Source organism: Salvia splendens, chromosome 3 (genome assembly GCF_004379255.2).
Source record: "Salvia splendens isolate huo1 chromosome 3, SspV2, whole genome shotgun sequence".
NCBI classification, from domain to species: domain Eukaryota; kingdom Viridiplantae; phylum Streptophyta; class Magnoliopsida; order Lamiales; family Lamiaceae; genus Salvia; species Salvia splendens.
This window is the reverse complement of record NC_056034.1, coordinates 29,513,370-29,585,458: the sequence shown is the minus strand read 5'-3', so window position 1 is coordinate 29,585,458 and position 72,089 is coordinate 29,513,370. Positions and strand designations below refer to the sequence as shown.

The following is a 72,089-nucleotide window of genomic DNA, read 5'->3' as shown; positions in this document are numbered from 1 at the left end:
ATGATTCAATTAGGCTAACCCTCCCCCCTCTCACTGCATATTAGCTCGCCCTCGAGCGACTTGATGCAGTGGAAAAAGGGTTAGGCAACGGCACAGGTAGAACAAACCAAGGAAAACTTCTCACACTTAGACCAAACACTGGGCTAAGTGGGAGATATTTCCAAAAATCAGAGCATGCCAAAAAAAAAACGAAAAACACATAGGTAAGGGGGGTATACTACTTCCGAGGAGCAAGGAATCCATAAACTTCTCACACTTAGCCCAGACACTGGACTAAGTGTTAAAACGGATAAAATATACGTATTATACAGACCAAATTCAAAAATAAAAACAAATTGTTTGTTTGAAACGAGCTGGGTAAGGGGGGTATACTACTTCCGAGGCGGCTGAGCAGGTGGAGCAGAGGATGGCCTGGTGGGAGTGGGGGTACGCCGTCTTTGAGGAGAGCGTGTAGAGGGAGGTGGTGGGCGCCTTGCACTGGGTTGTTGCGCCAAGGGGCTAGCTGGATCGTGGATCGCTTCAAGCATCCTCTCCATCGTTGTCCCAACCCTGGTCATCAGGACCAATTGGGCGTGGGAGTTCTCCACCAGCTGCATCATCATTTGTTCCATGCGGAGCTTCCATCCATCGTCGCCTTGAGCAGCCTCCTCTTGCTCCATCCTCTGAGTGGCCACCACTGCCAGCTGGGGCCTCTGTTGCTTGCTAGGGCACGTTGTGTGTTCAGCCAGCCGCTGCCTCTCCTCCTGCTGGCCCTTTTGTTGCTCCCTCTGGCCAGTAACGTAGAAGCGAAGCTTCCCGACGCGCGCCTTCTCAAGTACCTGTATTCTAACAAAGAAATCCAAGTCAAATAGTTCAGGTTTGGGGCATCGGCGGGGGCGCTCTGCACTCTCACGGATCTCCAGGATCTAGTTTCTCCTCAAGTATGCTCCTAGGAGATGGCAGATGTTTAAGTGGCGGGCAGGTCGGGTAGCAATCTGATTGATGGAGTAGGCCAGCCAAAAGCCCAGATGGACTTTCCTCTGCTCTCTCATGCTCCACATGAAGTAGAGCTCCGCCAGGGTGATGATAGCCATGGTATTGACTTGACCTAGCAGGTTGTAGCCTAGGTAGACCTGGGTGAGGCGAAGCGCTGGGTCGGCGATGTGATTTCCCCTGGACTCAGAGGCTTTGAAGGCTGGCGCTCTCTTGTGGCTCAGGGCCTTCCAGAGGGCTTGCTGATAGAAGTCGGGCTTCCTGTACGGGAGGCCGATATCACGCCTGAACCACTCCCCGTTGGCCACTTGGGCTTCTGTATAGAGTCCCATCCTGATGGAGAACTCATTTAAACTCATCTTTTGGCCACGGCCAAACTCCCGGAAGATGTCGCTCCTGGCCTCCAGGTCTGTGATACCGGTAAACCGGAAGGAAGTGAAAAACTCTTTGGCCAGGGCTTACGGAACCGGTGTCTCATCCACCTCCAGGATCCATTCGAATCCAATGCCGGTGATGTACTCGGCGAACCACTCCTCGACCTGTATTTTCTCCAGGGAGGGTTGGTGGAGCCTCTTCCCTGCCTTTAGTCTCTTCTGCGTGGTCACCCGCTAGTTGACCTCCTCCTGCCACTTAGGATTGTCAAACTCTAGCATCTGTTGGAGGGGGTCTGCGGTCAAGACCACAGTTTGTTTGGAGTTGTCGGTGGTAGGGGGCATTGCAGGCCTTCCTTGTTGCCTCCTAGACGTCCGGGTCCAGCAGAGCTCACGCCCCTCAGTGTCACTGCCCTCATCTCCTTCACGCGGCAGTGGGTGGCAGGCTGGCCGGGCAGCTTTTCTTAGAAGGAGGAAGAACAATCCCCTTCCCCTTTCTCTTCCTCTCTCTCTGTGCATGGCTGTCCTCTGCAGCCTCATCTTCATCCACCAGGCGCCGCACGACGCGGGGCCTCTGTTCTGGCTCCTCCTCCCTCCTCGGCTGATTGGCCCTCATGGCCTCTGCTTCCTCTAAAAGTCGGTCCATACTCATACGACGCGTCCGGCGACGCAGCGGCTGCTTCTCCCTCTCCAGTACTGGCCCGTCCTCCACATTCGGAATATCACTGGGAGGAGGCGGAAATTCCTCCATATCATCATCATTGATTTCCACCACCTCTATCTGTGGTGGCCCTTGGACAGGGGCGGAGTTAGAACCCTTGCCACTCACAAGTGACGGGATGTTTAGGGCGGGTGTGCCCTCTTCTGGTCCAGGGCTAGCCCTTCCAGGATCACCGATGAGCGGCTCTAACTCCGCTCCTCCCTACTGCGGGGTAGATACGCCCTGGGTGTGAGCGGCGACAGGCTGTGCTGGACCCTCCTCCCCCTCTTCGTCGTCGGAGTTGTCCCCGATGTACTGTACCAGAGGGAAAATGGGGGTAGGTTTAGGAGTGTGAGGGAGAGATTGTGTTTTGGGAGGGGATTTTGTTTTGGGGGGAGAAGGTGGGGGATTTTGGGATGTGGGAGTTGGAGCGGGATTGTCAGACCGGGAAATTCCCAATTGTGCTTTAAGGGTGGCGTAAGCCGCCGCGGAATCTGTCCCGGTGGGTAAGCTGCAGAGGAGGCGCTCTAGTCACCTCTGGAAAATGGGGTCCACTGTACTGGGTGGAACGGCGTCGCTGGGTTGTGGCGGTGGTACCGTCGTGGCTGGCGTGGAAGGTCCACGGACACTACTGCTGGCGCCGGGAGCCTCCTCACTGGATGACGTGGTGATTTGTGTGATCTTCATGTTCTGATATCTGGGGGGGTTTCTCTTTTCTCCGTGGAATCGGTGGTGCTTTAGCTAGGGTTCTGAAAGTTGAGAGAAATGGATGAGAGCAAACAAATGTACTGTAGGCGGTTGGGAGAAAAAGTACTGGCTTGCTTTTTCAGAGCGACAGCTGGCTTGGCTTCCTTGATACGCTTCTTCTTCTAGTACGACTTTTCAACGCAACAGTTTGCCTTCTCCTACGTTTCGTCTTTCCGTGATTTTTCAAATGAGCGCGTCCTTTCATCACCCTGCCATGATCAATCAAACCACTTCAACCACATAAATTAAATCCAAATTCCAACTGGTCAAGCGGACAAGTGATACTAGATGAATACTTAAATATTAACCACTTGATCAGTTTCTTCCTTGTTCCAATTCTTAATTTCCTAAGTTTTTAAAACTAATAATATGAAAAATATTTACACTAATTACCAAGGACTTGACTGAGTGCCCGTAGGACGTCACTTGATCAGTTTGTATGTTTAGAATTTAGTTGCTTGATCAAGCAGACTACCCAAGAGTACTCAGTTACTCCTTATACCTGCTTTTGCTGGAGAGAGTTGGGCATGAGCAGTGGAATGTCGTCCACCACACACACCTCCGTTCCATCTCTATAAGGCTTCACCCTATGCCCATTCACCAAAAAGGAAGACGAATCTGGGTCGCTTCCTTGGAGTTCGATTGCTCCATTTGCTCGTATGGCGATGATGGTATAGGGGCCTATCCACCTTGACCTTAACTTCCCAGTCATCAACTTGAGTCTCGATTGGAAGAGCAGCACCCTCTGGCCCACCTTGAGCTCCTTCTTACGAAGGTTCTTGTCATGCCATATTTTTGTCCTCTCTTTATACCACATGGCAGAGTCGTAAGCGTCAAGGCGGAGCTCCTCAAGCTCTTGCAGCTGCAACTTCCTTCCTTCAGCACAAGACTCAGCACTCATATTCATTTCTTTGATCGCCCAGAAGGCTTGATGCTCGATTTCCACTGGCAAATGGCACATTTTCCCGAATACCAGACGGTAAGGGGACATTCCCATAGGCGTTTTGAAAGCAGCCCTGTATGCCCATAGCGCGTCCTCCAGTCGACGGCTCCAATCCTTCCTTGTGGGGTTCACCGTCTTCTCCAAAATCGCCTTGATCTCCCTGATAGACACCTCAGCTTGGCCATTTGATTGGGGGTGGTAAGGTGTGGACAATCGATGGTGGACGTCGTATCTTTGCATCAAAGCTTCAATGGTCCGGTTGATGAAGTGAGTCCCTTGATCAGATATGATGGCTCTTGGTACTCCGTAATGGGTAAAGATATATGACTTTAAAAACCGTGCCACCTCCTTTGACTCACACGTCCTTGTCGCTTTCGCCTCTATCTATTTGGACACGTAGTCCACTGCCACCAGAATATAGAGATTGCCTTCAGAAGATGGGAAGGGTCCCATGAAATCCATTCCCCATACATTGAATATCTCGCAAACTATCACGGGGACTTGTAGCAGCTCTTCTCTCGCCGAAATCCCTCCGGTAAGCTGGCATCGGAGGCATCTCTTGCAGAATTCGTAGGCGTCTTTATGGATAGAGGGCCAGTAAAAACCACTGTCAAGCACCTTCCTCGTTGTCTTCTTTGGACCGAAATGACCGCCACAAGCTAGTGTGTAGCAGTGGACCAATACGTCCTCTTGTTCCCAATCTGGTATGCAGCGTCGGATGACTTGATCAGCCCCCATCTTCCACAAATATGGATCATCCCAATAGAAGTATCGTGAGTCGCTTTTGAGTTTCTGCTTCTATGCTCTCGTTGCTTCATCATTTCCGGGCAGCTCGCCTGTCACCAGATAGTTGGCCATGTCCGCAAACCATGGCTCCTTCTGCTTGTGTTGGATCTCTCTCCCTTCGTAAGCTTGATCAATCCTCTCAGCTTAGTTGATCCACTGAAGGCTGGACGTTAACTTGATCAGGTATAAGTGCTCCTCAGGGAAAGCTTCAGGAATGGCTTCCCCATTGTCTTCGTGCATAATTCGGCATAAGTTATCCGCCACTTTATTCTCGCTTCTCTTCTTGTCGACTGCCTCCCAGTCAAATTCTTGCAACAGGAGCACCCACCTAATCAAGCGCAGCTTCTACTCTTTCTTCGCCAGGAGGTATTTGATAGCCGCATGGTCCGTGTAGACAATCACCTTTGCACCCAGCAGGTAAAGCCTAAACTTCTCGAAGGTATAGACTACTGACAGCATCTCCTTCACGGTCGTATCGTAATTCTTCTGCGCTTGATTAAGAGTCTTTGAAGCGTAAAAGATAACATAACTCTTCCCATCGATCTTTTGACCTAAGACCGCCACTACTGCGTAATCACTTGCATCGCACATCACCTCGAAGGGGTGACTCCAGTCGGGGGCGAGTATGATCGGAGAGCTGATCAGTCTGTCCTTCAGTAGCTGGAAAGCAGCCTTACAGGCATCAGAAAACTCGAACTCCACATTATTCTGGAGTAGCCTTGTCAAGGGCTGGGCTATCTTCGCAAAATCCTTGATAAATCGCCTGTAAAGGCCCGCATGACCCAGGAAGGCTCGGATCTCCTTTTGATTCATCGAGTATGGGAGCTTCGCTATAACTGCCACCTTGGCTTGATCCACTTCTATCCCTCTGCTTGACACCACGTGGCCTAGGACTATGCCTTTAGTGACCATGAAATTGCACTTCTCAAAATTTAGAACCAAGTCCTTCTGTCGGCACCTTTCTAGCACTCTGTTCAGGCTATGCAGCCCTTGATCAAATGTGTCCCCATAGACGGTAAAATCGTCCATGAAGATCTCTATGCAGTCCTCCAACAAATCAGAGAAGATGCTCATCATACATCTTTGGAAAGTGCCTGGGGCGTTGCAGAGGCCAAACGGCATCCTTCTGTACGCGTAGGTGCCGAAAGGGCAGGTGAAAGTGGTCTTTTCTTGGTCCTCTGGATTCACCGCGATCTAGAAGTAGCCACTGTACCCATCAAGGAAAATGAAATATTGCTTCCCCGCCAATTTCTCAAGCATCTGGTCGATGAATGGCAACGGGAAATGATCTTTCTTTTTGGCCGCGTTCAGCTTCCTGGAATCAATACACATTCTCCACCCAGTGACAGGCCGTGTCGGAATCAATTCATTCTTCTCGTTCTTTACAACTTGGATTCCGCCCTTCTTCGGCACCATATGTACTAGGCTGACCCAGTTGCTATCAGGAATGGAGTAGATGATTTCTATGGATACCAGCTTGACTATCTCTTTGAGTACCTCTTCCCTCATGTTGGGGTTGAGTTTGCGCTGGTGGTCACGATGGGGCTTAGCTCCTTCTTCCAGTCTGATATGGTGCTTGCATAAATCAGGGTTGATGCCAACCAGATTTGTCAGCTTCCATCCGATGGCCTTCTGATTCCGCCTTAGTACATCCAACAATTTGTCTTGCTGCCCCTAGGTCAACTGACTGTTGATGATAACGGGCTTTGTTTCATCTTCCCCCAGATAGGCGTACTTCAAATGTCCTGGAAGGGGCTTTAACTCCTTCGCGGGTTTCGACACTTTAGTAGGCAGAGGATTTTCATTTGTTTCTCTTTTCAGTGGCTTGCCTTGATCAGGCAGCTTCTCGACGCTAGACACTTGAGCGATCCCGCTTGACCCAGCTGGTCGCGGTCGCTCGCAAAAATCCATCATCGCTTTCGCAATTGCTTGATCATCCATTTCACCGACGTTCATGGCTTCATACCATTCGGCGACTTCTCTCTCAACCTCCTCATCCGCAGCGAAGTCTGTGAACTGCCTTTGTAAGAACTCCTCTTCCAGATACTCCTGCACCAGCGGCGCGGTCACATCCACTGAATACATGTTTTCACTGTCTATCGGCCTCTTCATTGCTTTGTTGATGTTGAACGTAAACTGTTCTCCGTTGAAATCCAAACTGATCGTCCCATTACGGACGTCTATTATAGTGCTGGTCATCGACAGGAACGGCTTTCCCAACAGGACTCCACTTGACTCCTTCGCCGCTGGCTTTGTCATCCTGATGACGAAGAAGTCGGCTGGGTACAGAAAGTTGTTCACCTTCACGATTACATCTTACAGGATTCCCTCCGGGTTAATGCAAGATCTGTCGGCTAGCTGTATCATGATGTCGGTATCGACCAGCTTAGCCTCCCCCAGCTTCTTATAGACAGCATACGGCAGAACGTTGATGGATGTCCCTAAATTGCACATTGCGTGCTTCACTTGAATATCTCCGATCGAAATCGGGAGTGTGAACATCCCTGAGTCAGTCTTCTTTGAGGGAAGGTCGCTCCGCTGGATCACTGCGGAGACATTCTCTTCTGTAATAATTCTCCCTTCTTCATTTACCTTTCCCACCAGGTAGTCCTTAATGAATTTGCTGACTGGGGACATCTTTAATGCCGTCAAGAATGGCACCTTGACTTCCACGTCTTTAAATAGACTGGCCACATCTATCGTGGCGTCTTTCTTCCTGGTGATCATTCCACGATATGGGTATGGCTTGACCTTCTCATCTTCTTCTTCTCGACATTCTCCCGAGGTCTCGCCTCCCATTTTCGCTTTGCCTTTATCTCTTCCTTTGGCTTGATCAGCTCCATTGGACTCTTCTTCCTCTTGGTGGCTCGGTCCAGACATAGATACTGGAGACACCGCAGGTGGGCTAGGGCTCTGGTATACCTTCTCTGACCTCGGGGAGACTTTGAAGGGGCTGGCAGCGGAAGCGTGCGTTCAAAACGGATCACATGAATTTGATCTATTTAGCAGATTATTTAGACGAAATCTATTCGCGTAATTATCACATGTATCATGCTCATAACTTGAATTAAAACATGCTTTAGCACATAAAATTCCTAAAACATGCTTACTACGGAATTAGCCAATTTACCTCGTTGATTCAATCAAGAATCGATGATGGCTTGCTCCGTCTCCACGTGAAGATCTTCAATACAAGACCTCGGATCTTCTGACTGGTGTCCCGGACTATACGCTGATATTTGTGTGGGCAAATCTCACCAACGTACTAGGACTCGAATAATGGAAGACAGAACTCAGTTCACGGAGGGAGCACAATTTTCGAAAACTCTCTCAAGAGGGGGGGACGAAAATTTTGTAAAATAATTGTTGTGTTTTCTGTCTCCTTTATTCTCCTATTTATATAAGTCACATATTGGGCCCAGTCAGGGATCTAAGGAAGAATCTGGAACAGGCCTCACCCAATTAGCTTTTTTTCTAATCAAATTGAACTCACAATTTAATATAAGCTTATATTGGAATATTACGAGCAGCCACTACAGAAGTAATATTGCACTGCCTTCCAAATCCGAAATTACAAGTATTCCGGGTTTCCTTTAATTGTATTTGATTTATTTCCCACGCTTAAGATGGAAACATCAATTAATTAATTAATGTCTGCTATAGACTTAATTAATTAACACATTTCGAATTCCAAGAGTGGACTTAGCAAGAAACTCTTATTTATTATTCATAGAGTAATCAAACTCCAACTAGCTAGGTTCCGAATAATAAAACTTCGTTTCGAGCTCCTCTTGTGGATGTTATCAAATGAGACTCTCCTCGCGCACGTTTCAACATAATAGCAATCCTAGCACCTCTAGATAATGATCACCACTACCCAATATACCTGGATCGTTGGGTTACGAAAAACCCGCACCTTTGGTAAGTCAAAGTAGTGGATACTCAATATCGTATGCTCAATGCTAACGTACATTGATTAAGAAATTAATTCTCAAGACCTCGTCTTTCAGTAGATAGCATAAAGACTCGTCTTGCTGTTAGATCCATTCAGTGTTATACCACACCAACGTCATCTTATTTCAATAAGGTTTAGATATATTCGGACTGACATTGCAACCTTTCGCGATAGGTAGTCTAGGTCTATCTAGGTTGTGAAATTCTTATTTTTTTCTTTGTTTAGAACTGACCGTGTTACCTTAAATTAGACGACGCCCACAACCGGTCTACTAAAACAAAGACTTAGACTTTGTTACGTTTGCTCATACATTTAAATATGCAATAAACAACCATTAAATGTAAAACATAACAACATTATGACAAAAATAATCTGTTGCATTTATTGGAAAATAACCATTAGAGTTTTACAGTATCCAATCACTCGAAAGGTGATTTCTAGTATACAAAACCCTAACAATCTCCCACTTATACTCAAAACAGCTTTCGAGTATATAAAATAGTAGTGCACACGTCTAAATTTCTCCCACTTATACTGAAAGCGAGTTGAGGTCTTGAATGAGTCGAACTCCCATCCCTTCAACGTGGCTATCGAACGGTTTTACCGCCAAAGCCTTTGTAAAAGAATCTGCCAGGTTGTTCTCTGACGTAATCTTGACCACTTTTATGTCTCCTCTCTGCACTATATCTCTAATGATATGATACTTCCACTCTATGTGTTTGCTCGCTTTGTGAGCTCTTGGTTCTTTCGAGTTTGCCACAGCACCAGAATTGTCACAATAAATGGTGATGCTCTTGGGCAGATTCGAAACCACACCTAAATCCATAAGGAAGTTCTTGAGCCATACAGCCTCTTTTGCAGCCTCCGAAGCGGCCACATACTCGGCTTCCATGGTCGAGTCCGAGATGCATTTCTGCTTCACACTCTTCCAAATTACGGCTCCACCTCCTAAGGTGAACACATATCCTGAAGTAGATTTTCTCGAGTCCTGATCAGCTTGAAAGTCTGAGTCAGTATATCCCAAAGGACAGAGCTCGGCTGCATTGTAAACTAGAGCATAGTCCTTAGTCCGTTTAAGGTACTTGAGTATGTTCTTTACGGCAGTCCAATGTCCTTGGCCCGGATTCGACTGATATCTTGCCACCATGCCAACAGCAAAGCAAATATCTGGTCTAGTACAAAGCATAGCATACATGAGACTTCCAACCGCCGAAGCATATGGAATCCTTCTCATTGCTTGTATCTCAGACGGCGTTTTAGGGCACATCTCTTGAGATAAATGGATGCCATGTTTAAAAGGTAAGAAACCTTTCTTGGCATCCTGCATGCTAAAACGACTAAGTACTGTTTCGATGTAAGATTCTTGAGATAAGCACAACATCTTCTTATCTCGATTCCGAAGAACCTTGATCCCGAGGATGTGTCCCGCGTCTCCCATATCCTTCATCTCGAACTGGTTTGATAACCATGTTCGAACTGATGACAACATCTTTTTATTGTTTCCAATTAGAAGAATGTTATCTACATATAAAACTAAGAACACTACATTCCCCTTATCAACTTTCTTATACACGCAGTTTTCACTTGGGCACTTTTCGAATCCAAACTTGCAAACAGTTTGATCGAAACATTGGTTCCACGATCTGGATGCTTGCTTGAGGCCATAAATGGCCTTCTTAAGCTTCCAAACCATGTGTTCTTTGCCCTTTTATGGCATATCCTCCGGGTTGTTCCATGTAGATGGTCTCCTCAAGACTGCCGTTTAGAAATGCAGTCTTAACGTCCATCTGCCATACATCCCAATCCATATAAGCTGCAATAGACAACAGTATCTGGATCGATTTGAGCATGGCCACTGGGGAGAAGGTCTCGTCAGAATGGACGCCTTCCTTTTGGGTATACCCCTTGGCCACTAGTCTTGCTTTGAAGACTTTAACTAGTCCATCGGGTCCACGTTTACGTTTATATATCCACTTGCTCCCAATGGCAGTACAACCTTCGGGTAGGACGGACAAATCGTAGACGTCTTTGTTTATCATAGATTGTAGTTCCGAATCCATTGCTTTTACCCATTCGCAATGATCGATATCTGCCTGCGCCTCCGCAAAGTTCCAGGGATCTAATACATTGCTGTCCGAGGAGTGATCCATAGATTCTCCCAAACCAATGTATCTGTCGGGCTCATGTGAGTAGAAGTTGAAGTTTCGGGAATTGTTTGTACACTTGGTACTTGTTCTTGGTTAATGGAACTTGTGACTGAAGTTAGCTCATCAAGAGCCACTTCACTGCTGGGTTTATGATTCATTACATAGTCTTCCTCTAAGAATGTCGCGTGAGTGCTCACAATGACTTTCTTATCTCGGAGACTAAAGAATTCATAACCTTTCGTTCCATTGGGGTATCCTATAACCAAACATACCTCCGTCCTAGATCCTAGCTTAGTTGGATCCTTTTCCAATACATGAGCCGGGCAACCCCAAACCTTGAGATGTGCTAGATTGGGCTTACGCCCAGTCCACAACTCATATGGAGTTTTAGGTACGGATTTTGATGGTAAATTGTCTAAAATGTGACTTGCGAAAGCAAGGCATGTCCCCAAAACGAAATAGGCAGACGTGCATAACTCATCATCGATCGAACCATGTTTAATAAGGTCATGTTCCTTCTTTCAGCCACGCCGTTCTGCTGGGGCGTGCCCGGCGCAGTCAGTTGGGATTGAATTCCCACTTCCGATGAGTAGTCCAAAAATTCGGCACTGAGGTATTCGCCTCCACGATCAGATCGTAGGCATTTGATATTCTTCCCATGATACTTCTCCACAAGAGTCTTAAAGTAGTTAAACTTGTCAAAAGACTCTGACTTGTGACGCATCAAGTAGACATATCCAATTTTCGAGAAGTCATCAATAAATGTGATGAAGTATCGAAAACCACCTCTTGCCTCAGTTGACATTGGTCCACATACATCGGAATGAACGAGCTCAAGTACTTCCTTGGACCTATTGCCCTTAGCCTTAAAAGGCCTCTTGGTCATCTTGCCTTCTAAGCATGACTCACACTTATGAAAAGGTTCCTCCTCTAGACCTTTGATAAGATCTTGTTGAACAAGAGAATGGATCCTCCTTTCATTGGCATGACCAAGTCTAAGGTGCCACAAGTACGTTTCGTTCATTGAACTTGAAGGTTCTTTTCGTTTCTTTGAAATTTTCGATGTTGTATTGAGTTCTGATTTGCAATTATTAAACTGTGTAGAAGTGATTGTGTACAGATTATTTTCCATGATACCACGACAGATATAAGAACCATCTTTCTTAATAACGCAGTTGTCATTAAAAGAAATCGAATATCCATCATAAACCAATTTAGAAACTGAAATTAAATTTCTTCTAAAAGAAGGTATCAACAAAACATTCTTCAAAATCAAAAATCTATCACTACTAAAACGCAAATAAATGTCGCTCAGCTGGACTTTGATCTCACGATCATGTAGCCGTCTTGTCACCTGCAATAAGTCAGGATCAAAACAAATATGATCAGTGGCTCCTGTGTCAATAACCCAAGTGCAAATTGATGTCGAAGTCAAACAAGACTCGACAACTAGAGCCTGGTGCATACCTGTAGCCTTGCCCCGTTTAGGACAGTCTGGCTTCCAATGCCCCTTTTCTCCACACTTGAAACACTTCCCCGTGGGCTTCTTGTTAGCCCTCTTCTTCTTCTTTCCCTTAGCTATCCTGGCCGGTCCTGAGTTCGGTGCCTGCCTTTTTCCTTTGCTAGGCTTTAAGCCAGAGGAACGAGGCGCCGAAATCATCATGGCCGCCTTAGCCTGGACCATAAGGTCCTCTGCCGACTGGAGTTCAGTCAACAGCTCTGCCAAGGTGTAATTCCTTTTGTTCATCTCGAAGTTGAGCTTGAACTGTTGGAAGCTAGGGGGAAGACTTTGAAGGATTATCGTTACCTGGGACTCGGGATCGATTGTCCCTCCCAAGACCTCAATTTGGTTGAGGTGGCCCATCATCTCGAGGATGTGGTCCCTCACAGACGAGCCTTTCTTCATTGTCTTCGACATGATACTCCGAAAGGCTTGAGACTTCGCCGTTCGATTCTGAGTACCAAAAATATTTTTGAGATTCTACATAATCTCGGCGGCTGTTTCCATGGCTGAATGCTGATGCTTGAGTACTGAAGACATAGAAGCCAACATGTAGCACTTAGCCATCTCATTCGCCTTATGCCACCGTCTGTGTGCATCTCTGACTCCTGCCGCAGCGGTAGCCGCCGGCACTGGAGGTCGCGGGGTGGTGAGCACAAAGATGTACTCATCTGCTGTGAGAACGATGTCCAAATTTTATTTCCATTCTATGTAATTTTGGCCCTCGAGTTTATTTTCTTTGAGAATTATGGAAAGAGGATTGAATGACATATTGACGATTTGATTTGCACTGCAAAACAGAGTATTTTACTATTGTCATAAACTTATGTAAGAAGTTTGATTAGATTAACCATAAAACTTATGTAAGAAGTTTGATTAGATTAACCATAAAACTTTTCAAAATCTTACAACTGTAAAATTAAAATTTTGTACCCTCCAGAGGAAGTCAATACGCATTAAAATCTTACAATTTTACTGGTCACAGCACCGACGAATAGTCCAGAGACCACAGAGTGGCATGGCCGCCTAATGTTGCCTAAGCAAGACCACCGAATTTAGCATTACAGAGTCTCATTTCTACAACACACTCCCATAACAATGCTTGTGTGCTGCTAACAAGATCAAGCTATCTCATAAATCCTGTGTGAACTTCTGAATCTCGCAGTTTCTTAGGATTATTGTCCCCACAGAGCAGGTGGCGATAATATTGGAAACTACATTCTAGTTCATACTATTTATATTTGAGAAGTCCGCCCTCATGAACTTGCTATTTTCTTAGGATTATTGTCCCCACAGAGCAGGTGGCGATAATATTAGAAAAATGCTTCATAAATTGCAGACCAATTGATTGAGACCATATACAAACGTTGAGTTCGTAATTATAGCTTAGATATTTTGGGTTATGGTTTTACTTTAATTATCCTTAGCCTTGAGGCAGTTTAAGGCTTAATTAAATTTTGTTGGTATTTAATCTACTGGATAATTAAATCTTTTATTAATTGGTATCTTCCATTAGGAAATTATTGTTCTAGAATATAATTCTTATTCATGTCTACTATAAGGTATGTCTAAAATAAACAAATTATTTAATTCTTAATAAGATATGAAAAATTAAATTCAAATTAATTCCATGTTCAAGATTAGGAAGAGATATTTCATTATTTAATGTATTCATACATATCTATCCTTTTTAGGATCTTAGATATATAAATATTAGGAAACTATTAAATTATTCTTATCCATATCATCTACGAATCAAAATATTATTATTTATTTCCATAGATATAGAAAATAATAAAAATATTCCTTAAATCTAGATAAATATTAGGAAACTATTAAATTATTCTCATCTATATCATCTAGGAATAAAATAATATTATTTATTTCCATAGATATAGATAATAATAAAATTATTCCTAAAATCTAGGTAAATCTTTCAAAAAGATTTTATTTCCATTAAATAATAATATTTTAATGATATCTTTTAATAAAATAATTAAATAATCATTAAAATAATCTTTCATCGTTATCTCATCGTACGAGGTTCGCACGAACGATGAACGACGAAAATCCGACAAGTTCTTCGTCGGACCACGACGCACGAAGCGTCTCGGCCACCAGCGCGCAGGTAGCGCGCCAGCGTCTCGGCCGCCTGGCTCGTCGGCTGTCGCAGCTTCTCGGCCAGGCGCGCACACGGCGGCACGCGCCTCTCGACCAGCTGCTCGACGCCTGTCTCGGCGTCTCGGCTCGTCGGGTGCCAACGCTTCTCGATCAGGCGCTCGCACGGTGGCGCGCGCCTCTCAGCCAGCGTCTCGGGGCCCGGCTCGACCGTCCGAGCCGTCGGGTGTCGCGAGCTCTTGGCCAGCGGCGCGCCCGCTCTCGGCCAGCTCGGACCTTCCGCCTAGGGTTCGGCCAGGTGTCTCGCGGTGTCTCGGTGGCTCTCGGACGAGCCACCACTCCGCGCCAGTCACCACCGTGTCGACCTTGACCCGGGTTCCGTCTGGTGCGTGTGGTCTCGGCCGGCGGCGCGCACGAGTCCCCACTCGTTCGTGCGTTGCCCCGTGATCACGGCTCCCGGCTCCCACTGTCTCGACATCCCTATCTCAATCGCACGTGGTGCGTTCGAGCAATTCAAGTTCTTTGATTCGATAGTTCTTGAGTTCATCATGCATAATTAATTAAACAAAATACCAAGAACATGCTTCGCAATCAAATAACACATGCATACATCAATTTCGCGATCAAAATCTATTCGCATAATTATCACATGTATCATGCTCATAACTTGAATTAAAACATGCTTTAGCACATAAAATTCCTAAAACATGCTTACTACGGAATTAGCCAATTTACCTCGTTGATTCAATCAAGAATCGATGATGGCTTGCTCCGTCTCCACGTGAAGATCTTCAATACAAGACCTCGGATCTTCTGACTGGTGTCCCGGACTATACGCTGATATTTGTGTAGGCAAATCTCACCAACGTACTAGGACTCGAATAATGGAAGACAGAACTCAGCTCACGGAGGGAGCACAATTTTCGAAAACTCTCTCAAGAGGGGGGGGGTGGACGAAAATTTTGTAAAATAATTGTTGTGTTTTCTGTCTCCTTTATTCTCCTATTTATATAAGTCACATATTGGGCCCACTCAGGAATCTAAGGAAGAATCTGGAACAGGCCTCACCCAATTAGCTTTTTTTCTAATCAAATTGAACCCACAATTTAATATAAGCTTATATTGGAATATTACGAGCAGCCACTACAGAAGTAATATTGCACTGCCTTCCAAATCAAAAATTAAAAGTATTCCGGGTTTCCTTTAATTGTATTTAATTTATTTCCCGCGCTTAAGATGGAAACATCCATTAATTAATTAATGTGTGCTATAGACTTAATTAATTAACACATTTCGAATTCCAAGAGTGGACTTAGCAAGAAACTCTTATTTATTATTCATAGAGTAATCAAACTCCAACTAGCTAGGTTCCGAATAATAAAACCTCGTTTCGAGCTCCTCTTGCGGATGTTATCAAATGAGACTCTCCTCGCGCACGTTTCAATATAATAGCAATCCTAGCACCTCTAGATAATGATCACCACTACCCAATATACCTGGATCGTTGGGTTACGAAAAACCCGCACCTTTGGTAAGTCAAAGTAATGGATACTCAATATCGTATGCTCAATGCTAACGTACATTGATTAAGAAATTAATTCTCAAGACCTCGTCTTTCAGTAGATAGCATAAAGACTCGTCTTGCTGTTAGATCCATTCAGTGCTATACCACACCAACGTGATCTTATTTCAATAAGGTTTAGAAATAATCGGACTGACATTGCAACCTTTCGCGATAGGTAGTCTAGGCCTATCTAGGTTGTGAAATTCTTATTTTTTTCTTTGTTTAGAACTGACCGTGTTACCTTAAATTGGACGACGCCCACAACCGGTCTACTAAAACAAAGACTTAGACTTTGTTACGTTTGATCATACATTTAAATATGCAATAAACAACCATTAAATGTAAAACATAACAACATTATGACAAAAATAATCTGTTGCATTTATTGGAAAATAACCATTAGAGTTTTACAGTATCCAATCACTCGAAAGGTGATTTCTAGTATACAAAACCCTAACAGACTTCGCTTATATTCTCACACCCAGGCTGCTACACCGTGGCAAGAATTTTCCCTTCGTTGCCTCTCAGCTCTCCCAGCGACATGGCAACTTGAGATAAATGCTTTGTAAGCATGTCCAGCGTCGTCCTCTGCTCCTTCTGAGCCTCCTGAATTTCTCGCATCGCATCATTAGGCTGGTGCGGAACCATCATTTCTCTCGGGCCTTCATTGGGGTGTCGGTTATATCTTTGGTTTGATGGCCCCCCACCGTTGTTTGGTTGAGCATAGTCGGATAGCCCATAGTGCTCTGGCTGGTACTGTGGCTAGATGTGTTGTTGATTCCCTTGGTGCTGCTGATTTCCCCTTTGATGTGGCGGTACGTAGCTAACCACCTGGTTGTTCGGCTATCTCCCATGTTTGTTTGACTGGTGGCCTTGATGTCTGTATCCTCAGGTACCATCCTGCTGTCTTCCTGACCAATTAGGCTGTCCTCCACTGGACCAGTTACCTTGGTGACCGCTTGACCAATTGCCTTGTGGTCAACCTGACCAGTTTGCTTGACCACCTTGCATTCTATTCCCTCCATTGTTTGATCTTTCCTGGTTCCGAGCAGGCCAATTGGGCTGCCCTTCAGAGGGTTGTATCTGCTGTAGCGATGGTTGAGGCAGTTGGTTTTGGTTCTGATCTCTCCACCTGAAGTTAGGATGATCTCTCCACGGAGCATCCCTCTGCTTTCCCTGGATCCAGTTGCCACTTACGTTCCAATGGCCGACGGCATTCACCTGAGGTTGCGGTTCCGCTTCAGGAGGGAACTCGCAATAATAGTAGTGGTGCTCTTCCAGTGGTGGTGGCACATATGGTTTCTCATTGGGTGCAGGCGGTGGAGGCACCCTGGACTTCTCCATTTGCTCGAATCGAGCCTCCAGCTTCTCATCACTTCTTGCCTCTGCTGCGTGCACGGCCCCTTGTATGTATTGGCCGCGGGAGGTCTCATACGATCTCTTCACTTCGATTAGCCTCTCCAGAATACTTTTCGCTTGACTGAATGGGGTTTTTGAGAAATCCCCTTGAGCTGCTGGGTTGAGATCGTTCTTGCTGTCCACTGTGAGTCCGCCATAGAAAGTTGAATAGACCTCCCGATCTCCCATCTTGTGATTAGAGCATGCTTGAAGCAGTCCTTGAAATCTATCCCAGTATTGACCCAGAGGCTCATCATACTCCTGCCTCGCCTCTGTAATTTCTCTCTTCAAGGCACTTGTCTTTGATGTTGGGAAGAAGCGGTCCAGGAAGATTATGCGAAACTCGGTCCAGGTTCTAATCGAGCCTTCTAACAGCCTTCTCAACCAGATTCTTGCATCACCTTTCAAAACAAAGGGTATCGCCTTGAGCCTGTAATCTTCTGACGTGGATCCAGCTGGTACTGGTTGAATGTCACAATATCTGCAAAATTCCTCCAAAAAGTCATAAGGGCATTCCTTCGAGAGTCCATAGAAATTTGATAACACCGCGAGCACCCCCGATTTGATTGCGATTGCCCGTATCCCTGGGGTAACTGTGATGGCATGAGTGGGCTCCTTCTCGTCATGAACGTGTAGGGAGCCAATTCCCCAATCGTTGTCTACGACGGCCATCTGCTTTTCTGTTTCCTCGAGTAGTGGTGGTTTAGGCGGCGTGGTCTGTTCTCCCTCTTCCTCACTGGTCAGTTTTTCTGCTGCTGCTGCTTCTAACGCTGCTCTGAATGAGTGGTTACTACACCGGCCTCCTGAACTCGCCACTGAGCGTTTGTGTTTCGTAGATGAGAGGATGATTCCAGTGTCCTCCGCGGTGGTACCTTCTCATAAAAGGAAAGAAAAACAAATTAGAAAAGAAGGAAATAAAACTATTTACACCTATGCACTAAACACATCCATGTAATAACACCATGCTTCCCCGGCAACAGTGCCATTTTGGTGGGCGATGAGAGAGCGATACGCGCAGATTGGATCAAGTTATATAGAAGATAACCGTCCGGGTGGATCAGTTAGCAAATGTCGTCGCCACTTGATCAAGGCGTTCTCTCTCGCTTAACTGAAATATATTTATAACTCCCAGACGTACACTACTTTAACAATAAAGCAGTAAGTACGGGGTCGATCCCACAGAGAAGCCGGTGCATTGAGTGTATGAATAGAGAATAGGGGTCGGCTGTTGCCACGCTTTAAATTGGGAGTTTAACTATAGGATTAAGCTAGACAGAATGTAAACTAACTACTGGATAAAGTAACTCATCATGCAGGAAAACAACTGACGGATCAAGTAAGTGATAATCTCAAATAAAGACCTAACTACCTAAACATGCTTCGGAACTACAAATCACTTTGTCATTCAACATAGTTCAACACAGGATCGAAAATTTTAAAGTTGAAGCTAAACTGGAATAGTAGACAAGATGCCGAAAACAAAATAACTACGGTTTTTATACTCAGAACAATACTGTGAACATGCGGAATACAAAAAAAGATCGATTCTTTAACTAGGGAACAACACGAAAATAAACTTAAACAATCAAAACTGGAAAGTAGGAAAGCGAATAAAGCCGAGAAGCTCTCGGTCGGAACTCGAGACAATGCCAAATAGATATTGATTTCTCTGTCGTGCTCCCTTCGGTCGCTCTCTTCTAACTAACCATTGCTATTATCTAACTAAGCTAGCTTTCGAACTGGGGAAAACTTGGAACTGGAAGGAAGATCTTTTTAATGGCGATGCATCCTCTATTTATAAGCTCCTCGCAGCAATCTCCAGCTAGGATAACAACTTTGGCAGCGAATATTCGCCCTTGCTGGGATTGAGCGCCTCATCGATTGATACGTGCCCTTCTTCTAGAATGCAGCGGTTCTTCAATAACGGAATGGGGATCCGGCTTCGTCCTTACGTCTTAAGCATCAACACGTGCCCCCTTCTAGAATGCAGTACTTGATGATCTCCATCCAGCGCATCAGCCTCACGTGTCTCTCTTCTGGAATGCAGTGGTCCCCCGTCTAATTGCTTGATCACCCCTTTGATCAACCCTCGTGATTTTTTACCTTTTTTGCCGTCTACGCCAGCTTGACCAGCTTGGCCTTGTTGCCTTTGGTCAAGCGACATTCTTGCACAATTAACACTTGCTTTGCGCGATAAACTGATCAAGCAACATACATTTTACCCTTAAACCGATGCATGAAATAGGCCTTATCAGTAAGGCTTAGAAATATGCGGACTGACATTGCAACCTCTTATGATAGGTAGTCTAGGCCTATCTAGGTTGTGAAATTCTTATTTTTCTTTTTTCAGAACTGACCGTGTTACCTTAAAGTGGACGTCGCCCGCAACCGGTCTACTAATACAAAGACAAAGACTTTGTTAAGTTACTTATATATTTAAATATGCAATAAACATCCATTAAATGTAAAACATAATTATGACAAAAATAATCTGTTTTATTCCTTGGATAATAAAATAAGAGTTTTTACAATATTCAATCACTCGAAAGGTGATTTCTACTATACAAACTCTAACAATAAACCTTTTCATGGAATTTCTAATGCTTAAATGTTCCAAGTAATATATAGATATAGGATTCCTAAGAGAATCTCAACATTCTTTCTAGCGATCTTAAAAGACTCAGATGCTCAAAATATAAATAGTTTCTCTTAAATCCTTTATCTTAAAATGGGTAGTTAACCAGTTTCGCACGCTGGATGACAATCCTTGTTGTTTGCAACTTTTGTAGATTTCATCATCGTAGAGTACCAATAACACCATACATAATGCACTTTCAACTTCCTTGTGCTTACAGAGCACTGTTAAGGGCACAAGTCAAATTCCAATCATTTGACAATTTTGATAAAACACATATACTCCGATTTAGATGCTTGCCTAAGGCCACGGAGGTCTTCATGAGTTTCTGGCCCTTTATTACATACCCATTAGGATGTTTTATGTAGATGATCTCCTCAAGACTTCGATTTATAGAAGGTTCTCTTGACAATCATAATATATACATTCTAATTTATGTAAGTTCTAATAGACAGAGGGATCGAATTTATCCTGCTACAACGACAGACCAGAAGATTGTTCTCTTTGGGCATAACCCTTTGTCAATGTCTAGCCTTTTGAGATCCACATTTACACTTGCAAATTTACTAGCTCCCACCGACTGACACAACCTATAGGTGTTAGAGTTTGTATACTAGAAATCACCTATCGAGTGATTGAATACTGCAAAAACTCTTATTTTATTTTCCAAGGAATAAAACAGATTATTTTTGTCATAATGTTGTTATGTTTTACATTTAATGGTTGTTTTATTACATATTTAAATGTATAAGAAACTTAGCAAAGTCTAAGTCTTTGTTTTAGTAGACCGGTTGTGGGAGTCGTCCACTTTAAGGTAACACGGTCAGTTCTGAACAAAGAAAAAAAAGAATTTCACAACCTAGAAAGGCTTAGACTACCTATCGTGAAAGGTTGCAATGTCAGTCCGCATATTTCTAAGCATTACTGAAATAAGATGACGTTGGTGTGGTACAGCACTGAACGAATCTAATGACAAGACGTGTCTTTATGCTATCTACTGAAAGACGAGGTCTTGATAAATAAATAATTATTTCTTAATCAATATATGTTAGCATTGAGCATACGGTGTTGATTATGCATTACTTTGACTTATCAAATGGTGTGGGTTTTTCGCAACCCAATAATCCTGATATATTGGGTAGTGGTGATTAATATCTAGAGGTTCTAGGATTGCTATTATATTGTAATGCGCACCTGGTGAGTCTTGTTTGATAATGTCCTCAAGAGGAGCTCGAAACAAGGTTTTATTATTCGGAACCTAGCTAGTTAGAATTTAATTATTCCATGAATAATGAACAAGCGTTTCTTGCTAAGTCCACTCTTGGAATGAAAAGATGTTAATTAACTGAGTCTATAGCATACATTAATTAATTAATGGATATTTATATCTCAAACGCGGGAAATAAATAATAAATAAAACGAAAACCCGGATTACTTGTAATTTCGGATTTGGAAGGGCAGTGCAATGTTATTACTGTAGTACTCCCTCCGTCCCGGGCTACTCGTCCCTTTCCTTTTCGGCACGGAGATTAAGGAATGAGTGTATAGGAAAGTCAAAAATTACGGCTGTAGGTGAAAATTTTTACTAAAAATGGAAATAGTGCAAGTAACTTGGGACGCCCAAAAAGGAAATAAGTGCGAGTAGTGCGGGACGGAGGGAGTAGTTAATAATAATATTTCAATATAAGCTTATATTAAATTGTGGGTTCAATTATATTAGTAAAAAGCTAATTGGGGGATGACATATCCAAAACCTTCCATAGATCCCCGATTAGGCCTAATATGTAACTTAATATAAATAGAAGAATAAAGGAGGCAAAAAATACACATATTTTCTTTCAAAATTTTCATCCACTCCTATATTCCATAGGGGACGATTTTTTCTCTCTTTTCCTACTCCGTGATGAACTTCTGTCTTCTTTATTTAAGTCTTAGTATTCCTGATAATATCTGCCCATACTGATATCTGATACGTTCGGATTTTGCACTATTTTAAGACCATTTTTTGGTCCATTTTGAGTGTCAAAGTTGCATTACATGTCCATTTTTTGCATATTTTATCCATTTTGGCATTTTGACGTGTTTTGTGAAAAATGTGCAAAATAGAGCTGCAAAAAGAGCATAAAAACGTCAAATCTGGAAGCTAGAACTGAAGCGCAACCCAGCGGTCTCTGCAACGAGTCCAGAGGGTTCTGGAACTGTCCAGCGGCCCGCTCGGCCAGGTCACGCACGACAGCCTGTGTTCGAACTTAATTTTCTGGTGATCCTTAAGTCCGATCAGAGCGTTCTACATGTCATTCCATTCTTCTTCGAAAGAGCTTCGTGCTGGTACCTTGATCATCTCAATCGGAGTTCTGTTCAGAAAGTTATGGCCGTTCTACCAAAGTCGCGCAAAGCTGTCAAGTGTAGAATTTTAGACAAAAATTCAAAGAAGGAAAGAAGACATTACCTTGTGAAGCCAAATCTTTTTCTTAACCTATGGGGCACGAAAATTCTTTATTTACTATTGCTTGGAGGAAACTTTTTACCAAATTTAAATCATTTTTAAGCCTATATATATCCCATAACCTAATTCATAATATTCACCAATTCATAACCCCCAAAAGGGAAGCTTTCATGGCTCCCCCCTTCATTCCTCCATCCATCATTCCATCACCATTCTTGGAGATTGGAGCAAGGCAAGAGAAGACTAAAGATTGCACAACAATTCATCCTTGGGGTTTTGTTTGCTTTTTCTTTATGTTTTTCACTTTAATTTGTAGTTTTTGCTATTTGTCTATAAGTAGTTAAACTATAAGATGTCTTTAGATGTGTTAGTAACTTTTATTGGTTTATACAATTCCGTTTTGCTATTTAATATCCGTTTTGTTCTTAATTCATTTCTTCCTTAAGTTGTTCTATAATACTTCACGTTTGAGTGACACATTCGGTGATGATTTAATATAACTTGCTACGTAATCGTGAGTGGAGGTTGGCGAGTTAGATCCATTTAGTAGACACTATAATTAGCTTCCCTTAAAACGACATTGTTGATTGAGAGTAAGGACTTTATAAGGGTCTTAGGAGCTTTTGGGAGTTACGGATCTAGGATTGACGCCCCTAGTGTTAGTAATCTACGCTTGTGCCGCATGGACAAAACTTATGTGACTCGTTCTATCGAAGTATGAACTGTGCTAGGGTGTTGTAGTTGGAATTTGTATAACCATAATTGTGAAACCACTATTCTTGGAATTCCCCTATTTGCCTAATTTACTTGCTTTATTTTATTTGCTTTATTTATTTAAAACCAAATCTCTTGTTTCTCTAGATAGTATATGACGCTTAATACATGATAGCCAGTTGCAATTATATTCCCCGTATTCGATATCTAGGTACTGACATTAGCTATACTAGATCTACCATGTATACTTGCAAGCAGTTCGGGAACCAGCCAGAAGATTTGTTGTCGTATCGAAGATATTCAGGTGGAGAAGTAGCAAGCCATCTACGATTCTTTGGAGAATCAAGAAGGTATAATTTTGTTCCATAGAAAAGCATGTTTTAGGTTTCAATTAATCATAAAGCATGTTTTAATTCCATTTATGAGTATGATGCATGTGATAATTGCGCGGATAAAATTTGTCTAAATAATCTTTTAAATAGATCTTATTCTCTTATTTATTTGTGCTTCCGCTGCCAACCCCTTAAATTGATCAGAGCCAGTTTTTTGCTCTGATTATTTGGATTTAAATTTCGCGAAATTCTTGTATGCATGTGGTATTTGATTTCGAGGCAAGTTCTTGTATTTAGTTGCTTTTATGTGCATGATGAACTCAAGAACTATCGAATCAAAGAACTTGAATTGTTTGGGCACACGAGACGTGCGATTCATCGGCGCTAGCGCCGAGACGGATCGTGCTACGTGCGTAAGAAGCTAGGGACGTCGAAGTGGTAGGAGCGGGAGGCAACATGATTGTTCGTCTGAGAGCAGCGCGAGGATGCCACCAGGAGGTCCTAACCCTAAAGCCGAAAAACCCTAACCCTAGTCGAACTCCGAAGTCGCGCAATGTTGAATCCGAGAGTAGCAGCGCTCTATGTGGTTGCTGCTGGACGTCTGCAAGTCGGCAGAGGGAGGAGGATATCTGTTGGGAGCAGAGCGGCGGCAGCCGAGCTGTTGGATGGTGGCGACGGAGGGAGAAGACGGCGCGACCTGCGTCGTCGCGATGAGCGGCGTTCACGCCGTGGAGGGGAGCCGGAAGCAACCGCACAAGTCGCAGGCTGCCGGCGGGAGCTGGACGGCACAACGCCGTCTAGACGACACATTTGTTGGATCTTCGTTGTTCATCATTCGTGCGAACCTCGTACGATGAGATATATGCCATTCGTCGGATCTTGTCTATTAGCTTGTTTACATAGATCTGAGTTTTGTTTCGTTCTAGATGTGCTTTCCGAGTTAAATCTTGCATTTGCATTTTCGAGCTTTAAGATTCATCATGGAGATCGTTGTTTGTTGTTAGTTAAACTTGTTGGAGAAGAAAATACACAGATCCAAGAGTGGGACAAAAAATATTCTTTATGTTTTTGTTCCTTCACCTTTTTCATCAAGTGCATCGATAGTTGATTTTCTCTTTTATTCCGCACTCGTTTCACATAATGATGCATTTTGAGTCACACCCGACCTCTTGGTTAATTTAGGTGTATGCCCTGTTTTCAATTCAACACACTTTAGTTAGTCTCAAACCCCATAAAGAGTGGTAGCAAACCAACCCTTTCAAAATGTCATCGCAAATAAGCATGTCCTCTCCGTCTCTGTGGGATCGATCCTTACTCCCCTATACTAGCTAGTAAAAGTTGGTTGAAGTTTTGATAACGTGGTTTAGGCAAAACGACAAGACTAGGCTTAGGTACCCTCCCCGCCAGTTTAAGTGGACACGCACACACATGCATATAATGTATGAAATGTTTGCATGAAAACCGCGATCTTTTAGCTGATGACCAAAAAGAAGCTTCTACAATTCCATCAATATACTCTTTATCATCATCTAACAAACCCAAAGCGAAGCATGCATCTCGAAATGTATCATACTGAACACCATTAACACATCTAATGTCTTCATAACATGTAGTTCCCTTAACAATATTCAGCAAACATATCAAGCAATACGTATCACCAGAACCTGGGACAACATAAAATAAACTCCCAATCGAATAACATTGTTTCCTCGGTTGCCAATTATCCTTCTTCCAAACAAACTTGGTCGGAAATTCACTATAAGTCAAATCTCTCCCTTCATAAAAAATGATATGTTGTTCATCAAAAATGATATGCTGTTCAACTGAAGGATCCGTATATTGAATCTCAAATCCAAAAATTCTCCAAGCAGTTTCACAGGGCGATACGTACCTACAATCATAATACAAACTTAGTTCATCAAAATTTTGTTCAACACCATCCACACCAGTCTGGAAAAAAGATGTCGTCACCCTATCATAACCCTTATTTACGTACTTAAACAAATTCTAGATTGTCATCGACTGATTGCACCACTCAACGTTGATATGACCACCATATTTCATAAGGAGAAAACAATTGTGTGGAACAACATATCTGTTATCCAAGGGAACACCATCCTTCAAAACAACATGACCATTATCTCTACGTTAGACAAGATAACCATCGTCATCAAACATTGTGGCAACAACAAATTTCTTAGGATAATATTTCATGCAACGTCCCACACGCATGCACGGAGATGATTTTTGTACAACGCCGCATGGGCCATGCACCATGAATTCTCTAATGTTCTCGTAATATTGAGGATCAATTAATGGACCAAGAAGTTCAGCAGATCTAATCTTATCAATGCGTCAAGGATGAGGTGGTTTATCCTCATTGCTTAAAAAAAGCAAAATATGTGCATGATGCAATCCATGTTTCTGAAACTCAATAGCATCACAAAATTTAAACAAAATATTTGTCAATATATAAAAGAAGAAACTTAAATTTATCGAATAAAAAATTTTACACCAAAAAAATGAAACATACCTTCTTTGACAACTCCAAATATTTTTTTACTCTTAAGATCCCTTATCAAACCATCCAACTTATCTTAAAAATTCTTGCTGACAATATCACCTGATTTTAATCTCATAGACCCAACAAAGTGAACAATCTCTGGTCACTTATGATCACTATGTACTTTTTATTAGCACTAAATAAACCTACAAGTATACAGAGTAGATCTAGTATATTTAATACTGTATATCGAACACATGGAAAATGATTACAAGACTGGGTATCTCTTACTAGGCTACTTTCACTATTTGGAAACACAAAAGATTTTGATTTTGAAAACTAAAAACTTAAAAATTAAACTAAGCAAGTAAACAGCTACTGTCGCGCTACCACTGTAGCAACAGCAGAACTTCCGAGAGAAAAGGAAATGGGATGGAGATCGTGCCCCAACTGAGACTAACAACCCACAGTTTACTCCGAGTCCACCACAGAATGGGAGATGCTAAACTGCCCCAAATCAGACTATGGAGCGCGGACCTCAGGCCCCTCCCTGTGCAAAATGCTCGAAGAACCATCATGGGGAATGTATGGCTGGGACTTATAGGAGCTTCAACTGTGGCCGAAGCTGACATTTCTCCAGGGAATGCCCGGGCAAGGATATTGGGATGGGAGGTAGACGGGACTATCAAGGGCAGCATCCGCAACTGCAGGCACTTCAGGCTGAGCCAAGGGGAAAAATAGCGGCACCCCCAGCACCACAGCATCAGCGAGAGTGGAGGGCCTCGAGAGGGGCGTGAATTCGGACCAAGTTATATTGAAGATAACCGAACTGATTTGATCAGTTAGAAAATGTCGTTGCCACTTGATCGATGCAAACTCGCTCTCTCTCATTTCCTACCAACGTAATTTGTAAACTCCCAAATTTGCACTACTTTAACAGTAAAGCGGCAAGTTCGGAGTCGATCCCACAGAGAAGTTGGTGTATCAAGTGTGTGAATAGTGAACAGGGGTTGGCTGTTGCCACTCTTTAACTTGGGAGTTTTTAACTACTGATTTTACTCTAGGCAAAATTAAACTTGCTAACTAGATCAAGGTAACTTTAACTACTGGGTCAAGTGCATCGTAACGAAACTGAAACTAAAGCAGTAAATGCGAGGACGAAAACGAAAACAACTTTGATTAAACTAGAACAGTACAGCGTAAAATTTAAACTAAGCTAGCACTTCGGAAAATAAGAAAGCAAATAAACCGAGAAGATCCTTGGCGGGAAACTTAAGAATACGCCGACAGATAACGAGTATTCTGCAGCGCTTCTTCAATCGCCCTCTCTAACTAAGCAACACTTTATCTAAGCTAAGCTAAGCTATCTAGAAAACTAGACTAAGCTAGAGAACTGAACTAAGCTAAACTAAGACGGAAAGTAAAGGATCGGATCCTTTTCATGTGGTGGCACCTCCTCTATTTATAGGCCCGACACGACCTCCAGCTAGATAACGATCTTGGCAGGGAATATTCGCTCATGCTGAGAGTGAGCGACTCATTGATTGCTACGTGCTCTTCTTATAGAATGACGATGCTTTTCAGTAACAAAATCGTGACTCAGCTCCATCCTTGCGTCTCATATTTCAGCACGTGTTCCCTTCTAGAATGTTGTCCTTAATAACAGAATGCTACGCACCATCCAGCTCATAGCCTCGCGTGTTCTTCTTCTAGAAGCTAGCGGTCCCCTCCTAACTGCTTGATCTCCCCCTTTGATCAACTCCCTCGAAATCTGACATTTTTCGCCTATTGTACTTGCTTGATCATTTTGGCCTTGTTGCCTTGGTCAAGCGGCATTCCTGCACATTTAACATTTGTTTTGCGCGATAAACTGATCAACTAGAGTACATTTTACCCTTAAACTGATGCATGAAATGAGTCTTATCAAACTGCTCACACTTAAAACATACTTGTCCTCAAGTATACAGAAAAAAAAAAGAAAAAGATAAGGCAAATTTCAGGAAAGTAAAAGAAAACGAAAAAGAAAACAAGACTCGAAACAAAAACACATATTCACATAGATGCATTAGATCGAATAAATTTCCAACAATCATACCCGAGGTCGAGGTCAATCCATTTGTCAATAGCTTATGTTTCTTCTCTTTTGCGTTTGCTTGATCAAGGTGTCAGTTTGTCAAGATTGCTCAATTTAAACCATTGTTGGATTCACTCAATCACTCATTTCTCACCAGAGATGTTAGGACTATTCTCTCGATATTGCCACAATTTTAATACCTCGAATCGGACTGCACAAGATAGTTCCTTAAGGTCTTTGTTTCGAGTGTAATGGGGCTAAAGGGTAGTAGTGTATTGAGGTGGGGTCCTAGGGGTTCTAAAAAATTAAAATTTTAAACTGTAAAAAGAAAATCACATGAGTCAAAAGACCAAAGATTTGTCTAAACTCGCTGGATCAGAGTGGGATATTTATTTTTCTACTGGATACTTGGTCAAAATTAGACCTTGAGCCTTTTGGCTTATTTCCTAACTTTCGATTTCCTGGGTCAGGTTACAACTTTTTCCTGCCCGCTTTTTCTCGAACTTTTTCTCAACACATTTTTTTTTAACTTGATCAACCTGGCTGCTTAACTTGATCAACCCGACTACCCTTTTATTTTGACTCTTCTATTGATATCCCCTGAAAAACTTCATTTCTTTGACCTCTTTCCTTACGTGATATAAAACGTAAGTTTTGGTTTTAAGGCTTCAAGAAACGGGTAGAAGTGTATATGGGCTGAAAGTGGCTGACTAAGGGGGTGCCCTTCTAGACGAGGCTGGTTCGTGGAGCGAAAGAAGAAAAGGCTCAAAGGGTTAAGTCCTAATGCTTTTAGTCCTTACTACTTGTGCAATTTTCATCTAAATATTAAAATATAGCCTCTCGTAAAAATTTTATTTGTAAAAACAGTAGAAAGTGTTCTACTTTTGGCTTATAACTCACATATAGAGAGGCTTCACAGTTGGTTAAAAATTGAGCGTTTCTATCATACTTGCGTCATTCAAACTGATCACGTTTTTTCAATCAAGTTTTTACATGTAAGCACACTGAATCCTTTTTCTTACTCTTCCACAAAGTAATCAAGACTTCCACTTATCAAATTTCATGTATACTGCCTATTTTTGTTTGTTTTTACTAGGTAAAATTTTGTATTTTTGAAAAAAAAAATTTACATGCATGACTTATCTGTAACTAACCCTCCCCCCTACCCTCTGCATATGAACTTGTCCTCGAGGGACTGGATACAGTGAAAAAGGGTTAGGTACAGGCAACGGCATAACAACAAACAGGGAAAGCTTCTCACACTTAGACCAGACACTGGGCTAAGTGTGAGACAGTGCCAACAATCAATCATGCCAAAAGATAAAACAATAACCAAAACACACATATGGACAGGCAAATAACAAAAATCGCAAAAACAGGCATGCATACTTCTCACACTTAGACCCAACACAGGTCTAAATGTGATGTGGAGTAGAATATCAGTTATACATACCATAAATAAATTAAAACTAAAAAAAAAAATTTGAGATTAAAAAGAGCTGAGATCGGGGGGTTGTACTTAGGGTTTCCTGGGGGGGTTGACTTGGAGATGCGGAGGGTGGTCTGGAGGATGATGGACGTCGGGTTGGAGGAGAGCTTGTAGAGGGAGGTGGTGGTCGCATAGCAAGGGTCAGTTAGCGGATAGTCTCTAGAATCCTAGCTTGAGCAACCAGCTGGGCGTGTGAGTTCTCCACCAGCTGCGTAAGCATCTGCTCCATTCGTTGTTCGTTTGCGCAGCCTCCTCTGGGTCTGTTACTGGCATCATTTCCAACCTTTGCCTCTGCGGCCTTGCTGGGCTCGCCGGGCGATCAGCCGGTCTCCTCCTTTTCTCGCGTCTGGCCTCCTGCAGTTCTTCCTGCCTGGTCTCCTGCAGTTCTTCCTGCCTGATCTCCTGCTACTCTATCTGCCTCTCCTTCTGAGCCTTCGAGTTGAAGCGAAGTTTCCCGTCGCGCAGCCGTTCAAGTACCTGAATCCTTACAAAGAAATCAATGTTAAACAATTCTGGCTTTGGGCAGCGACTGGGAACCTCCACACCCTCCTGGAATTCCAGGGTCCAATTTCGCCTTAGGTAGGCTCCGAGAAGGTGGCAGACGTTGAGGTGGCGGGCAGGGCGATTGGCAATCTGACTTATCGAGTGAGCAATCCAGTAGCCCAGGTGCACCCTCCTTTGCTTCTTCATGCTCCACATAAAGTAGAGCTCGGCCAGAGTAATGATTGTCAATGTATTGGCTTGGCCAAGGAGATTGCAGGCTAGGTAGACTTGGGCAAGGCGGAGGGCCGGATCAGCAATATGGTCCCCTCTGGACTCAGAAGCTTTAAACTCGGGGGCACGTCCATTGCACAAGGACTGCCAGACCGCCTGCTGATCAAAATCCGGCCTCCTCTGAGGAAGGCCAATGTCCCGCCCGAACCATTCTCCACTAGCGACCTGGGCCTCTGTATAGAGTCACATCCTTACAGAAAACTCATTCAGGCTCATTTCCTGCTGACGCTCGAACACCCGGAAGGAGACGCTCTTGGCCTCCAAGTTTGTACTCCCGGTAAACCGGAAGGACGTGAAAAATTCCTTAGCCAGGTTCTTTGGCACGAAGGTCTCCTTAATCTCCAGCAGCCAGTCAAAACCAATTCCAGTAATGTACTGGGTAAACTTCTCCTCAACCCGGATAGTCGCCAGGGCTGGCTAGTGGAGTTTCTTGCCGGCCTTCAGCCGCTTTGTGAGCGTCTCCCTATAGTGGATCTCCTCGTTCCACTTGGGGTTGTCAAATATCAGCATCTGATTGAGGAGATCTGTGGTCAATACCACAGTTTATTTGGAATAGTCGGCGGCCAGGGGGTGGTGCAGGCCTTCCTTGTTGCCTACGGGAGGTTCGGGCCCATCGGAGCTCTCTCCCCTCTGTATCGCTGCCCTTATCTCCTTCTTGTGGAGGGGCAGGTTGGTATGAATCAGAAATCACAATGCTCCGGGTTGCGGGGCGCATCCTCTTCGGAGAAGGAAGAACCGTCTCCTTCCATTTTTCTTTTCTTCTCCACTTTTTGGAGGTTTTCCTCAACAGCCCCTCTCTCTTCCACGGCCTCTCCGACCCCTTGGTTTATCGCCCCAATGGCTCCTTGGGTCTCCGGCTCATCCGACTCATTCAACAGTCGTCGCGCTACGCGGAGTCTCTCCACCCGTTCCTCCTCTGCCCTCTGCATGCTGGCCATCCTGGCCTCCACCTCTTCCACCATTCGGTTAATTTCCATTCCGTGCGACAAGCGGCGCAGCGGCTCTTCCTCCCTATCCGGGACCGATTCATCCTCTGCATGAGGAAAGAAGTTCCAGTCCGCCTCCCCTTGTTGTAGTATTTCACTAGGGGGCAGAAAGTCCTCCGCAAAATCGTCGTCAATGTTCACAACCTCGATAAGTTGTGCCGGCCCTCGGAGAGTAAGGGAGTTGGACCCTCCACCACTTGGTGGTGTAGTAGCGTTGAGAGCAGTCGTTCCCTCTGCATGTGGTGGTGGGATGGATACCGCTGCGGTGGCGGGAGTGGCGGCCGGCTGCGCCTCTTCTTCCTCAGAATGGTCCCCACTGTACTGTACCAGGGGGATGACGGGTGTAGGTTCAGTGGTGTGAAGGGGGGCTTGTGTTTGGGAGATAAATGGAGGGTTTCAGGGAGGATTTTGGGATGTGGAGGGCGCGGCCTTGTCCTTTGACAGGGTTATTCCAAGTCGGGCCTTAAGGGTGGCGTAAACGGTGGAAATATTCGTATGGAAGGGCATACTCCGGAGGATTCTTGTCAAGCGCCGTTGGGCTTCTTTGTCCACCTCGGGTAGTGGAGCGGTGTCGCTTGTTTGGAGTGGAGCGGTGGTAGGTGTAGGTGGGCTAGGGTTTTCTATTTGGGCTTGGGAAGAGGCTTCTTGGCTATCACTGTCGGCACAGGCACTGGAAGATGAGGATGAAGTTGGGATTTGTTCGACCAACATTTTACTGATAATGTGGGTAGGTCTTGGTAGAGAAGACGATGTTTTGGAGAGAGAGTTTTGAACTTTGGGAGAATTCTTGACGAGAGCAAAAGGAATCTACTGTAGGCGGCTTGGGTGAGAGTGGCATACGGATCTGAAATCTTCCTTTTATAATGATATCGCGACTATTGGGATTCTCGACTGTTGAGATCCTTGTGGCTCTTCACATACAGGCGCGCCTTTTCAGAGTGCCAGGTGGCTTACCTTCCTCGATACGCTTCGTCCCTCTCTCCAGGGCCTCCTTTCATGTGGCAGTTGGCGTCGTCTGACACCCTTCCAATAACTGCACACGTCTTTTCATCACCCGCCCTGATCAACTCAATCACTGTACTACCCATTAAATTCAAATTGCACTGATCAAGTGGAAAATTAAATCCAGATGAAAACTCACATAATTCCACTTGATCGGTTTCTTTCCTCTACCTCCGACTTTTGATTTCTAAGAAATAAAAACTAACACAAGAAAAACGATTTACACTAACTACAAGGACTTGACCGGGTTCCCCTGGGATGTCACTTGATCAGTTTAATAGGTTTAAAATTTGCTGCTCGATCAAGCAGACTACCCATAAGCACCCTATCATTCCTTCTACCTAGTCACTGGTTGAGATTGGGCAGGATCAGTGGAATTTCTTCCACCATTCCCGCTTCGGTCTTGTCTCTGTAGGGCTCAACCTGATTACCCTTTACCACAAAAGAGAACGAATTGGGGGGGTCTCCCTGGCGTGTGTCTACCTCATGTGTGTGTACTGTCATGATGGTACGAGGGTCTGCCCATTTTGAACTCCGCCTCCTGGATATCATTTTGGGTTGATACTGGAAGAGTAGATCTTTCTGCCCCACCACGAGCTCTTCCTTCCTCGAGGCGGGGTCAATTCTGCGTCGTCGATCAAGGTCGGGTGTCACTCCTTTTTCTAACATGGTGAGATGCATGCACAGGTCCGGGTTGATCTCTGTTGTTTTCCGCGTGACCACCTCTCGGCCCAGCCTCAGTTCTTCTATCATTTGTCCTCCTTGTCCTTGCAGATTTGGCTAGACTGATTTTTGACGAGTTTGGTTAGGCAGGTTCTTGATGGTAACTTGCGATGTGGGTAAAGACAGTAGTTGCCTTGTAGGCGAGGGATTTCCCTCCAGCATTCCTCTCAATGGGGCGGCTTGATTAGGTGGTTTCTCGACCCTTCTCAGTTGAGTATTTTCCCCTGACTCGGCTGGTCGTGACGGCTTGCAGAAATCCATAATTGCCCTTTCAATGGCTTGATCATCCATTTCCCCAATCATTGTTGCTTCGAACCAGTCAGCTGCTTCCCTCTTAAGCTTTTCATCATTAGTGGAATCGGATGATGGTTTAATGAGTTCTTTTTCTAGACACTTTTGCTCCTGAGGTCTGACAGTATCTACCGACAGTATGCTCTCACTGTCCTGTGGCTTTCTCACAGCCTTATCAATGGCAAATGTAAGTTGTTCTCCATTAAAACCCAGATGCATCGTCCCATGGCGAACGTCAATGACTGTGTTAGCTGTAGATAGGAATGGCCTTCCCAAAAGGATGCCAACAGACTCCTCCGCTCCTGGTTCTGTCATCTTCATGACGAAGAAGACGGCGGGGTACATGAATTTGTTCACCTTGACGATTTCATCTTCTAGAACTCCCTCAGGGTGGATGCAAGACCCATTTGCCAGCTGTATCACCATATCGGTTTCGACAAGCTTTGCTTCCCCTTGCTTTTCATACATAGAATATGGCATAACATTAATAGAAGCCCCTAAGTCGCACATTGCTTGCCCCGTTACAACGCCTCTGATGGAAATTGGGAGCGTAAATACCCCTGGGTCAGTCTTCTTTGGTAGGAGATCACTAGGTTGGATCACACTGGTCACATTTTCTGTTTTGACCATCCTTCCCTTCTCAGCAACCCGATCACGGGTGCCAAACTTTTCTTCTTTTGTGACTTGATCAAGGGCGCTGAATTCAAAGCTTCCGTTATGACTGGGTCTGGGTGCTGGAAAACTCGCAGATGAGCTTTGATAAACCCCTTCTGATTTCAGAGCGAATACATTGACATTCTCTCGCCCAATAGGTGGTTGCACTGTAGCCGGAATCTTCCTTTCATTTCCCCTCAGTTCGCCTAGTGACATGGCGACCTGAGATAACTGCTTTGTAAGCATATCGAGTGCAGCCATCTGTTCCTTCTGGGCTTCTTGTATTTTTCTCATTGCATCATGGGGCTGATGCGGGATCATCACATCCCTTGGACTTTCATTTTGTTGTTTGTTATATCTTTGATTAAGACGACCTCCTCCATGGCCTTGCTGGTAGTAGCCGGAAGGTCCATACTGCTCTGGTTGGTACTGGGAAAGTGATTCTGTTGGTTTCCTTGGAAGTACTGTGGGTTCCCTTGGGTTTGCTGGTTTCCTCCTTGGTGCTGCGGGACATAACTCACCATTTGATTATTCGGTTGTCTTCCCTGGTTGCTAAACTGAGGGACTTGGTGTTGGTACCTCCATTCTCCTTCATGTTGTCGGCTTGACCAGTTAGACTGTCCTCCACTTGGCCAGGTCCCTTGAGGTCCACTTGACCACCCTGCCTGTCCTCCCTGCATTCTGTTCCCTCCAGTGTTTGGCCTATCCTGAATTCGAGCAGGCCAGTTGGGCTGCCCGTCAGAGGGTTGTATCTGCTGTGCCGAGGGTGGTTGGCTTTGATTCTGATCGGTCCACCTAAAGTATGGGTCCCTCCATGGAGCATCTCTCTGCTTCCCCTAGATCCTGTTGCCATTTGCGTTCCAGTGGCCAATGGCATTCACTTGGGCCTGCGGTTCTACCTCAGGGGGAAATTTGCTGTAATAATAATGATGTTCTTCTGGTGGGGACGGTTGTGGTACATACTGTGTCTCCCTCTGTGCAGGTGGTGGAGGCGGTCTGGCTTCCTCCACTGCCTCAAGCAGTTTTTTCTCCATTTGCTCAAATCGAGCCTCCAACTTTTCATCATTATGTGCCTCTGCTACGTGCACTGCCCCTCTCCTATACTGCCCTCGAGATGTCTCGTACGACCGCTTGGCCTCGATCAGCCTCTCCAGTATATTCTTGGTTTGGCTAAATGCGGTTTTCGAGAAATCCCCTTGAGCTGCGAGGTTGAGGTCGTTCTTGCTGTCTACTGTGAGTCCGCCATAAAAGATCGAGTAGATCTCTCGCTCCCCCAGCTTGTGGTTAGGGCATGCTTGAAGCAGCCCTTGGAATCTGTCCCAGTACTGGCCGAGGGGCTCATTGTACTCCTGTCTATCTTCTGTAATCTCCCTTTTCAGGGCACTCGTCTTTGATGCTGGAAAGAAACGATCGAGGAAGATCATTCGGAACTCGGCCCATGTCCTGATGGATCCTTCTGGAAGCCTTGACAGACAGACACCCGCTTCGCCCTTCAAAACGAAGGGAATAGCTTTGAGCCTGTAATCTTCAGATGTGGATCCAGCCGGCACGGGTTGAATATCACAGTATCGGCAGAACTCCTCCAGAAAAGTGCATGGACACTCCTTCGAAAGACCGTAGAAGTGGGACAAAACGGCCAGAACTCCTGACTTAATCACGATGGTCCGCATCCCAGGAGTAGCAACAATGGCATGTGTGGGCTCCTTCTCATCATGAGCGTGCAGAGAACCGATTCTAGAATCGTTGTAGACGAGGTCCATCTCTGCTTCTGTTCGTTCTGGTGGTGGTGGTTGTGTGTTCTGTTCAGCGGCTGCTGCTGCTTCTAATGCTGCTCTGTAACGAGTGGTGACAACGCCGGCTTCCTGGACTCTCCAATGAGCGTTAGCGCCTCTGTATATAAGAGGGTGATTCCAGTGGCCGCCGCGGTGGTACCTTCTTATCAACAGCAGGAAAAACAAATGAGAAAAGAGGGAAATAAAATTATATACACCTACGCACTACGCACAAACATAAAATAACACCATGCTTCCCCGGCAACGGCGCCATTTTGGAGAGCCTCGAGAGGGGTGCGAATTCGGACCAAGTTATATTGAAGATAACCGAACCGATTGGATCAGTTAGCAAATCTCGTTGCCACTTGATCGATGAAAACTCGCTCTCTCTCGTTTCCTACCAACGTAATTTGTAAACTCCCAATTTTGCACTACTTTAACAGTAAAGCGGCAAGTTCGGGGTCGATCCCACAGAGAAGTTGGTGTATCAAGTGTGTGAATAGTGAACAGGGGTTGGGGGCTGCCACGCTTTAACTTGGGAGTTTTAACTACTGATTTTACTCTAGGCAGAATTAAACTTGCTAACTTGATCAAGGTAACTTTAACTACTGGGTCAAGCGCATCGTAACGAAACTGAAACTAAAGCAGTAAATGTGAGGATGAAAACGAAAACAACTTTGATTAAACTAGAATAGTACAGCGTGAAATTTAAACTAAGCTAGCACTTCAAAAAAATAAGAAAGCAAATAAACCGAGAAGATCCTTGGCGGGAAACTTAAGAATACGCCGACAGATAACGAGTATTCTGCAGCGCTTCTTCAATCGCCCTCTCTAACTAAGCAACACTTTATCTAAGCTATCTAGAAAACTAGACTAAGCTAGAGAACTGAACTAAGCTAAACTAAGACGGAAAGTAAAGGATCGGTTCCTTTTCATGTGGTGGCACCTCCTCTATTTATAGGCCCGGCACGACCTCCAGCTGGATAACGATCTTGGCAGGGAATATTCGCTCATGCAGAGAGTGAGCGACTCATTGATTGCTACGTGCTCTTCTTCTAGAATGACGACGCTTTTCAGCAACAGAATCGTGACTCAACTCCGTCCTTGCGTCTCATATTTCAGCACGTGTCCCCTTCTAGAACGTTGTCCTTGATAACAGAATGTTGCGCACCATCCAGCTCATAGCCTCGCGTGTTCTTCTTCTAGAAGCCAGCGGTCCCCACCTAACTGCTTGATCTCCCCCTCTGATCAACTCCCTCGAAATCTGGCCTTTTTCGCCTATTGTACTTGCTTGATCAGTTTGGCCTTGTTGCCTTGGTCAAGCGGCATTCCTGCACATTTAACACTTGCTTTGCGCGATAAACCGATCAACTAGTACATTTTACCCTTAAACCGATGCATGAAATGAGCCTTATCAGACAGCTACGCCAGAGGCTTCCCACTCAGGCGAGAGCTTTTGCACTGAGACAGAATCAGCCCAAGATTGAGCAGGGGAACCGGGAGCAGGACAACCTGGCAAGTATGGGAACTCTCCTCAACGTACCTATTGCCATTTTGTTTGATACTGGTGCATCCCACTCTTTCATATCAGCACCTTGCGTGGATACTTTAAATTTGCCTACGGACCAAATTGAACATAAGATGAGGGTTTCCTCACCCGTAGGAGGCCTTATAGACATCTCACAAACCTGCTCGAACATAAAATTCACTGTAGGAAATCTGAACTTAGTGGCTCACAATTTACACGTGATGTTGATGTGGAGCATCGACATCATATTAGGAATGGATTTGTTAGCAGAAAACTAGGCTACTATCCGTTGCAAGGAGAGACGGATAGCTTTACAATACCCCGGGATGGAACTCGTAATTTTCCACGGAATCTCCATGAGACGACGAAAGTCCATAATTTCTACACTACAAGCAACCACCATGATGAAGAAAGGATGCCCTGCATACCTCGTCTATCTGAACGGAGAAGAGAAAGAGGACCGAAAGATGAATGTGGCAGTGGTACATGAATGTGGCAGTGGTACAGGAATTTCCTGACGTCTTTCCCGAAGCACTACCGGGACTGCCGCTAGACAGGCAACTGGAGTTCACAATCGATCTGGAACCAGGATCAGCCTCAGTATCGAAGGCACCATACAGAATGGCACCGAAAGAGTTAGAAGAACTAAAGATACAGCTACAGGAACTACTACACCTGGGTTTCATCCGACCCAGTGTATCGCTATGGGGCGCACCAGTACTCTTCGAGAAGAAGAAAAACGGGACATTGAAGATGTGTATCAACTATCCAGCGTTGAACAAGTTGACCATCAAGAACAAGTACCCTCTATCGAGGATTAAGGACCTCTTTGACCAGCTTCAAGGAGCCGGTGTGTTCTCGAAAATGGACTTGAGATCAGGTTATCACCAGCTGAAAGTCTGACCGGACGATATACCCAAGACTGCATTCCGCACCTGATATGGCCATTACGAGTTCATTGTAATGCCTTTTGGGCTTACAAATGCCCCAGCTGTGTTCATGGATCTAATGAACCGCGTGTTCCACCTATACCTGGACAAGTTCGTCCTATTGTTTATAGACGATGTGCTCATCTACTCGAAGAACGAGAAGAAACACAAGGAACATTTGAGGACCACCTAGGAGACGTTAAGGGCCGAGAAGCTCTATGCTAAGTTTAGCAAGTGTGAGTTCTGGCCTAACGAAGTGAATTTCCTTGGACACATAGTGACGGCAGAAGGGATCCGAGTAAATCCTGCCAAAGTAGAAGCAGTACAACGTTGGCAGTCACCAACGATACCCAATGAAATTCGGAGTTTCCTAGGATTGGCCGGATACTACCGAAGGTTTATTGAGGGATTTTCCAAAATAGCAAGGCCAATGACTCAACAACTCAAGAAAGGAGTTAAGGTGAATTGGACACCAGAATTCAAAGCGAGTTTCCAGCTGTTAAATGAAAAATTTACCACAACACCAGTTCTAGTCGTGCCAGATCCGGGAACATGTTATGTGGTGTATACAGATGCATCAAAGGTCGGACTCGGATGCGTGCTGATGCAAAATGGTAAGGTGATTGCATATGCATCACGCCAGTTGAGGCCGCATGAGTTGAACTACCTGACGCACGACTTGGAATTGGCGGCAGTGGTACATGCTTTGAAGATTTGGAGACATCACCTCTACAGAGTTCGATGTGAGATCTTCTCGGACCACAAGAGCCTCAAGTATTTCTTTGAGCAAAAAGATTTGAACATGCGGCAACGCAGATGGCTTGAATTAGTAAAGGATTATGACTGTGGTATAAATTATCATCCAGGGAAGGCGAACGTGGTAACAGATGCTTTGAGCAGAAAGACTGCGCCCCAATTGGCCACTTTTCTCACACAGAATGAGGAACTCATACGTGTGTTTGCTAAGATTCAATTGGAAGTAGTAAGAGCTCCAGAGACAGTGGACAGTAGAATCGCCACTTTGGTGATAGAACCAGATTTAATGGCCAGGATCACGAGGCTCAAAGACGCGATGAAGCATTAGAGAAAATACGTCTGAAAGTGACGACGGGGAAAGAAGAAAGTTACTGCGAAGAAGCGGATAACGCCATCACTTTTGAAGGAAGACTGTGTGTACCCAATGACGAGGCGCTCAGAAATGAGATCATGAGTGAAGCTCATGAGACGCCATACACTACCCATCCTGAGAGTACGAAAATATACCAAGACATGAAGAAACAATTCTGGTGGGATGGCATGAAAAAGGAGCATAGCGTCGTTTGTAGAAAGATATCTGGCATGTCAGCAAGTGAAAGCTCTATACCAACGGCCATATGGGAAATTGCAACCTCTTGAAATTCCAGAATGGAAGTGGGAGCACATTGCAATGGATTTTGTGACGGGACTGCCAAAGTCCTAACGAGGAAATACTGCCATCTGGGTGATTATAGACCGCCTCACCAAAAGTGCTCACTTTGTACCAATTTGTATCACGTATGGATCGGACAAGTTGGCCCAAATCTATGTGCAGGAGATCATACGCTTACATGGAGTACCGGTAACGATCACCTCAGATCGTGATTCGAAGTTTACTTCTACATTTTGGATAAGCCTGCAGCGAAAGCTAGGCACCTAGTTAAATTTCAGTACCGCATTTCATCCACAGACGGACAGGCAGTCCGAAAGGACGATACAGACATTGGAGGATATGTTGAGAGCCGTAGTGCTTGACTGTGGAGGAAACTGGGGGCCAGTACTACCACTTATAGAGTTTGCTTACAACAACAGTTATCAGGCAACTATAAATTGCCCCGTATGAAGCACTTTATGGAAAGAAATGTAGATCACTGCTTTACTAGGACGAAGTCGGTGATAGAAAGATTCTTGGACCGGACTCTATAGAAGAAACGATAGAAATTGTCCGACAAATCCGAGCAAGAATCAAGGAAGCTCAAGATAGTAAAAATCTTACGTCGATGCTCGCAGAACCGATCTACAGTTCAAGGGAGGAGACAAAGTTTTCCTGCAAGTATCCCCGTCAAAAGGGATAACAAGATTCGGTGTCAAAGGCAAGCTAAGGCCGTGCTTTATCGGACCCAATGAAATTCTAGAAGCAGTCGGTCCTGTGGCGTAGAGGTTGGCACTTCCGCCGAGCTTCGAAAATGTGCACAATGTTTTTCATGTATCACAATTGAGAAAATATGTGTTCGACCTCAAACACATAGCCCACCAAGAAGAAATGGTGTTAGAACCGGATTTGAGCTATGAAGAAAAACCAGAAGCAATCTTGAATCGAAAAGTGAAAGAGTTGAGGAATAAAGCTATTGTAACAGTGAAAGTTCTATGGAAGCATCATGGTCACGAGGAAGCTACGTGGAAACTTGAAGATAAGATGAAGGAGAAGTACCCGAAGCTTTTTGTTTGATGTAAGCAAATTTCTGGACTAATAACCGTTTTTTTTAAAACGCCCTGTTAGTTGTGTTATTGTAGAATTAGAGATTTGCCACTCCCTTATCTCGTTGTTTAAATGAAACTCATTGCCTTATCGAAGCTTAATGTTACTAGTTCACAAAACCAAAAGGGTGTGAAATAAACAAATAAACTAAAACAATTTATTGAATAAGAAAAGATATATAAAACAAAACAATTTATTGAATAAGAAAAGATATATAAAACAAACATAGTGAAAGAAGAACGATGATATTTGTTTATTCCGAACTAAAGGTGCTCGAAAGCAATATATTTTAACTCTTATAAATGTTTCACACTTGATTTGAGAATAGAAAGAAAGAAAACTTGGAAAGCAATATCCAATTACAAATTTAGGAGTGCCAAACTTCGGGCCTGTGTTCTTTGAGCCCAAAATCACACTCTCTCCGGGCCGGGCCCAAACGAACCGCCGTCCCAAGGCAGCGGGCACACTTCACAGCACATCGGCAATGGCAGTCGATTCCCTCACCTACAAAACAAGACAAGTCCCCTTAATTGCTAAAGAAATAAGCGAGTTTAATGAAACTTTTTAATTGAGGGAAGGAGACAATATTACCTTAGGTTGGAAGGCCAAGGACTTTGCCAAATAGGGAAAGATGGCAGCACTCCTGTCTCCTGCACTTCCCCAGCCATAACCGAAGGATGCCACAGAAAAGAGGGCAGCCGCAGCATAGCTGCAGCAGCTCTGCACCTCTGTTCCTAACCGATTTTTGCAGCCTTTGATGGTACCCTCTACAATACCAACCAATAACATAATTACAAAGGCCGCAAACCCTACTCGGACTAGTGTACACCTATGGGGACCGTGTGCTAGCTTTCGAGTTGGCTGGTCCACTGACCGTCGTGGAATGTGGCCACATTCCCGGTTCACATACGTTTCAGATATGGTAATCTATATTTATGTGATTGCGTAGTCAATTTTATGAAATGAAAGGACTTTAGTAACCCGGGCCTTTTAAAATAAAAATCTCGTGTTCACTCTACTGTGGCTGACAAATCAAATAGAACTATTTTTGGCACTGTGCACACCGAGTATATCAAGTACTCAGCCCTACATGTTTCTTTTCTAACGTGCAGATTGAACGTGATTGAGGCGACGAAGGTGTTGGGAAGAGATCGTTAATAAGTAGTTAGGTAGCCCAAAGTAGTATGTCCTCATACATACTATTTTATCTTGGAATCTTCCGCTGCATTTGAACTTTGTTCTAGGAACTTATGAACTTGGCCTTGTACTCTGATTATGATTTGACTTTGTACCCATTTGCCTTCGAGACTATTCCTTCGAGTTAATTATTTCCTTTATGATAAGTTCGTGATTGATGAAATTATTTTAGTTAAGAAATAGCTACACTCACTAGTACTAGGGAGTCGTGGTCGTGGTCGTGACATTTGCTTCTTATACATTTAAATGTTTAAACAACATCTTATAAATGCACAAGCAAACACAATTTAATAATATATTGATTATATTCGTGCAATGTGCTCGAATAATACTGAATCGGGTTAATAGTGGATTGTAGAGTTTTTCGTATACAAGCTAGATTCTATTCGTGCTCGAAACATGCTTTTTAATATACCAAACCTAACAATTCCTATCGTGTATCAACACTCATGTCACAAATATTGCATTAACACATAAAATATAAACTAATCAAAGTCATCACTGATCAAAGGTTGACAATAATCAAGGTAACAAGCAAGCAGTTAAATATAAACCAAGTAACAATTAAAGTAAAACGAGTTCTAAACATTAACAAATAAAAAGAACTACATAGAGTCAGTTACTTTCATCTCCTAGGATTCTATAAATTTAGCTATCCATAGACAGATAAACTAAATAAATACTCCATCTGTCCCACATTAGGAGTCCCGGTCACTTTTGCATACCCGTTTTGTAAAAATCATAATAAATAGTTAAAGTAGAGAAATGATAAAGTAAGAGAGAGAATATGTAGAGAAGCACGGGCCTGACCTCTCTGTGCAGCTTTCAGATTTTGACCTTTTTATTCCTCTTTTCAGCTCTAATTTGCACATTTCTCACAAAAACACGTCAAATTACCAAAAGGGATAACATATGCAAATAATGGACATGTAATGCAACTTTGACACTCAAAACGGACCAAATAATGACCTTAAAATAGTTCAAAATCCGAGTGTATCAGTTAGTTCCATAGTTAGATAAATCATCAATATGAACAAAAGAGTTTACTTGACAAGTTTCCAGTGGATCCCCGGCTCGGTGGTATGTGACTTCAACCTCCCCCACACAATCTGTGAATACTTGGATGACACTGCACTCCTAACCTTCTGCTCCTTCCTTCCCATGAAATTTCAAAGCATCATAAATGTTGGAGATCGTGATTTCGTCATTCAGCCGTTGGGTGAGCTCTCCCTTGTGGACATGGATCATAGCTCCCCCAGTGCTGGGGTTTGATGCCCCTTGCACAGCGGAAGACTTGTACAGAGCAATTAAATCACACATAGGATATATTTGACAGATTATGGGATTAATCAATTCACATGTTAAACACATAATTGCATGCTAGAACACAAATAATTCATGCTCAAAGAATAAAAATCCTAAAACATGAATTCTACGGTTTAGGGTTAATGATTTGATTCTCCAAATACTGGACGATTGCTTGCGCCATCTCCACGATGATCTTCAATACTAGACCACAAATCTTCTGACTAGTTCCCGAATTGTATTTCGATATTAGGGTGATCTGATATTATCAAAATACTATGACTTCAATAAAGAAGAGGCTGAAATCCCACATATTGTGGGAGAAGAAATTCACGTCGCCCAAAGAGAGAGATGCGATTTGTATGTTGAATTTTTTGTCTCACATTTATTCTCCTATTTATTAAGTTACATATTTAGGCCTAGTCAGGGATCAATAGAGGTTTAGATCATGCCACACCCAATTGGCTTTATCTAATTAAATTGAACTCCAATTTAATTTCAAGCTCTAGTTTGGATCAGGCCACATCCAAAATGCCTGCAACACTTGTCTCCTTTGCCACCTCCCTTAAAACTTTATCGGCAAGGCCATAATATAATAGTGTTATGCGTTCTGGCTTCAATCTCAGCTTGTTTCATGATAGTCTTCTCATCGAGAACCCCCCTTTCTTTCTTATCTTTCCCCTTAAACTCCAATGCATATACGAGCCCCTGTTGGGTTAACCTTGCGCGCATCTTCATTCTCCAAAGTCCAAAGTCGTTCTTGCCGGTAAAATTCTCTGCCTCAAAATGCGATTCCATCTTCTAGAATCGCGAGGAACCCTACTTCGATCTTCAGCTTACAATTTGGGGAAAACAACAATCGGTGGTTCCCACAGACGGTGCCAATTGAAATGAACTAGATTTGCAAGCTAAGAAATTGAAGAGAGAGAGATGAGCTACAAAAGTGAAGAGTTTAACAAACTAACTGATCTTTAATCAACTCAACTAACAAAACTAACGGCTAGCAATCAGACGGTTGAGATTAAAACAATCTAACTAATCATCATCCGACGGCTCTTGAAGCTCGCGACAATCCACAAAAATCGAACGACTTCTTTCAATTATGTTTCTCAAATCCGAATAGTAACGTTTGAAAAAATACATTAAAATTATAATTAAAAATGAATATAAAACTAAATAATGAAATTACAAATCAATGTTGTCGGTTCCACCAACCGATAACCGATGGTAAATTGATTTAACTACCTAGGACTAGGGGTGGGTAAACTGTTCTCGGGTATTCGGTTAACCGAAAATCGATCCGGAACTGGTCGGTTATCGGTTAACCGAGAACCAAAATTAACGGTGTTCGGGTCAGTTCTGATTTTGTGTTTTTAACAAAGTCGGTTATCGGTTAGAACCGATAACTGAAATTAAATTCAATTTTATATTTTATTTTAATTTTAATATAAAATTAATTCTAAATTCTCCATTAGATGTATCAAAAAATCAAGAAAAACTTACATTAACCTTTAATTGAATATTTTTAAATTTTCATGTATACATAAATTATGTATTGCTATATCAATTTTCAGTAGAGTTTGAATTTATGAGAGTGGATTATTTTTTTATTTTTAAATAAGTAAAATATATAAGTTTTACGAATTAATTATTAAAATACCATCATTTAACTTTACACTTTAAACTTGAAAATTATGTTTTGTTGGGTGAAATAAAGGACTGGATTATACTTATATATTTTAAAAATATTTTAAGATGAATTATGAACATCGTGAAAATCAAGCAATTGATTATGAGTTTTTTTAAAACTATTGTTGGGTGAAAAACTGAAAGTCAAGCACTCGATTATTAGGTGAAAACTTGGTGTGTTGATTTGATCTTAATCTATTACTTTTTATTTTTGTTTGAATTAATTTTTATTTCGGTCCAAAGTCGGTTAGTACCGTAACAGATCGTATCTAACCGAGTCAGTTTGTGTAGTAACCGAACTAGAGTTCGATTTGTTTCCGGTTAGTTTTTTTATTATTTTTTATGGTCACTCAGCCCTACCCGAGACCGTTGTTTTCCATTCTTGGTTAATCCCGAGAATCGAAAAACTGTATACCAAGGCTAAATTGGAACTGAGCCAAAGTTTTTATTTTTAATTATTAGTAGTAATCAACAATTGACCTTAATAGATTCAATTATTGATTAATTGAAAACTTGCTATGATTCATCAAAATTAAAAATAACAATAAAACAAATAAAAAGTAAATCCTTTTAAAGAGAACCAAAAAATTTAAAGTTGAAACTTAGACCATCATTAAACTCAAACTAGGTTACATCATTAAATTAAAAATGGGACTGTATTGAATTAGCATTTAAGAGCATTCACAATGGGACGGATATTCCGGCGGACATCCCGACGGACTTCCAAAAACACCACCTGTCACGTCATAAGGACATCCAACTGCATAATGACGGACATCCCCAAGGACATCCCGACGAACTTCCCACAATAATAAAAATTCACAAATTCACCAAATTAAACAATTTACGGAATTAAAATTTCGACACAAATACGGGGAAAATGCAACCACTTTATTTAAAATAAAAAAACATACATAATTATTAAATAAAATACATAGTTAAAAAAAACAACCTACAGCTTCGACAAATGCAGCCCCCGTCTCACTCCTCGTCGTCCCCGCCGCCAGTCCCGTTATAATTCTCGGGTAGGGGTTGCATCCCCAAATCGTGCCGCATACTGTTGATGACATCCTTCAGCATAATCTTGTATAAGGGATCAGTCGTTGAAAACCACTTCTCCATGGTGATTAAAAGTAAATCATGCTGCTGTATGCGGGGGAGTGCGGGGAGCTCGGGATCGATCTGGGAAGGAGTTGCGGAAGGAGCTGCCGATTGGACCTCGGGTCCGGACCCGCTGGCGCTTCCCCTAGCCATCCGCATCGCGGACTTTTGCCCAACCGGGCTACGGCGGCGGGATTGAGGGGTCGGGAACTCTGCCTCGGCTTCAGGGAGTTCGTGGGAACCGGCACAACTGTTGTACTCCCCGGAGGGGTTGATCTTCTTCCGCTTCGGCCAACTAGCTTCAACACCCGAACGAAACTTGGCGGAAGTCTGCACCACAAGATAGACCTCCCAATATTTGAAATCCCCGAAACCCAATTCACTGTCGGGGTACTGCTGGTGAGACAGAAGCTTCACATCATCAGCGAACAAGCTGCTGGTTGTCGTGCGGAGGTTGTTTTGGTAGATGCCGGCAAATCGGCTGAGCTGCCTCCTCAACCGCTCCCACTGTTTCCGGCATTGCTCTCCATCGTGAGGCTTCCCACCTGGCGGTTTGAATTGAAGGTAGCTTCGGCTAATGCGCCAACACATTCTGTCGATATACTGGTTAGCCCCGACGTAGGGATCCTTGACTACACTGATCCAAGCCTTCGCCAGGGCGACGCACTCCTCTATGCTCCAGATGGTCCTCTTTCTCCTACCGGCTTCCTCCCCCTCCCCCTCGGCCCCCACCCCACCCTCGTTCCCCACACGCGCAGACGAGGTAGTGGCCTTGTCCTTGCCCTTCCCTCTCCCTTGCCTCCGCGTCCTCCCTGCGTCATATAGCATCTCAGTGGGAGAATCTCTGACCGGAGATAGACCCAACTCCTCAAAAGATAAAGTCTCGATGCCGGTGAACTGAGTCTACAGAGGAGTACTCTGGGGGGAATCACCCGACAATAGATCCATGTAGGGGCGATAGACATTGTCCCCAGGTGATTGGAAGACCTCCTACCTGCTCCCCCCGCAGGGGCAGGCATGCCCTGCATCATCCCGGGTATCACGGCACTCATCCCGGGCATTTGGGGCATGACGAGCATCATCCCCGTCATCGCGGCACTCATCCCTGGCATTTGGGCATCATCCCACACCAAGGGGGTACATATTGTAGTACCCGGGCAACAACCCCGCCATTTGGGGTTGGGGCATCATCAGCGCCATTCCGGGCATCACCCCGGACATCGGTGCACTTCCGCCGGCATTTTCCTAACTCTAACTGGAAAAGTCGGTGTTTGTGACTCACTCGTGGCGGGGGAATCACTATCGAAGTGCTCCATTTATCTTCAAAAGAAATGAAAGTAGAGAGAGAAACTCGTTAAAACAAGTGGTGCGAATGAAATGAAGTTCAACGAGCCGTATATATAGAGTTTTTTTAAATGAAAAATCGGGACGTCCGTCGTGTCACCGCAATGGCGGACGTCAAGACGGACGTTCCGACGGACATCCCCGGAATGTCGTGGAACTCCGATGTCTGCATCGCACGTCCGCGTCCGCCTCCCTGCTGCCTAATGGCGGACGTCCGGCATGCCGGTCGGACGTCCACCGGGACGACCGCCGTTGTGGATGCTCTAAGAGCATCCACAACCGTGCTCTTGCCAACGAGCACGGTTGTGGGCCCGACCCCACTTTTTCTGCCTGCTCTTAGGCAAGAGCACAACACCCACATCCGTGCTCTTCCGCAAGGACGAGCACAAGGGTCCCACCATTCCATTATTCAATTTAAATAAAAACATTTCCACAAAATTAAAATACATTAAAAATACTCGGAATAATATTACAAAATACATTAAAAATTAAAATTACATAATTAAAATCCTAAAAAATAAAAATTACATAATTAAAATACTAAAAATTAAAAATTACATAATTAATCTCCTACAAATTAAAAATTACATAATTAAACTCCTAAAAATTAAAAATTACATAATTAAAGGCTAAAAATACCCCCGTTGAAGACTATTCATCTAGCGGCACTACCCACAATTGTTTTTGGAGGCCCAATATCATGGCCTCATGCGATCGAAGTTGCGCGAGGGTCATAGTTGACCTATCGGCCATATTGAGTTGGGCCAAAATCCCCCACAACGAGTTGGTGGGGGTGGAGGTGACGCATAGGGAACGGGAGCTGGTTCGGGAGCATCACCGGATGGAGTCGAGGCGCGACGGCGGTTGGCCGCCGCCTTCTTCCTTCCTCGCGGTCGGCGTTGGGAACCGCACAGGCCGGCGTCGGGGCTACCCAAGTTAGCTCCAGCAAGTTGGCTAGCCACGTCTTCGGAGCCGGCGTCGGATAGGAATACCGACCTTGACCGTTTGGAGGAGCCGCTAGAGGAGGATGTTATGCCTCCCCTATACTTCGGATGCGACAGCGTCTCCTACCAAATGTTGAGGTACTTGAACGGCTTGTAGTTCATGGATTGGTAGGTTGACAAGGCGGAACTGATGATGTCGACCTCGCTCCGGCCGCCCCCGCCGACCGCTCTTCATGGAGGTAATACCCCTGGAACTTTTGAATTTCTTCGTTGGCTCTGTATATGGCGTTGCGCACCATACTCTCGTTGCGCTCGATTGTTCCCTCCGACCGGTTTTAATTGTACCGGCGACAGATGCGCCACCAATAATGATCGCTGGATTGGTTCGTGCCAACCTCCAGATCTTCGGAGATTGACAAGAACGTCTTGAACAATTGCTCTATCTCCGCCGGAGTGTACGGTGTGCGGACACCGCGAGTAGGAGGAGTCGGAGTTTGGGAGGGCTGCTCGACCTCGCTCTAGGCTTGGGTGTCTACCCGTATTGCCCTTTCGGGGGCATCTTGCTTGGTCGTCAATCGGGTAAGGCCGGTAGCCACCCGGAACTCCCGAACTTTAGGTTTGAGGAGGGGCCGAATATTCCGTTTCCAGACTAGGAAACGGTTGTGAACCGAACCAATCGGGGTTCCAACCGTGGGAGCCCGGGGGTGATCGCCGTGGCCGGACATTGTTTTGTTGTAGGAGTGGAAGAAAGATTGAGAATGGAAATGAGAGAATGTAGATGAGAATTGTGTAGTGTGATGTGAATTTTTTGGTGTGAAAGTGAGGGTATTTATAAAAATGAAAATGTGTATTTTTGGGGAAAAAATTGAAAAATAAATTAAAAGTGGATAGAAACAGATATAATTTTTTGGGAAGTGGAAAAATATTTTTTTTATATTTTAAATCGGTTTTTTAATTAAAAACCGTTTTTTTTTAAAAAAAAATCAAATTGCCAAAGGCTATGCCGTTGGCCAATCACCGTCTGCCACGTCGTCTACTCGCTGGCAAGGACATGCTCGATGCGTCGAGCAGCGTCGTGCCATCGGCCAGAGCGCAACAGCGGACAGCGTCTCCGTGCCAGCGCGTAGCAGCGGACAGCGTCTCCGTGCCGCTGGCACGGACGGACGAGCTGCCGCACGCCGTCGTGGATGCTCTAAAAATCCTAGATTACAAAGGAATAAAATTGAAAGCCAATCAAGCCCGAAGAGAAATGCACTGAAACGATTACAAATTTACAACTCATCTCCTTCCAAGCTCGTAAACTTCAGCAGCAGTTTTATTTTGCCCTTCCTTCGCCTCACCCCACCGCTTAATCCTCCGCCGGAAAATTCAAAATCCCTCCGCTCCGCCGCCTCCGAAATTCGAATTCTATAAGCGGTCGATTCCCCTGTATCGGTTGCGGCGTTTTCACATTCTCCACTTAACCCCTCGATCCAAAACTGCTCTGACGCACGAACAGAGCTCTGTTTCAGAAATACGCTTGTTCTAGACTTTTCCAGAAACGGAAATGGCGCTCACCGTCTCAGACTTGCCGATGATATACGGACTGCTCGCGAATGCAGTGAGCAGCGACATAAATGTGCTGAAGTCGGCGGAAGATGCTCTCGTGCAATTGGAGAGTAGGCCTGGTTTCTGCTCTTGTCTAATGGTATTTGAAGTGATTGTGGCTGTGTTTGCTTTCGTTAGTTGCTTGTGTTTATTGTGACTGTGAAACTATTGGATTTGTTCGACGAGGGGTTTTGGTGATGTGCAGGAGGTGATAACGGCGAAGGATTTAGCATCGCAGACCGATGTGAGATTGATGGCGTCAGTTTATTTTAAGAACAGCGTTAATCGGTATTGGAGGAACAGGCGTGATTCAACGTAAGCGATTTAATGCTATTTGTGTTTCATTCTCGTACATTAGGAACTGCCATTTCATGTCACTTTAATTTTAAAGAATTAAGTGTCACTGTCACTCAAGTGCATTAATTTTCAGCATCATAGGGTGAACCTTTGTGGCTAGGATTCTAGATGTGAAATATGCCTCACGGCCCTGAGAAATATTACTAGATCGTGAACTTTTCAACAAATAGAGTGATTCTTTAAGTGGAGATGTACGTGTTGTGTGACTTGAATGCGCATTTTACTTTCCTACCTTTTCTGTTTGGTGTTCCGAAGATATAGCTTGGTGTTTTTATCCTTCTCTCTTTGAGGTGACTTTAGTTAGTTTTGCTTTTAAGTTGGATGACTGGTACCAAGGTTTTCTAGATTGTGATTGCGGAAATGCCTTTTTCAGGGGACTGAGCAATGAAGAGAAATTGCATTTACGGCAAAAGTTATTGTCACACTTGAGAGAAGAAAATCACCAGGTAATGCTTGCATGTACATTATTAGTAGTCTCTTTGTGTCCTTATATTTCACTCGAACTATCTGTAATGAATCATGCTCAGCTGAGTATGCAGCATTTTACTTGTGTTGTTTTTATATCCATTGCTATCTTAGCAACTCATAGACATTTTCCTTTGTTTTTCTAGTTTAATCTTGAATATCATGCTTATTTTACAGATAGCTCGTACGTTGGCCGTGTTGATCTCAAAAATCGCTCGGATAGACTACCCAAAAGAATGGTATGCTTCTCTACTTCATCCATGTGGAAATTTCCTTAATGAATCTAGTCAAAGATTATCCGTGGCATCATACATGTTCATTTACTTCTGGATTTACTTATTACTCCTATAATTTATTTTCTTCTTACTTTTGTCCCCTTTTCTCTACTTTCAGGTCACACTTGCTTTCTGTGTTAGCACAAGAGCTTCGGTCAGCTGATACATTAACTTCACATAGAATATTCTTGATTCTTTTCCGGATTTTGAAGGAGTTATCGACCAAACGTCTTACTTCTGACCAAAGGACCTTCTCTGAGGTGCATATTGTGATTTTGTTTATTTTTCTTTAAATTTCACCCTTTATGTTCATATGCTTTTCACTTAACCTTAATGTCCGATCTCGGGCTGAAGTCTCCTGTTCAAACTATTCAAACAATATAACATATCATTGTCAGAAATTGGTCCTACCAATTCGTGATTTAAGACTGTTGGCTAGTTATTTATTTATTTTTCCTGTGTGACATAAATGAGGTGTTTAACTTTATTGTGTATTTTTCTAATTTTTTCTTCTGATCATCGTATGGTTTTGCCATCAAGATTTGGAATGTTCAAATGTTGCTGTTGGTTCTGTTGACTCTATGGCTTGTGATTGCCAAATTAATCCGAGTCAAGGACATAATCACTATTGTTGTCGGATAAGATTTTGGGATTTGTATGTATGTATTGTTCAGGTATCTAGATAAAAGTTGTGAGTCAGAAAAACCTCTAGTATTTTGTAACGATGCTTAACTATTTAGAGTTGGTTGTTTCTTTTATTCTTGTCGCCATTGTGAGCCATCAGATCACCACTACTATAATTGTTTCTTTTTTTAGAATTGGTTGTTTATCTTGCACTTTGTTGACTTGATGTTCCACTGTGTGGTTCACTCCATCTTTTTAACTGTATATATTACTTTTTCACTGGACTTTTTATGCTTGCTCATTTGGCAGATAGCATCTCAATTCTTTGATTACAGCTGGGACCTTTGGCAGACTGACCTACAAAAAATGTTGCACGGTTTTTTTCTGCTAGCTCAAAATAATCCTGAGTTGCACCAGGATGATATGTACTTGATCTGTGAAAGATGGTTTCTATGTTCAAAGATAATACGCCAACTCATAGTTTCTGGCTTCCAAAGTGATTCGAAATCTATACAGGTAAAGCTTCTTCTTCTTTTTATCTCTTCCTCCCTCTTATCCTTTCTTTCTTGTTGGTTGCCTATTTCTTGAGCCTATGTTGCAGCATTTGACTCCTTTATCATCTCCATTTCTGCATACCTTCCAGTTTTCTGATTATTGTCATGATTATGGGGGGTATATTGGTATAAACGGAATTGTATTGTCTTTTAGGAGGTACAACCCGTCAAGAAGGTCTGCCCGGTTATGCTGAATGCAATCCAGTCATTTTTGCCATACTGTAAGATTTCTATCATATCCTTTAGTTTTTGTTCTGTATTTCACCAACATCTTTTTTTCTCCCTTTTGGTTGCAGTTTATGTGCTTTGCTTATTTCATACCAACTGATCATTGTTAGCTTCCACCGTGGCCATATTTGTTGTTTGGAAGGGAATTGATTTTGGGCATCGACCTAGAGATTACTTGTTATTGCTACAAATTTATCTGGTTTGTGAACTTATTTTGATATGCAATTTGTGCAGATTCTTCTTTTCAAGAGAAACATCCTAAATTCTTGGAATTCCTGAAGAAATCATGCACTAAATTGCTGAAGATTTCAATAGCTTTTCATCAACGACATCCTTACTCATTTGGTGACCAAAATGTCATTCGGCCTGTTGTTGATTTCTGCTTGAATAAGATAATGAATCCAGAGCCAGATGTATTGTCATTTGAAGGTTTCTTGATCCAGTGCATGGTGATGATGAAGTCTGTCCTAGAATGTAAAGAATACAAGCCATTCTTGACTGGTCGTGTTATGGATGACAACCGGGTCTCACTTCAGGATGTGAAGAAGAATGTATCAAGTGTAGTTGCTGGCTTTTTGGCTTCATTGCTGCCCAGTGAGCGAGTGGTGCTACTATGTAACATATTGATAAGGAGGTAAAGTCTAGGTTATCTGGACTCTGTTATTATGAGAGTAGGAAACATCTTTGTTTTTGTCTTTATCTCCTGCCTTTCCTCCCTTTACCTTCTGATCCTATTTGGTATTCCTCTGACCACTGGTAATTCTTTTGAGCAGGTATTTTGTTTTAACAGCTGGTGATGTAGAAGAATGGTATCAGAATCCTGAGTCATTTTATCACAAGCAGGATTCTATTTTGTGGTCAGAGAGATTAAGACCATGTGCTGAAGCATTGTACATAGTCTTGTTTGAGAATAACAGCCAAGTAGGTGTTTTTGATGTATATTTTGATTTATATCCGACAATTTACATGTTTGTAACTGATTGTGTCTGCTTGATATCTGTTGATGTAGTTGCTAGGTCCAGTTGTGGTTTCAATTCTTCAGGAGGCAATGAACGGATGTCCTTCTTCTGTTACTGAAATAAATCCACAATTGCTTCTCAAGGATGCTGCGTATGGTGCGGCAGCATACGTCTATTATGAACTCTCAACTTATCTGAGCTTTAAAGACTGGTAAGCCATTTCTCTCTTTGTCTGCGAGATTATGAGCCTTTTCTCATTCAAAAAGTTTAACTATTATCCAATTGGGCCAAGGGTGTGCTCAGTCTTCTTACCATTTGTTCTTTTATTCCTTGACAATGGGAATCTCAGTGGTTATCTGGTTGATCCCAAAAGCTTGTTGCAAATGAAAAAATGTAGACGGAAATTTTTGGCAAGTTTTAATTGTTATTAAGAGATGATGGTGACAATGTTCTATAAGAATCAATGTCTCTTCAGAATTTCATTTGATGACAGTCAGAACAGAGTTTTTTTCGGAGAATTTATTTTACTTTGTAGTGAGTTTATATTGGAAATTCACTGACACTCTTATGCAGGTTCAATGGCGCATTATCTGTTGAACTAACAAATGATAATCCAAACATGCGGATCATCCACAGGAAAGTTGCATTGATCCTGGGGCAGTGGGTCTCAGAGGTGAATTACTCGCAAGCTGTGTGCATATGCCATCATTTCACCATTTAGATCACCTACAATTCATGTCTGCATAACTCTATTTTATTGTCTCTTATGCTTCTGCATCTAACTACAGCATGCTCGATCTGAACTATTCATATGAAAAAGGTACTGATATCAGAAGCCAAATGATTGCAGATCTGATATTCTGTTTTATCTATTTATTTGCAGCTTGCTGTCTTGGTTGATTGAGTATTTCTTAATGAATTTATCTAATGCTGAGCACTTCTGTAACATATGTCAAATTTGGTAATATGGTGGCCTTGAGAGTTAGTGCCTTCTAAGAGTGACTGAGATCTCAGGTCAAAGCTCAAATCAAATCTTATTTTTGAATTCATACTATATAAAGAATGGATATTAAAATGAAGAACTTAAGTGTGCTGTTAAAGAACTTAGCTTGAATATTGTGAATTTAGATTGGTGGGAAGAGGTTATGTAATGGGCTTCCCATGTAAGGCATTCCTGGCAGGAGTCTTCTTAGGCTGTGAACTTTTTGTGATTGGATTCATGATGGGCGAGGCTAATTGAATGACCTGATCAATGATTGGCTGGGCAGGAGTGATTTTCTATCTTACTGAATGAAGTGTTGTATGGTCTAATATTTGGATGTACTCCTTTCAGTATAACTAGTTTCTTGACTTTTGTGCCTTGTTTCTTTTCATCTATAGATTAAGGATGATACCAGACGACCAGTATATTGCGCTTTAATAAAATTGCTTCAGGAGGGAGACTTGTGTGTCAGGGTATGATGTGTACATCTGTAACTGGCTTATGAATTTCCCTTGTTTCTTTTTCAACATTTGACCTGTTGTTTCAGTTGGCTGCATCCCGATCTTTGTATTTCCATATTGAAGATGCAAATTTCTCAGAGCAAGACTTTTCAGATCTTCTTCCAGTATGCTGGGACTCATGTTTCAAATTGGTGGAAGATGTACAAGAATTTGACTCAAAAGTAAGTGACAGGCTCTTATTTTTCCATATTTATACTCAGTGATCAATGAAATCCTTGAATGGTCTTCCGCTTGCCATATTTGTGAAACTCTAAAACCAAGCTACCAATTTCTTTATCAATTCTTATTCTTTTCTGTTCTTCAATTGCAATTAGTATGACCTGATTTTGTCTGTCAATTGTTTCTCTTTTATGGATCACTATATCAGCCAGGTTAGTTTAAACTCTTCTGTCATACACTCTAAACATCAGTCATTTTATATATAAAATGAATCTGCTGATTGTAGGTTGACTGCAATACTTCCTTATTAAGTTCTTATTTTATATCCAATATCCAGGTTCAAGTTTTGAATACAATTTCTAGTCTTATTGGACGCATCACTGAAGTTATTCCTTATGCAAACAAATTGGTGATGTTTTTCCACAAGGTATATTACATGTTTATTTTATCCTGTAGGCATAATCGTAGACAAGGATTCTAAAATTAATTTTATTTAAAGCATTCACTTGATGATTGTCTTAGGCTTGGGAAGAATCTTCTGGTGAAAGCCTTCTGCAGATTCAGCTTCTTACAGCTCTAAAGAACTTTGTTGCTGCACTGGGTTATCAGTCATCTATCTGTTACAACTTGTTGATGCCCATATTACAGAGTGTGATTAATGCTAATAGCCCTGATGAACTTTTGGAAGATAGCATGCTGGTCAGTAGTCCATTAAGCTTGACTCAAGTTTCCAAATAATCTCTAACATTCAAAATCATTATTTCTTGTGTATCCTTATCGTACAGTTATGGGAGGCTACTCTTACTCATGCAGTTGCAATGGTGCCTCAGCTTTTGGGTTTCTTCCCATGTTTGGTTGAAATCTTGGATAGGAGTTTTGATTATTTAAAGGTTCACAGAATTTCTCCTTTTGGTGGTTGTATATTCTTTTACGTTTGTAAAATACAGTGGCTTGACGTCAAACTTTGTATATAGGTGGCTGCCAGCATTATTGAAGGCTACATAGTTCTTGGTGGTTTAGAGTTCCTCAATATGCATGCACAGACACTTTCAAAATTGCTTGATCTAGTTATTGGTAATGTCAATGATAAAGGGCTGCTTTCAATTCTTCCACTAGTGGATGTTTTAGTTCAGGTATGTCTCCGGTCTTGATGCTGCAGCAGCAGAGCATCACTTGAGAACTCAATATAATGATAATTTGTGTACTTTGTTGCAATGCAGTGCTTTCCTGCTGAAGTGCCCCAACTAATCAGCACCACTGTGCAGGTATTTCTCTCCATATCCATTACAATAATGTATGATTTCATATCTTGATTTCTATGGGTTTTTATAAGTTTTACAATGATATTCCAGAAACTAATTGTCATATGCCTGAGCCGGGGAGATGATCATGATCCTTCAAAGACAGCAGTGAAAACGGCATCAGCTGCGATACTTGCGAGGATTTTGGTCATGAATATCAATTATCTTGCACAACTCACATCAGATCCATTGTTGTTAGCACATCTTCAAAAGGCTGGGATCTCAAGTGAAGAAAGCATACTTCTTTGCCTGATTGACGTGTGGCTTGACAAGGTCAGCAAGTGGTTTTTACATCAAAAGTTTGTCTTTTGTTCCTTCACCTGAGAAAACTATCAATATTTTGACTCAAGTTATCAGCATATCTTCAGTCTCTCTTTATCTGTCGCTTGTCAAGCCTGGTCAAACAATGACAAAAAATAGTCCCATTTGTGGACGGCATGAGTTTTAATGAGAAATTGGTAAAGTAAGAGAAAAGGAGAAAAAGTAGGTAAAGTAAGAGAGATATGAGGGAAAAAGTGGGTAAAATATGAGAAAGAAGAGAAAAAGTTAGTAAAGTAGAAGAGAAAACTTTCCATTTTTAGAAATGGGACTAATTTTTGTGGACATCCCAAAATGGCAAAATGGGAATATTTTTCGTGGACGGAAGGAGTATTAAATATCTGCCGTGGCTCCACCATGTCGCTTTCTGTGGCGGTGCAGTTATAAACAATATTGCCACGATGATTTGTGGCAGATTTTGATGGCAGCCTCCAGGGGTCCATCGCGGCTCCATGGCGTTTATGGCGGCTGTTTTGTCCCACTTAACCCGCTACCCAGCTCATTTTCCCAAATGATTTGTCACATTTGCCTGAAGTTCGACCCATTTACTAAATATGATCCATTTACAGCTTCCAAATTTATCAGATTCAGGTTTTATAACTCGCGTATTATTCTGCATCTATCTGCCTGCCTCCTCCCACCGTCCAATCACCGCCTTCTGTTCAGTGCCGCCCAAACGTATTTATATTTTCAGTTCTAATATAATATAAAACTAACAAACCTACAATTATATTTATGCAGCAGATTCATTCCACAAAAAAAGAGATAGGCTCAAGCCTATGAAGGTGCAGGATTTGGTTAAATATAACCAAAAATTTGATGAGTGTAATGAGTGGTAGTTGGAGAGTTGGATGATGCTGATGGTGTTGGCAATTATTAGGTTTATAATGGAGATTCGGTTGATTAGAATACTGTCTACAAGGTTTTGGGGGATGGAGAGTCTTTAACATATACTAGGTCTAAGAAAAGAAAAGATTGTCCCACTTCGTCAAGTTGTGTTAGAGGTTCTAAAAGAGACACAAGAACCACAACTGCATCTACAAAAGTGAAAGGAAAATTGGCGACCGTTGTTGAAATAGATGGCTTGTAGATGAAGAATTTGAGCGAGAACATATTGAGAATATTGATGTATCCAAAGGTAAAGAGGGAGAAGGATTTGTTTTGTTGGATGTTGATGATTACGACAAGGATGACTATGCTGAGGTTGATGAAGATTCAGGAGGATGTGAATTTAGACATAACATGCATTGATGTCTGGTGATTGTACATTTTAATTATTGAGCTAACACTTCAAGACATAATGATTTACATGTTATGTTTTAATTGTTCTAAGATTAGAGATATTATATTTTTATCATTTTCAAAGATTTTCCTTTTTATATTTCATATTGTGTTTGTATATTAGTAATGTTTAATTTATTTATTTATCGACCGGCATATCCCGTCATGCTAACTGTCATAACCTTGTGGCAGTTTTTTTGGTTGGCCGCTGTAAGCTGCCATATGCTCTGATTTATTGAAGCTTGATTTGTGTTGGACATGGCTCAACTTTTTGTCTTAATTTCAGCCATGGTTATTAAAGCTTGTTCTTTATCCGGTGTTGTAGGTTGATAATGTCATTTCCACGCAAAGAAAGACATTTGCTCTAGCCCTTTCTATAATTCTAACGTTGAGAATGTCTCAAGTTCTTGATAAACTTGAGCAGATCCTTGGGTAATTCATCTACTTGATGCTTGATTTATCTCTTCCAGTTCTACTGACACAAGTTTTAATTCAATTTTCTGTTATATTATGTTCGTATCAGTGTATGCACAAGTGTGATATTGGGTGGAACCGAGGAGTTGACAGAAGAGGAATCAAGGTCAGTTATCTACTCATTCTCAGTGGTTGATTTTCTCAAATGTTCTCATATATTGACATTGTTATTTTGGCGATGACATCCTTTTGCCATATAGTAGCGATAACATGCAATCTAGCAAGATGGAGGTCCCAAGCAAAGAATTACGGAGGAGACAGGTACTTTTCCGAATTTAATGAAAGATTCAGAATCATGTCATATGAATAACCTAGTATATCCATTTCCAGATCAAGTTCTCTGACCCTATTAACCAAATTCCGCTGGAGAGTTCGCTCAAGGACAACCTCCAGACATGCTCTGCTCTCCATGGAGAATTGTTTAATACCGCTATGTCCAAAATTCATCCTTCCTCATTCGCTCAACTGAAACGCGCATTAAATATGCCATAAACTAGGTGTGGCTTTCCAAGAAGCAGTGGTGATACAATTTTGTGATCTGAAAGGTTCCACCATATTCATGTCAATCTTTGAAAGGTAACACATACATCCTGCCAACCCTAAGATAAATATACATTGGCATTCATCAGCTTTACTCACAAATTACGCAACAACTAAAATAATCTGTTTTGACAGGTGAAATTGAATATACTTTTGAGTTTGCAAGGAGTGTTGTCGAATTCCTTTGGTTTTGTTTTCATTATTGATGTTATTCCGATTCATCATCTGGCCTAATGGTGGATTATCTTATCGAGCGGTTTTCGTTCAGCACAACCACACTGTAAATAGTGGTGATCCCTTCATGTCATGGTTTTTGGGGACATTAGGGTGAGAGTTTGAGGTATATGAGGAACCGAACTTTTTATATTGAAATTTTCAGAGGCTGCCTTGCCCGTGTAATTCTTCCACCAGATGCCATATGTTATATTTATGGACTTAAAAAGTCCTTTTTATTTGATTTGAAACCTGAGATCATCTTAACAGAAAGGTATCGATTAAATAGATATTCGTAGTATCAATTGCTATATGGTGAAATATATGGTGTCAATTGATGAAATAGAGGAAGATATGGCTAAACCTACTAAATCCGTCAACTATATGTACATCTTCAACATTATTTTGCCCTTTTTGATGTGTTTAGTAAAACAAACTCAAACTAAAATCCAAAACGAACACGAGCACATTGGAGTTGGAAGGAAAGGAGGTACTAGGTCCAATGCTATTCTCAAAATGGATCAAACATTTCAGAGCAGTGTGCGCAAAACAATTCACCAGAAAGCAACCAAAATTTCATTAACAAAAATTTACCAAAAAGCAACCATTACGACTGAACAGCCAAAATTTCATTAACAAAGTACAAAGCGCAGAAGGGAATTTCTCATTCTTGAGAAGTTGCAGTTTTAGAGCCTCATCCATTGGCTCAGCTTCAGTGTTCTCTGTTTTATCACCTTGTGAAAATTGTTTGTTTTCACTGTCATGAAGATAGGAATCTGTAATGAAGAATTTAAAGCTATGTGAATTCAAACTAACCTTTCTTTTTTGATTTCGTGCCCAATGCTAACCAGGCTTTGATCTCAGGATTATCAACTGTTTTTGTGGGCTTGAAGGTGACTCGATCTGACCCATTTGGAAGAAGCAAAACAGTAAACTTGATGTTGGCAACTAGGTCACCTGTAATGCACATTATGACATGAGCATACAGGATTAAGTCACAATAACGACTATTTACACTAAAACTTGTAAAAGATCATGGTTTACACATTCTACTATGCCCAAACGAACGCGACACTTTTCCAAGGTGATAATTATTCCATCTCCTTATCTTCATTTCAAAGGAAACCTCAAAACTGCAACAATTCACACTAAACAACAAGCCTTGTAGAGAATGGCATGAAAACTTCTGGCTTATAAATAGTTGTTTGTTTCTCATCAAGCAATTTTGGCTGTAAGTTTATTTACCTCGCGCTTTCGAGGAAGCAACTGCTCAGGGGTGATACGCAATTTCCATCCAGGTTTAGCCCAATAATCTTCGTGTCTTGGTGCGTTAAATGGGCCACCAGAGTACTGTGCTTCCCATGTAGCTTTGTTTTTGTGTTTATCAATGAGTTCAAACATAGCGTTGCCTCTATCTCTAGCAACGGCGCAAGCATGTGAACAAGGAACACTCTACATCTGCCACTTCCCACAAGTGCACTTTGAATCCCTAAACTCGACCTCTTGTCTGTTATTGCCCTTTGCCTGTCCATTTTCTAAACGTGGACGACTTAGAATTTGGTAATGGCCTAGTTCTCGGTCAAGTACTGAACAATAATGTATTTTCCCCTTCGTATCATTCTCAGCAAGTTTGTCCCTCGCCCACGGGGTTAACCGACCTTCGGTATGTTGCATTTCTATTTTTCTATCTGCCCACCATTGCACTGTTCTCCAAAATGTCAGATCAACCAAAGCTCTAATTGGAAACTCTCTCATACCTTTCAATACTTTGTTGTAGCTCTCTGACATGTTTGTTGAGGTCACCCCCCCATCTCAGCTCATCATCGTAACAAAGAGACCAATTTTCCTTTTGGCTTTGTTGAGCTCTTGTATCGCAACAAGACTTTCCTCCCGTAGTGCACGTCGCCTTCGCATGTATTTACGTACTTGAGTTGTGACATGTAATGCCCATACCATGCCTTTCACATTACTGCCCTTACATCTCGTCAAGATATTTTTCCTCAAATGGATCAAACAAAATTTGTGATGACATATCGGCGGCTTTTTCCATTCATCAGAACGCATAGCCTTAAGGATTCCTTTATGCCTATCCGAAATGATGCATACCTCCCTTTGGTATTTCACCACATGAATTCTTACATGATCCAAAAACCACTCTCAACTGTCGTCAGTTTCTTCATCAGCAACAGCATATGCAATCGGCTGGCATTTCTTGTTAGCATCAACACCACATGCAACAACCAACTTACCTTTAAATCTTCATCGAAGGTGAGTCCCGTCTATTATTAAAACTGGTTGGCACTCTTGGAAAGCATGTATAGCAGGCCCAAGTGCCTAGAAAACGTAATAGAAGACTTTATTACGTCCCTGGCTCAACAACTCATTGTGCCTCTACTCAACAATTGTGTCGGGATTCCTTGACTGCAGTTCAAGCATGTAGCTTGGCAACTGTCTAAATGACTCATCCCATCCACCAAATACAATCTCTATAGTCCTTCTATGTGCATACCATGCCTTCTTATAACTGATTACCACATGAAATCTGTCATGAACAAAATTTCTTACGGCTGCGGCTTTGTACTCGGCATTTTTTAGCAATTGATGGCAAATACACAAAGCAATCATTGATGATGAAAAGTTAGCATGCCCTCTGTCATTACGATGGCCTTCACAACTATGACGTCCCACCCACTTCCTAATTTCCCACATATCATCATGGGCCCTTTGTGTAACAGAAACTCCCCACGAACATTTGTTCGCTTTTTCAGCTTCGGTCTTGTTGATAACAGCATACGACATGCCACCTTCTTAATTTGCTCTCAACCACCCTAAATTGCCGGTGTTGCCTCAGACTCCACATAGTAATAGCAGTCTTCACATGCAGCTTGCTATCAAATTTTGTTCCCAAATTAATCCGATACGGGTGTGCTTCATCCCAGTACATAGTACTGTGTTCATTACCAACATCAGGTACCCCATAAGGACCACTCGGTAGTCTGCGAAAATATATCAACCCACTGTGAACATATTCTGGAAGTGGTTGTTCACCTTGCACGACGGGTTTACACACTATATCCTCATCACTAGAAACATCACCTGGAGAATCATCACTTAAAATAGCATCAGATGATGATGACGACAATGGTGGATCAAGGTCTCTTCGTACAACATCAACATCAACATTATCTTGAACATTCGCTTGATTATTCATTCCAACATCAGCAGCATCTGCAACATCTGCAACATCTTTCATACCACAATCAAAGCTCATATGTTCAACCCTCGTAGATGATCCAACACCATAATCAACGACTGGTGGGATTTCTAAATTTCCAACAGACGAATACTCAAGAAATAATTCAATATGACGAGTAAAATTTAGAGCCTCATTGCACATAAACATCACACTTTCATCACTGTCAACCCCAATACATAAATAACTCATACCGGTACCAAAGAGACAATGCCTCCATGATATTTCGATGGAGTGTTGATATGAATCTATTCTTATTTTAGCACATATCATTGCAACTAATTCAGAGAATGAAACACACGAATTCAATACGATGGAGGCTCTCGCACGAGGTGGATCATAACCAATACCGACTTGAGGAAGTTGAACTATTATACCACCCCAATATAAACTCACAAATATTTGTATGATTTCTGAAAAAAAAAAATATACAAACCAACAACAATTAGACACAATTTTTTTTCTATAAACCCTAATTTATTAAATTTAAGATAAATTTATTAGAAACCCTAATATTATGCAAATAAACAACAAATAAGGGAGGAATGTTGAAAGATTGAACAAAACTTACCGAAAGATAAGGGAAAATTGCCGGAAATCGCCTGCCCCTTTTCTCTCTTTCTCTCATGCTGAAATGAGATTATGTTCTCGTCGTTATGTTTAAAAGAGAGACGCATGTGCGTCATGCGTTTTACCCTAAGACACATGTGTGTCATGCGTCGTTCAATTAAAAAAAATGAAAGACGCATGTGCGTCATGCGTCTTACACTAAAACGCATCAGGGTCATGCGTTTCATTATCGGGCGACGCATGAGGGTCATGCGTCTCTCCCAAAACTAAAATTTAAAAAAAGCCCAATACACTTAAGGAATTAAAAAACCCCCTAGAACTAAAAAAGAATTAACCCGCTGAGACAAGGGCATGTTGTCTGCACAAATGTAAAAACCCTTCCATTATTTTTGCTACAATGTGACCAGCCAATGAAGATCTTGATCAATCAAGAATTTATTCGAAATTCAATGAAACCAATCATCCAAATTACTAAAATGAATTACATATTTCAATGAATCTAATCCAGCAAAAATTCTAACACCCAACAATTTCGCTCTCAAAATATAGACGCTAGTTATAACATAAAGAACGTCCTACAAATAAGTAAATTAAAAGCTAAATATGTAGAACAAAGAAAATACCGAGTTCTACACGAGCTAAAGGGCATAAAAAACTCTGAAACCTTCACTTCCAAGTGAATTACAGAATGCTCAATAGGCTTGTAGGTATCGCCTCTCATAAAATCCAGTTATCTGATCAGCCACAGCCCACATGATCGCCTGCCCGGGCGGGATCCTCATTAACCTTGGCAATAATCCTTTCCACAATGCAAGAATTCCCTCCTCAGCATATATAGTTGTGATACAATGAAACATACCTCTGTATTTCAACCCGCTCGATTTGCTTTGAGCCATGAGCCTTGTTTTCACGACATCAAAGGGCCCAGTACATACTGGACCAGCAGTTCCAGCAAGAAATCCCGATATCATAGACTGCCAAGGTAGGAGGATTTTCCCATCACCTTCGCGTCTCCCCCACAATAAAACGTCAAATGCATTTTTAGCACTGAACATGGCAGCCTGGTTTGTTCCATTACGCATCACAGTTGGGGAAGCTCCAGCCCACAGACCACGCAACCCTTCTTCACGGACAATCATACGAGCACAATGTACAGGTCCCTTGTACTTGAAGAGTTCGGGACTCAATCCTCTCTGCTGCTGCAGTCGAATTTTCACAACCTGCATTTGAACAAGAACGTTCAACTTTCTAGCAACCGAGAACAAGTTTGAATGAACAGAATTAGATGATCACCTCATCCTACGTTACAACTCATGGGAAACAAACTAAATAGGTAAAATTTGAACGTCACAATCACTATAAACAAGCATGATAACAGGGCGGGACGGGCTGAAGCCGACAATGATAATGATAACACTGCATATTCAGTAATCTGTTAACGGAAGATGGAGAGCACCGCAGTGTATTTTCAATGATCAAAAGCAAATATTCAACAACAACACAAGTACACATCCAGTTACACTCATATCTGACCGGCACGTGGGTGGAAAAAGTTAGTGGAAGGTGAGACTTACTTTTATATATTGATTTTATAATAAAATGTGAATGAAATGAGCTGGTTGAATGTAGGGTACACTTACCAAGTATAGTCAAAGTGAAATGAGACATTTATTGCTATGGAAAAAAAGGAAAAATGAAACATTTATTGGTGGATGGAGGGAGTACAATTCTAATAGAAACTTAGCTGCACTCTGAAAAGCACATCAATTATTAGAAAACCTGCACAGATAGAGGAATCAATGATTGATCTTCAAATAGGAATTATCTACAGCGATCGAGATCATATATCAATTTCAATTATATGCATTCAACCAAAACAACTTCTCTGAGCAATCAAATACAAAATCCTTCGAATTCTGAGATCAATTAAGCAGAACTAGCTAAAATCCCCAAGTAATTCGAATTAATCAGATTCTGACTAACCTCAAATGGAGTGACGATAACGAGAGCTTCAAGCACTCCGGCACCGAATCCAGACAACAATCTCCCATGGTGACTGAGCTCCCCCGTCTCGGAGTCCTTGAAGGCTGACTGAAGGTAGGCATTGGAGCCCATCCGGAGCGCGTATTTAAGCGTCAAATGCGTAGAGAAAGGAGTCAAGCCCTTCCACAATGCGCGGACGCCTTCGTTGCGGACGATGGTGGAGCCGCAGTGGAGGATCCCCTTGTACGAACCGGTGCGGTCGAGCTGGAGGCGGGTTTTGATGACGTCAATTGGCTGCAGGCACGAGGCCTCGACTACGCCGCCGAACGAACCGGACGCAGCCTTCATGTAGGGCGGGATGGATTTGGGCTGCTTCTCCGATTGCTCCGCCATGGGATTTTGGAGCACCGACGCGTGAGGGGAAAGGGTATAATCGGGTTGTGAAAATGAAGCGTAGTTGACACTTGACAGTCGTGTATGAGAATATTGATTTCGAATTTGTGTTTGTGATCGATAGGGGCCCACAAATTTCCCCAACAACTATAACTCTACCTCAACCCTATTCCTTTCTTGTCCGCAATATTTAATTTTGCTGATTTTTAACTAGCATTTTATTTATTTATTTATTTATTTTATTTTATACTTACTCTTTCTGTTCATAAAATATAGACAATATTTAAAATGACATAATTTTTAATTCTCAAAATATAGAATAAGAGAGATAAAAAGAAAAAAGTGATTGGAATGTTAATGAAAAATGAGATTCCCCTTATTTTTTAAAATAGAATTGGTTTATTTTAAGTGACATAAAAAATGACAAATATGATCTATTTTAAATGATAAAGGGAGTAATTTTTTTCTTTGCATTCACTTACCAAATACTACTAATTTTTTAAAAATAAAGTTGGTATTAATTGAATATAATTAAATTGAATCAATCTATACGGAGTAACTCCATATTTGGCTTATGATAGGTACACATTGATTTTATATTTGGCTTATAATAGGTACACTTTCATTTTATAATTAAATTGAATCAATCAGTAGGTACATATTTGAATCTAATGGTTTGGTCTAAGTGCACTTTCATTTTATATTACTCCCAAAATTGTTCGGTCGTATGTTAATTTCGTAGCGAGTTCGTTTCTAGTCCAAGTGTTAACAAACTCTTTTCTGGATTTTGTTTACTTATTCCAAGGTTCGTGAATTTTACTATGTTATTACTTATTAGTATTACTATGTTAATGAAACACTTAGCACCAACCAGCTAAAATCAAAACAAACAGTTGATATTGGTGAGTTTCACTGAAAATAGTGAGTTTCGCCGATATTTAGTGGTTGTAGATTGGTGAGTGTCATCGACATTTGGAGAATGAGTAATTAGAGAGTGAAAGATTTACACATTTTCATCCTACATTTTAACTTTTACTGCATTCAGTTTGTGACACTTCGGTACATACGTCAGCATAAATTCTTTATTTATATAGTACTCCCATTGTCCGCCATAGGAGTCTAATTTCTTGGCAGCACGGGTTTTAAGAAATGTTAAGACAAGTGGATGGAAAAATATTAATGGAATAACTTGTATATATTAGTTTTAAATGAAATGTGAGTTAAATGAGTTAGTGGAAGGTGAGACCCTATTACCATTTATGGTAAAAGTGAACCAGGACTCCTATTCACGGACGGAGGAGTATATAGTAGGGGTGTGATCAATTGCTAACTCAATTTTTAATTGCTAATTAATAACTAATTTAAAATCATAAAATTTGTAGAGATCTAATGATCTATAAATTGTCATTTGTAATGTCGTTCTATTATTATTTAAATTTAAAAAGATAAGAAAACTACCAACATTAGGGTTTTGAATCAAAGGGCCAATGCAGTGTACTAAACATATCAATACGATTCATTAAATATGTTAACACAATTTAACATTGACATTGTATATGCATTATATTGACATTAACCTGCTATTTGATACTTCTGAAAACTTAAAAATTTAAATTTTGACATCGGAACATATGCAAGTGAGATCTCGTTACAATCCTTATAAAATCATTTTTAATTTGATATATTTTGCGTAAAGAAAATATTACAAATTAATATATTTATAATCATTTAAAGTTTTGAGATATTTTTAAAAGTTAATTATAACTAAATTTTTGTTAATTGACATTAATACCTTGACATTTTTTTGCATCATATTGATATTCGGATAAATGATATTGTACCTTGATGTAATAATATAATGTATACTCCATCATTTAACTGTAATTAATAATTTAAAAGTGAAATTAGCAATATAACACACCCTCTATATAGTACTCCTTCCATCCCACTGTAGGAGTCTTAGTAGGAGTATCCCATAAAAAGTAATAGGCCTCACATTCCATTAACATTTTTCCACTCACATTTGATTATTAAATTATTATATAAAAGTAGGATCCACCACTATCTTTTTTATCAACATTTTTTATATTTCTTAAAATACGTGTCGAACTTAAATGGGTCTCTTAAAGTGGGACGGAGGGAGTAATATGTTATGCTACTTATATCAAATACTAATGCTACATAGTCAATAAAATTCCTTTAAAATGTTTGTATACTTACACTTTTTAGACCATCTCCAACCATTTACCACAAACTCAAACCCATTTTTAGTATATATCACACCAAAAAGTAGTTTTACTCCAACCATTTATACCAAATTCAAAATTTACACCATTTTTGAGTTATTGTCTCATAATTTTTTTGCAATAACACCATATTTGGTGTTATTTCACAAAAACCACAAAAAATGAGTTTGAGTTTGGTGTATGGTTGGAGAAGATTTCTACACCAAAACTCATTATTGGAGTATGGTTGGAGATGGTCTTAATACCACACGTTTATGCTATTATTTTAAAATTACCATGTCCATAAATGCATGACTAATCTTATGGCCAAAATTATATGAATAAATGAATGATTTATTTAATATTTTAATATAATACTAATAGTATTATTTTAATATAGAATAGTATATATGTTTTGCAAATACCCGTAAGATAATAAAAAAGAGCAGTGATATAGGACAAGTACCCCTTAAATACATAACAAGAGAACAAATCTCAGCCACAAAATCAAGAAATCAAGGGCTAAGATTACTTTTAGAATTCTAGCATTATATTTAGGTTTTGATTCACTATATGAATAATTTAGTTCACTTGGGGGTATATTGGTCATTTTTCTGAATTAAAATGAGGTGGTGGGTCTTTTTCTTTCCCTCATTTAACGTTTCACTTCCGTATGTTTCTTCTCTAATTCTCCTTATCTCTCCGTCGAATACATAGGGTTCCACCACTGTGACCTCCATTCTTCGTCATGTTTCCTGCATTCCAGCCGCCATTTCCTCCATTCCTCGTCGTCGCATAGTTAGGGCTTATCACCGTGCTTTCCTCCATCAATTTCCGGCGCTGTGTCCTCAATTCTTCTCCGTATTTTCTTCATTCCAGCCACCGTTTCCTCCGACCAATGGCTTCAAACTGGGAAAGCGAAGAGCGACAGAGGAGAAAACGGTGATAATCGTTCGCTCAGTGAAGTATTACATGCTTAGAGTGAAGTGTTACATGCTTAGAGTGAAGTTGTAACGCCCCACTTTTTGAACCATAATTTTCGAACCCTAAAACGATCTCTTTTATTTCATTTAATGCCACAAATTAAATGACGAGTGGATTTATTATGTGGTTTCTTTGGTGACCTAATTTTAGTTCGGAGTTATGATTGTGGGTTGACCGAGTCAACTCCGTTGAATATGTGACGTGGTTGTTTTGAATAATTGATGTGGGGCGAATTTGTTTGTTTTCAAATAATTGATGATTTATTTTACAAAGCTCGAAATTAGTGATTGTGAAATCACAATGTGATCCTTTCCTTGAGGATTATTTATTAGACTAAATTCCAACGCACCGGATGAATTAAAAAAATTGATACAAGTCCAATCTAATAAAGAATAAATTATGGGCTATACTATTTAAATAAAATTTTAACAGGGTCTTGAGCCCAAACTAATACTCATTCAAATAATATCCCTGGCCCAATCTCATTTCCTTTTGAGCCCAGTACTCTGAAATCTTCCTTCCGACATCAGAACCCTTCTCTTCACGTTGAATCCTCCATTCTGCAAGGAAACATCCGTTTAAATTGTAAAATTCAGTCAAAGCAATTAATCCCAAATTGATTGAGCAATCAAATACCAAAATTTGCTCCCCTCCCACGTCGCAGCAATTACGTCTCCATCTCTTCACCCATTCTGGCATATCTTCCTAATTTTAGATGGCAATCAAGGTGAAATCAATCACCAAAATTTGCTCTCAGTACACGGATATATAAATCCTCCTACCCTAATCACTATCCCTCACACAAATTCGTAGCCACTCACTCCTCACTTTTGAATCGCAAAGCGGCGGAGGGAGCAGTAGGAAGAAACCTCATTTTTCCTCACCAAATCCTAATTTCATCACGGTAATCACTCTCTCATGCTCCTTTCATGTTCTTCCTCATAATATGAAATATTGTTTACCCCGAAGCCTTCTGACAGAAACTAGGATCTATTCGGGAGGGGTGGAAGCCAGAAACGGCAAATCTTCTTTTTCAAGCCATCTTGTTCTTTTGAAGGTATAATCTTCTTCCCCAGTTCAATTCATCAATCCATGAATTGCATATCATGTTTCTCGCTCAAACTAATCGATAATCTGAAAAAAAAAAATCTAAATCAAAGATTCGAGCTTTAACTCATAAATTTAAATTTAAGAACTTATCTGCGGGGTTAATCGGGGTGGAAACGGGGCTGTTTCGGACGAAGTCGGGGCCGCCGGAGCGGCGACGCAGCGTCTGCTGCAGCGCCGAGCGACGCGGCGTCCAGCGACGGTGGGGGTGCGGGCAGCGAATCGGAGCCGGCAACGGCGACACCGCGGTGAGAGGTCAATGACAACGTTGATCCTTACACCACGGTGAATTGGAGAAAACGTCGGATTCTGCTTTGGGAGTCTGATTTAATTAAATCTGTTTTTTTGGGGGAAGAAAGTCGAGCAGAGAGGGAGAGAGTTGGAGCTTCTGTTTTGAAGTGATAAAGGAGAGAAAAGTTAGAACACGTTTTAGGAAGGAGAGTATTGTTGGTTTCTCTTAAAATAAGAATTTTAAACTTTGTGTGTGAATGCTTGAAAAGGAGTACACGTGTGGTGTGGGTTGGAAGTACTTTTGTTTCTTGTTTAATTGTTTATCCTAATCTATTGAGGTGTAGTTTAAAGAAAAGGGGTGTACAGCACGTATAGTTTGGAGGGGGTATATTTTGTTGGTTATTTAAATCATTTCCTCCTTTTGTTTTTAAAGAAATGGGGGCTGGGTAAATAAGATTTTTGGGCCAACGTTTTGTTAGTCTTGGGCAGTGGATCAACTCATTTAAATTCCTTGGGTTGAGTATGTTGACTCTTTTATTGGACTGTATGGTGTTTTAATCTTTGGGCTGTTTTATTAAAATTTGTTGGGGCGTGAGCGGACGGAATTAATTGAAAAGAGCAAGATTTAATTGGGAAGAATTCATAATCATATCGGTAGAATAATTGAAGCTTTAGGATGCATGCATCTTAACTTTTGCTTGACCTCTCATGTTGATATATGTGCTATTTCCAATATTTAAAGGTGATATATTGCGCCCGAAACTTGATTCCAAGGGAAAGGATATAGTTGAGACTTAAGCGCTTTGAGGTGGGCTTTCTTTTAAATAAGGACGATGTCCTAAATATTTTTATCGATGGAAATGAAATTGTGTTTATCATGCCTTATTTGATTTTAACGTGCCTATCTGATATGGCTTTATGCCATTATTATATAAATCGAATTCGGGTCCTCGTAGGGCCGCAAACCCTACTTGGACTAGTGTACACCTATGGTAGATCGGGTGCTAGCGTACGGGCTGGCCGGTCTAGTGACCTGGTTTGCGGCCGCATTCCTTGTCATGTATTGGCAGATATGGCTAACGTCTATGGGAAAATGACTGCAGTCGACTTTTACAATGAGAAATGATTTTAGTGCCTCGGGCCTTTCTAAAAGCTAAAACCCGATGGTTACTCTCGTATGGCATGATAAATAAAACTCTTTATTGAAAATGTTTTCGGCATGAGCCCATTGAGTATTATTTTTAGTACTCAGCCCTGCATGTGTTTTCCTTATGTGCAGGTTGAGCGGCGACGAGCGGTTGGCGGTGTTGAGCAAATTAAATGAAGAATTAAACATTTATATATTTTTTTGACTACGAGTGTCGTTGTGTCTTCATACATGACGTCACTTTTCTCTTGGATGCTTCCGCTGAAAACCGTTTTACTTATTGTTGAATTCTCTAAACTATTTTGATTGCGTTTAGAATCTAAAGACATGATATGTTTTGGAATACGTTGAACCCTCGTTATTTCGAAATAAATGATGATAATTGTTTCCTCTATTTAGTCTATCTGTCAAGGCGTCGCTCTGCCCTTTGCTTTTGATTATTTGTCGTTAAATACCCCTTTTATAAAACCCTAGTTCTTTTTTTTTCTTTAATTGTATTTAAGTCAGTTTTAGTCGCGATCGCCGCATTTATTATACCCTAGAAGGGCGGTCGTGACAGTTTGGTATCAGAGCCTCAGTTCTTTCCGCTCTGGACCCAAGAGTCTTGTTTGAGTCAAAATCTATGCATGTGTAATTTGATAAATTGATAAATATCGATAGCTCAATACCACAACTCGTCTCCGCCCAACCACAAAAAAAAAGGTAAAAATATTTTGTGAGTTTTGGATTTGATTAACCGAAGTTGAAATTTTCGATGGGAAACAAAGTTGATATGATTTTTGAAATTTTTGCTTGGAATATGAATTGATGAAAATGCATGGATATGAAATTGATATTTGCGCTTATGCCCAAGATGATGAATGTTGTTATGCGATGAACTTGTATTTTACGGTTGTGATTATTCAATTGCTTTATGAGACAATATCTATGTGAAAGAACTTAAGCATGCTGCTATACATAGTTGTAAATCATGTATGAATGGAAATTTTGAGATAATGTCGAACGTGGAGGCACGAAAAGCCTAACGCAAGGCAAGCGACGCGTGGGAATATATCGCGACTTAATGAAATGCGAAAAATGCACAAACCTTTTTGTCTCGGGAATAAAAGTCCATTCATTCTTGATATGATACTACCCTCACACCTCCATCGTTGGAGATTTATATATACGCACCCATTCTCAGCATCATTCGAAACCTCATACACTATTATTTCTTTCGATCCTTGTGCT

The 72,089-nt window shown here is 41.9% G+C and overlaps 2 protein-coding genes and 1 long non-coding RNA gene across 5 annotated transcripts; 1 reads left to right on the top strand and 2 right to left on the bottom strand.

Annotated features, from left to right (window-relative positions):
• Positions 1 to 40,777: 40,777 nt before the first annotated feature.
• LOC121794016 lies at positions 40,778 to 41,354 on the bottom strand. Its single transcript, XR_006049215.1, has 2 exons — positions 41,140 to 41,354; positions 40,778 to 41,052 (listed from the first exon to the last, which is right to left on the bottom strand). It is a non-coding gene; the product is annotated as an uncharacterized LOC121794016 (long non-coding RNA).
• An 8,018-nt stretch (positions 41,355 to 49,372) lies between these two features.
• Positions 49,373 to 59,233, top strand: LOC121795632 (importin-11-like). Of its 3 annotated transcripts, none has more exons than XM_042194177.1 (24): positions 49,373 to 49,815; positions 49,921 to 50,030; positions 50,446 to 50,518; positions 50,715 to 50,776; positions 50,931 to 51,072; positions 51,746 to 51,952; positions 52,145 to 52,211; positions 52,453 to 52,852; positions 52,992 to 53,139; positions 53,228 to 53,388; positions 53,751 to 53,850; positions 54,558 to 54,632; positions 54,707 to 54,841; positions 55,177 to 55,266; positions 55,362 to 55,538; positions 55,625 to 55,729; positions 55,814 to 55,972; positions 56,060 to 56,104; positions 56,192 to 56,413; positions 58,065 to 58,171; positions 58,263 to 58,319; positions 58,417 to 58,474; positions 58,544 to 58,789; positions 58,889 to 59,233. In XM_042194177.1, the coding sequence occupies exons 1-23, from the start codon at positions 49,675 to 49,677 to the stop codon at positions 58,703 to 58,705; spliced, it is 3,003 nt and encodes a 1,000-aa protein (XP_042050111.1). In that variant the 5' UTR covers positions 49,373 to 49,674; the 3' UTR covers positions 58,706 to 58,789; positions 58,889 to 59,233. The 3 variants fall into 3 exon arrangements, with proteins under 3 accessions (XP_042050111.1, XP_042050110.1, XP_042050109.1); XM_042194176.1 differs by having other exon boundaries at positions 58,414 to 58,474; XM_042194175.1 differs by having other exon boundaries at positions 58,399 to 58,474.
• Positions 59,234 to 63,239: 4,006 nt separating this feature from the next.
• Positions 63,240 to 65,255, bottom strand: LOC121797335 (mitochondrial succinate-fumarate transporter 1-like). Its single transcript, XM_042196090.1, has 2 exons — positions 64,773 to 65,255; positions 63,240 to 64,009 (listed from the first exon to the last, which is right to left on the bottom strand). The coding sequence occupies exons 1-2, from the start codon at positions 65,163 to 65,165 to the stop codon at positions 63,482 to 63,484; spliced, it is 921 nt and encodes a 306-aa protein (XP_042052024.1). The 5' UTR covers positions 65,166 to 65,255; the 3' UTR covers positions 63,240 to 63,481.
• Between the last annotated feature and the right edge of the window lie 6,834 nt (positions 65,256 to 72,089).

Bases quoted from the DNA above. Each gene is read 5' to 3' on its own strand.
- LOC121795632 (XM_042194175.1), top strand. From the start codon at position 49,675: ATGGCGCTCACCGTCTCAGACTTGCCGATGATATACGGACTGCTCGCG. The intron at 54,633-54,706 runs GTATGATGTGTA...CTGTTGTTTCAG, and splicing joins AGGGAGACTTGTGTGTCAGG to TTGGCTGCATCCCGATCTTT. The intron at 55,267-55,361 runs GTATATTACATG...TGATTGTCTTAG, and splicing joins TGGTGATGTTTTTCCACAAG to GCTTGGGAAGAATCTTCTGG.
- LOC121797335 (XM_042196090.1), bottom strand. From the start codon at position 65,165: ATGGCGGAGCAATCGGAGAAGCAGCCCAAATCCATCCCGCCCTACATG. The intron at 64,010-64,772 runs GTTAGTCAGAAT...GTTCAAATGCAG, and splicing joins TTATCGTCACTCCATTTGAG to GTTGTGAAAATTCGACTGCA.